General features: G+C 29.2%; 5 protein-coding genes across 7 annotated transcripts; 3 read left to right on the top strand and 2 right to left on the bottom strand.

The window, feature by feature from the left end:
* Positions 1 to 18,852: 18,852 nt before the first annotated feature.
* LOC130946085 (uncharacterized) lies at positions 18,853 to 22,900 on the top strand. The gene is made up of 4 exons (XM_057874768.1): positions 18,853 to 19,069; positions 21,220 to 21,943; positions 22,199 to 22,378; positions 22,424 to 22,900. The coding sequence occupies exons 2-4, from the start codon at positions 21,269 to 21,271 to the stop codon at positions 22,898 to 22,900; spliced, it is 1,332 nt and encodes a 443-aa protein (XP_057730751.1). The 5' UTR covers positions 18,853 to 19,069; positions 21,220 to 21,268.
* A 3,953-nt stretch (positions 22,901 to 26,853) lies between these two features.
* On the bottom strand, positions 26,854 to 30,104 carry LOC130945109 (superoxide dismutase [Fe], chloroplastic-like). The gene is made up of 9 exons (XM_057873791.1): positions 30,013 to 30,104; positions 29,804 to 29,890; positions 29,631 to 29,680; positions 29,224 to 29,298; positions 27,855 to 28,209; positions 27,594 to 27,715; positions 27,459 to 27,485; positions 27,340 to 27,363; positions 26,854 to 27,249 (listed from the first exon to the last, which is right to left on the bottom strand). The coding sequence occupies exons 2-9, from the start codon at positions 29,880 to 29,882 to the stop codon at positions 27,043 to 27,045; spliced, it is 939 nt and encodes a 312-aa protein (XP_057729774.1). The 5' UTR covers positions 29,883 to 29,890; positions 30,013 to 30,104; the 3' UTR covers positions 26,854 to 27,042.
* Positions 30,105 to 36,098: 5,994 nt separating this feature from the next.
* On the top strand, positions 36,099 to 39,414 carry LOC130943755 (protein LIKE EARLY STARVATION, chloroplastic). The gene is made up of 4 exons (XM_057871765.1): positions 36,099 to 36,725; positions 37,288 to 37,946; positions 38,238 to 38,428; positions 38,759 to 39,414. The coding sequence occupies exons 1-4, from the start codon at positions 36,209 to 36,211 to the stop codon at positions 39,138 to 39,140; spliced, it is 1,749 nt and encodes a 582-aa protein (XP_057727748.1). The 5' UTR covers positions 36,099 to 36,208; the 3' UTR covers positions 39,141 to 39,414.
* Positions 39,415 to 42,329: 2,915 nt separating this feature from the next.
* On the top strand, positions 42,330 to 45,714 carry LOC130944703 (50S ribosomal protein L28, chloroplastic-like). Of its 3 annotated transcripts, none has more exons than XM_057873167.1 (4): positions 42,330 to 42,580; positions 43,576 to 43,716; positions 43,826 to 43,936; positions 45,256 to 45,714. In XM_057873167.1, the coding sequence occupies exons 2-4, from the start codon at positions 43,623 to 43,625 to the stop codon at positions 45,486 to 45,488; spliced, it is 438 nt and encodes a 145-aa protein (XP_057729150.1). In that variant the 5' UTR covers positions 42,330 to 42,580; positions 43,576 to 43,622; the 3' UTR covers positions 45,489 to 45,714. The 3 variants fall into 3 exon arrangements, with proteins under 3 accessions (XP_057729150.1, XP_057729151.1, XP_057729152.1); XM_057873168.1 differs by having other exon boundaries at positions 42,356 to 42,580; positions 43,567 to 43,716; XM_057873169.1 differs by having other exon boundaries at positions 42,359 to 42,580; positions 43,492 to 43,716.
* Positions 45,715 to 48,682: 2,968 nt separating this feature from the next.
* On the bottom strand, positions 48,683 to 51,488 carry LOC130946084 (MATH domain and coiled-coil domain-containing protein At3g58360-like). The gene is made up of 6 exons (XM_057874767.1): positions 51,473 to 51,488; positions 51,233 to 51,359; positions 50,973 to 51,145; positions 50,295 to 50,586; positions 49,230 to 49,399; positions 48,683 to 48,968 (listed from the first exon to the last, which is right to left on the bottom strand). The coding sequence occupies exons 1-6, from the start codon at positions 51,486 to 51,488 to the stop codon at positions 48,811 to 48,813; spliced, it is 936 nt and encodes a 311-aa protein (XP_057730750.1). The 3' UTR covers positions 48,683 to 48,810.
* Between the last annotated feature and the right edge of the window lie 20,601 nt (positions 51,489 to 72,089).

Genomic DNA, 72,089 nt, shown 5'->3' with positions numbered 1-72,089 from the left:
CTAAGACTTGGTAAAAAAATTTTAAAAAAATATTTGTTTTTAAAAATATAAATATTATTTTTTATATTTGATAAATAAAAAAATTTTACATATTTATAAAAACATCTTTTGTTCATATACATACGCGAATATGTGTATTTTAGAAGAAAAACCTTTTTTACACCAAAATTATTATAATTCTCGTTATATATCTAGCTAATAGCGATGAGAAATATAAACTTAGGTTATATAAAATAATAAAATAATTAGAATTAAAAGTACCATTTATTATATATAAGAATTAAATTATGCTTTTTATTTTTTATTCGGTATATATTTTGATTAGATCCCAAATTTATTCTTCTTAGTCTTATACATGTATAAATTTAAGCCATGCATTCGTATCTCATTTGAACTTCTCCCATTCATAATAAATATGAACTTTTTCTGGACAGGCCGGGATATATATTTAAAAATATTTTTATTTAATTTCTTTATTTATAAATAAAGTAAAAGAGACGACCATGTATGACAAACAAAAATACATAAATAAAATATTAATTAAGAAGTCTTGCAGCAGAAAAATCCAATAATTCTCCCAAGTCCCAACAACAGAGAAAAATCAATAAACGTAGACTTGCAGAAAAAACACAGCCTTTTACTCTCTTTATAGATTATAAAAAATTTCAAATTTGAAAATCCATAATAAATAAAAATTTAATTTTAATATATTTTTAATATAAAATAATTATATATATATATATATTAAATTGCATAATATTATATTAAAAAATAATTATTTTTTATATTGATAGTATGAATAATTATTTAAAAGAATAGATATATTATGGTCTAGTTTAATTGACCTCATGGTCGACCCGATTCACATCCGATTCGGGCGGTCGGATTACGGGGCATCACACGATTGGATTTTGACCTGAGTATCTCTCCTTTAGAGAGCCAGCTTACCGACAGCTGACAAGAAAAAATTTCGAAAGAGGTGAATCTGTCTTCGAAGAACCTATTTCTGACACAATATATATGGAGAGGGTCCTATTATTTTCCCACGATATATCATCATATCCTTAATTCTCATACTATCTGCGCACTTTCTGATTTGAGCGTCGGAGTATCTTTGCAGGTAGCATCCCTTTTTTACACACGACAAATTCGAAAGATTGTTTGTTCGCACACCAGACTTAGATTTAGGCACATTCCCACCAACTCATAAAGGACTATCCCAACCTGTCTGAAAACCGAATTACCGAATAAGATGTAATTATATAACTGTATAAAACATTTTATATTGTCAGCGTATCAAAATTAAATTTTAATAAATAAATATAAAATAAAATTAAAAATTATGAACAACAACAAAAAGAAAAAAAAAAAGTAAAATAAAGTTTGACTGGTTTGCATGAAAGCCAAGTGGTGGATGAAGAGGATGGCGCGTGCTCATAGCTCCACTTGCTCATCGATGTTAACCCTTTTTTTTCTTTTTTATTTTACATATATTGTTTAATTATCTTTACTTTCTTTTTCTTATTTTAAGGCTTTTTTGTTTTTTAGCCAAATTGTTTAGATAAGCTTAAGCATATCCGGAAATACAGCATTACAGCGTCATAATTTATCTTTAATCAAAAAATTTTTTTTTTTTATAATATTTAGTGGGCTTGACATTGATCATTTGATTTGACTAAAGTCATAATGCAACCTCTAAGTTCAACGGATAATTATATAAGGAAGTAGTTATAATAATGCTGATGATTATATATATATAAATTATTTTACATCGAATAAAATGAAGCCCATATCTTTATATTTTTAGAGTAATAATTTATGAACATAAGATCATTACATGAGAATAAAAAATATTATGTGTAGGCTTAAAAATTAAGTTATTAAATTAATTATTATTATATATTTGTATATAAATATATTATTTAATTTATTTTTAATATATATTTTATATTAATAATTAATTTTAATATACAAGGATTCAAAATTTTATATTTGTGGAAAAACTGAGGATCGAATTTTTTTTGGCTTTTTTTTTGTTATCTCAAAATTATTTTTGCCTCGGTCTATAAATAATTGTACCTAAACTATATATAATAAGCACATAGCGTCATGGGCTATAAATAATAATGACAATATATGTGAGTTGCGGAAGAAAAAGGCCAAAACATAAACAAATTAAAGGAATGGGGTGGGGTTGGAATTGGCCAATACATATGGACCACCCATTCAATTAAATATTCGAGTTAAAACATTCATCAAATAATAATAAAAAAATAATCTAATAATATATAAGTATTTTTATAATGAAACCAAATGATAATGGACAAATTGGCTTCGTCCACTATGGTTGGCCTTAGCCACAGTTTTTGGTTGGAAACAGAGAGAACCTTCTAAGATAATAGTGTGTGAAAGATAAGTCTTTAAATAACTAATTTAGGTTAGTCGAGTAGTCAGCTCACTCATTTATTTAAATAAATATCAGAAATTTAAATTTTGTTTTGTATATGTGTAATAATTCATTGACTAATGATAAATTTTTAAATAAAACTCAAATTTATAACAAATTAATTTTTGATCTGTCGAACCGAGTAATATTGAAGAAAAAAAAAAGATAAGCCTTTAAACTAAACTTATTTTGGGTGTGTACTTAGCAATTGCAAATAAATTAAACTAAAAAGAAAAAGTTTGAATTCAGCATTCACCAAGAAAATCATTGCTTCAAAGGGCCAACTGAATCAGTTACCAACACGTTTGGTTGTGGTTGGTATATAATGCATAGTATTCTTATTGGTGAATGGTGTGCCCCTTAGTTGGAAATATTTCATGTCTTAAACCTAAGTATCTAACGTATATATATATATATGATGGTTCCCCATAACAAATAAATAATATAAACAATCAAACAAATTAGCCTTTTCTTTTTTTTTTCTTTTGAAACAAGTTTGGATGAATTTGATACCTATAGTTCACTAAGATTAGTGTATGAAAGTTCTGTGTTTAATTAACTAGTCTTACAAAATATTTTCATGTTTTCTATCGAATGAATCTTTACGAGCAACAAAAATGTTATGGGGATATTAAATTTCAGCAAATAAATTAACTATTATATATTTATATATATATATATATATATATATATATTATTTAATTTATTTTTAATATATTTAATATTTTAATATGTATTTTACATAAATAATTAATTTAATAGTTAATTTTTTGGTGTACATATATATAGTATAATTGAATAAGAAAAACATGAATTTACATCCTTAAATTATATATATTTAAATTAATATGTTAGACACTTGATAGCACTTAGGATTAGAACTAACAACGTTTCTTACCAAATTAACGTTTAATTAAAAATGTCAAATAGAGATAAATATTGGTCGTTATAACTTTTGTTTAAATTAATTATGATTAATATTATCAGCGAATCAATTTTTTATTGTTAGAAATATTTTTTTTATTAATGTTCATGTATTGGTGTCAAAACTAACAAAATAAAATATAAAATAAAATAAAATGGAGTAATATTTACTTTATATGGGAGGCTATATACCAAAAGACACCTTTGTATGTTGGCAATATATTTATGTTAGAAACCAAACTAAAGCTACTATGAAATATATGTTTCACTAACTAAGAGTATGAGACGCATACAATTATACAAAACAGAAGAAACTCGGTTCGGTTATTTGTCTCATCACAAAAAAAAAAAAGATTTAATAATCTAATTAAAATATTTTTGTAAAATAATTGTGACCAATTGATACACCTTTATCAAGAAATACTAGTATATGAGAATGTTGATTTTGTTAAATGTTTAATTGACAACAAAAGTTTTTTTTCAATAAATTTAAAACTTAACATACAGAAAGGATAAATCATGTTATTGTGTGTGTCTTTTTTTTTTTTTGTGAAAATTCAAGTGAAGTCAATTTCACGTGAAGTTGATATCTAAGAGCCGTTAGATGAAAATTTAGTCAAATCAGTCAAATCATCTAACGGCTCTCAAGTATCAATTTCACGTGAAGTCGACTACATTAGAAATACAATTGTTCAAGATTAAAGACAAAACAAAAATGGATATCTCTTAAAATCACAAAAAATTAATAGAAGAAGAAAAAAAGCCTAAGTTGGAACCTAATTAAACAGAGCTCCCAAGCATTTTTTGATGCAGCTTCATAGATGTGGTTCTTTGTTTTCTAATTATCCTCTTAATTTTTAATTTTTTTTCATGTTAAAAATAAAAAGAAATAAGCTAACAATCATCTTAAACAAACAAAAAATTAGCAACATCTCTAACTAACAAAGCAAAAACCAAAATTCAGAATCTTCCGTTGAAATATAAATGTTGTTTCTTGTTTCCCAAATAGTTCATATTGTTACAAACCAACCCCTTCAGGTACGTTCTCACTTGCCTCTTACCACTCTCCATCTATAAACACTATTGATTTTACTACACAACCTCCCACTATACCAAGTGAATTTTAACAACCATATCAAATAAACTATTTTTACTGTAATTAATTACAAAATAAATTTATTTATGAAGGTTGTCACATAATGATTAGCATGTAGTGATATAATGACTTCTATAGTATTTTTTTGAGGTAATTTACACAAACAAATTAAATGACTCTTAATATTACATTAATATTCTAAAATAAAATTGTTTACATGTATGTCCGAAATAATTTTTATATAAATTGAATGAATGGAACTCGATTTAAGCCAACTCTATGTAAATCGAAGTTAAATATTCGATTTACTTAAAGAGAATCATACATCATGTAATTTGAAACAAAATGTTTTGATTTACCGAACATTTTGCCCACTAAAAAAATCAAGTCTAAATGATTCAATTACCTTAAAAACGAGTCAACCATATAATTCTGATTCAACTAATTCAATTTGCCTAATTCGTTTACTCATTTTGTATTCATATATTGTTATAATTTTTAATTATACAAATAAAATAACACAATTTAATTAATATATTCTTAATGACTCGCATCGTTTGATAGAAAATGAGTCTATAAAAAATACATTGCATTTTTATAAAGTTTAAAACTTTTTATTATATAACAGGTACGTAACGAGTACATTACAAATTTTTAAAATACTCATAATATCTTCTAAAAAATTTTTAAATTTTATAAAATTATTTACAATAAGAGAATACATATAATATTATAATAATAATAATAATAATAAGATTCTGTTCAAGCGGTACTTGAAGGTTCGAATAGTGCTTGTTTAGGTGAAGATGGATTGAACATCAGTCGGTCTGATAGGATGGTGAGGCCAGAGAGTGTGGAGGTGGTACCTGCAAAGTCACTCCCACGCCTAAGTCAAAGAGCTAGAGAGGTAGGAAAAAAATGTTAGAGTAGAATGATCATACCTAAGAGAATAATGGGACTCCCCTTTTATAGATGGTATAAGTTATCTTATCTTTGAGATAAGGGCTCTTATAATTTGAAAAATGGTTAAAAGGTAGAGACGGTCCTGAACCATTAAGATGGCGAGAATATTTTTGGGTCGGTTGGTATTGAGCCCGTTAAGAATTCGGACACCAGGTCCAGAACAGTTGCCTTCGAAGCAAGAAGGTAAGCTTGCTTAGTCTTCATGCTGATTAAGTTCGGTTCTCCATGGTTCAGGATATCGTGGATCTTTGCATGGGAAAGCGTAACGCTACTTTGTGTTTTAAAGACTTTTGGGCCTTTTGGTGGCTTGTTTTGATATTTTAGTTTTGTTGACTTTGGATATCTGTTTCGTTGGTCTTGGGGGTAATCAGTCCTCAGAGTACCCGTTTTGTTGAGTTTCGTTTAATATTTTGGATTTACTTGTTAAGAAAAAAGGAAAACTTTACTTGAATGTTTATAAGGTGAGGGCCTCGTCAAAACCTCCCGCTGTTTTGGGTAGGAAAGAGTGCCTTTTAAAAGCGAGAAAGGAAAATGAAGTTTCAAAAAAAAAAAAATGCCGAAAGATAAGTTACCAATTTTTGTTGATGTAAGTGACTTCCTCTCTGAATTGGTAGCTCCTTTAAGTTTTCCTCTAGTTCTAATCTTGGCAAGTCGTATTGCTGTTCATCTAGATTGGCGAGGAAGATTCTAATGGTGGTTGATTTTAAGTGTTTGGCTTAAACTATTCCACATTCATGTCTTGAGGAGGGGATGTTGTTTCAAGGTGCCATGTTGTCGTGGTGCTGTTTATTAGTGACCATGACCTGACTCACTTCTTCGTCGTTTATGTATTCATTCGCCACGCTCTAAATCTCATGCATCGACCAAACAGGCTTCGTCGTGAGGTGCTTCCAAAAGTCCTCATTCATCAAGCCATTAGTTAGGCATAGACTAGCCACCAAGTCGGTCAGTCTGTCTATGGTTAGGCATTTTTCATTGAATCTATCGAGATATTTTCTCGTAGACTCGTTCGGGTGTTGAGTGATATCTAGAAGACTGATCGCGTGCTTCACTTTGGCTGTACGTGTAGTGAATCGTGCCAGAAATTTTTCGAAGATGTCGCCAAAGCATGAGATCGAGCCATTTGGGAGCGCTTTAAACCACTTGATAGTCGGGCCGACTAGGGTTACCAGAAAGTCCTGATATCAGACGACATCGACTGCTCTTTCCAAATTCATCCTAGCCGCAAAGGCTATTATGTGTTCTTGGGGGTCTTTGGTACCGTCGTACATCATGTTGGTTAGCTTAATCGAACACTTTTGGTGACCTTATTTTTAGGACTTTCTCGGTGAATGGGGTTGCACTCGTTACCACGCATTCGTGTCGCCTTCGCTTGGAATCTCTCTGATGTCTTTCTCCATGGTCTTCTTGGTCGGAATCTCAGGGTTAACTGCAATTCCTATGCCACTCGTGACGTCAATCCGAGATTCTCGTTCTGTGCTCCCTTTTGGAGGCGATTTGAGAGATTGCTTCTCCTGTGTGCTCTGGTTGGTAGCATTCGTTTGTTGCCATCTTATCTTCTATGGTTTGAACTCGGTGACAAAGCTCCTGAATTATAGGCCGCCGAATGGCTTACTTCTATTAGACTGGTAATCTTCTTTTTGAAACTGCTGTCTCGATTGAATGCACGTCGCGTGATTTTGGACCAAGCTAGCCACCCTCCTGTGGCCTGGGGGTCACCGTGGTTCTGAGGCTTAGGTTGATCAGCTATCGATGAGGGTTTGGTTCCGAATTTTGATTGGATTGCTCCTCATTGACGTCTACCATGCTGTCGGGATCTCGACGGTCCACACAGACGGTGCCGATGTTCGAGCGGTACCTGAAGGTTTAAAGAGTGCTTGTTTAGGTGAAGAGGGATTGAGCATCCGTCGGTCTGGCAGGATGGTAAAGCTAAATCCGGAGAGTGTGGGATGATACCTGCAAAGGCACTCCGACGCCCAAGTAAACAAGCTAAAGATGTATGGAATAATTGTTAGGATAGAATGCTCATATTTGGGGGAGTGATGAGACTCCCTTTTTATAAATGGCGTAGGTTATCTTATCTTTGAGAGAAAGAGTCTCACATCTTATAATTCGAAAAGTGGTTAGGAGGTAGAGACGGTCCCGGACCATTAAGATGACAGGAATATTTTTGGATCGGTTATATTGAGCCCGTTAAAAATTTGGATACTAAGTCTGAAACAGGTTCAAACCTACTTTATTATATTAGGTTAGATAAAAATTTAACTATTTAAATAAATAATTCAGTGTTTAGAAGTTAAGTATTAAAATAATTTTCGTATCATAAATTTATAATTATATAATTATAAAAATAATTTATTTTTTAAATCATGTTTTTAAATTAATTGTCTTTTACTATTATTATATTGTCTTATTTTGACTTCGTTTTCAAACTATCTTTATATAAATCGATGTAATTTAAAATAATTTGCTAGAAAATCATAATAAATCATTTTAACTTAAAATTAATTTACTATTACCAATCAAATTGTTTTAACTTAAATTTATTTAATAGGAAAACGGTATTTTAAGGTAATTCGGTAAATCAATTTAATATAAATCAATTTACTAGAAAAATAATTTTTTTATAAAGTTAGTTATATCATATTAAATCGTTCATTCATTTTATATTTATATATTATTATAACTTTTAAAAATTTTATTATAATTATTTATTTTGTAACAAGTATCACTAAAATTTTAATAATAATTTTAAATTAAATATTTTTATAAAATTTTAAAATTTTTTATTATAAACATTTTTTTGTAATTATTGTAAATAATTTTATAAAATTTAAAAATTTCTTAAAAATGTTATAAATACGATAAAAATTTGCAATGTATTCATTATGTATTTATTACATAATAAAAAATTTTAAACTTTATAAAAATACAATGTATTTTTTATAAAATCATATTTTCTATCAAACGATGCGAGTCATTAAGAACATATATTAATTAAATCGTGTTATTTCATTTGTATAATGAAAAATTATAACAATATATGAATACAAAATGAATGAACGAATAAGGTAAATCGAATTAGTTAAATTTAAATTATATGATTGGCTCAATTTCAAGATTTACTTAGGACGCAACACGTTCAATAAATTGAAATAACTTATTTTAAATTACGTGATATATGGTTCTCCTCTAGTAAATCGAATTTGTTAATTTTAATTTATTACTGTTCCAACTAAATTGAATTAAGATTTACGTAAAATTAGCTTAAATTGAGGTTCATTTATTCTATTTACATAGAAATTATTTCAGACATAAATATAAGCAATCTTATGGTGTAATATTAAAAGTTATTTAATTTATTTGTGTTGAATTATCTTTTTTTTTTTTCACGATAATTAACTTGATGCATAATTTTAGGAATTTGTTGTTTAAAAGTTTGACCTGTTTTATTATATATAAAAGCATAGGCTTTATGTCCTGTCAGGATTATTTTTAAACATGTTATACTATGCCAAAAATAAAGCCTTCCACCAGTAATAAGACGGGTTTAGGTTCAATAATTACAATACAGGTCTATTTTTTTGAGACTCGATCAAGTATGTTTTCATGTCTATACACCCAGCTTGTCTTATCATTATCGTCTCTACGACGTTATATATTTATAGTTACGAGACATTGAAATTTGGATATTAAGAGATAAGATTATATTAGGCAGATAAGATATAGATACAGTATTTAAAGATACTGAATTAAAATTATGTTTGACAAACAAAATATAAATATAAACACGATGTCTAAAGATATTAAATTAGGCTTAGGATCTGTTTAGAAAGTTTTAAATATTATTTTTTTTAATTTTTAACTTATAAAAAATAATATTAATAGTGTTTGGTACTATTTTTTAAATATATTTTTAACTTTTCAAAAAATTATTTAAGAACTTTTAACAAAAGTTATTTTATCACTCTTATTTATTAAATAACTTTAAAACAAGTACTTATGTGATAATTTTTCAAACATAAAATAATTTTTTTATAAGTTACATTTAATATAAGTCCTTGTATTTTAAGTTTTGGATTTAATTAAATTTGGCAAAACTTTTATTTTTAAAAAGTAATTTATAAAAGCTAGCTTTTTAAAAGTTGTAGCATCTATTATTAAGGATCAGTCTTCCTAAGCAGTAAAAACAGAGTTTGCAATATAAAGATAGTTAGGATTTACTATTGTGAATAATAAATTCTTGTTAAATTCTGTTAAACCTGTTTGGTATAAATAGTTACCTTACCTCCTATCTTGGTGGGTTAGTTGAAATTTGTAATTGAGTTTCTCAAAGTATCGAGTTTACTCAAAACTCAAAAGTAATAGTTGGTTAATTTCTCTCGTCAAGAAGAGTTCTTTTTCTCTGTACATATTGTAATTTTTCGTTCTTTGTTCTCTGTTCTTCTTTCTTACTTCTCTCAACTAATTTGTTTTAAGTTTCTATATGGTATCAGAGCTTTTGGATTCTTCAATCATGACAGATACATCTGCTAACTCCAATCCTGGGAATTCAAAATCTTCAAATTCTGCAAATTCAAACCCTATCAATAATGTTCTTGTAAACAAATTTTTTTTCTCACCACATCTACTAAACCCAAGACCTTTCAACCCCATTAGTGACAAGCTTGGAGAAATGAATCATAAGACTTGGGAGCAGCAGGCATTAGTAGCTATTATAGGTCAGAAATTAGAGGATCACCTATTTTCAGATCGTGTTCCACCACAATATGCTTCCAATGAAGATTAGCAAAATTTTCTTGAATCTGTTACCTATCAACAGTGGCTCCAAGATTATTATAATCTTCAATCTTAGTTGCTTGCTTCTATTGATCATGTGTTCAAGAACAAAACGGTTAGCTGCAGACTTGGTCATCAAATTTGGACAAAGATTGGGGAGTACTTTGCTGAATCAACAAGATTTCGAGTGAAACAGCTAAAGGTGCAACTTAAGGCCATCAAGAAACAAGGTCAAAGCCCCATTGATTATGTTTTTCAAATAAAAAATATTGCTGATTCATTAGATGCACTGGGATCTCCTTTAACCACAGAAGAACACAAAGAAGCTCTTCTTGAAGGGCTGAGTAAAGACTATCAAATGATTCTCACTACAGTCAATACAAAACCAGAATTATACAGTTTATGTGAAGTTGAAACCATCATCATGTCTTATGATGATATGCTGGACAAGTTTCGCAGATCTACAAACTCTATGGTACAAACTAACTTCACCCAATCCTCTTTTCCATCAATTCCTAATACTGGCAAAGGTTTTAGAGGTCGAAGAGGGCATAGTGGTATATCACAAGGAGGAGGTCGATCGTTTTATTCCTCACCAAGGACACTGCCAAATTTGTGGTCGCTTTGGCCACATTGCTTAGCGTTGTTTCAATCGTTTTCATCAGAACATTCTTCCATCATTACAAACCTTCCAAGCAAATCAACCTAGAAAATTTTTAAATGCTACAAATACTAATTCTTCAACAACTTGTCAGAATTCAACCACCACACCACCACCATCACCTCCCCATCATTCCATAATCCTATAGCAGACATAGTAGCCCCAAGAATCCTTCTTGGTATCTAAACACAGGGGCTTCTCATCACATTACACAAGACTCATCGAATTTCATTTTCTCTTCATATTACACTGGCCCTGACAAAATACAAATTGGTAATGGTGCAGGTTTGCATATATCTAAAGTTGGAAGTTCTTATTTATATGCTTATGACTCAAATAGATTTTTTCAATTGCAGACATTAATATACTCACCTGAAATCACTAAAAATCTAATTAGCATTTCTAAATTTTCTGAAGATAATAATGTGTATTTTCAATTTCATGCTCATGGGTGTTCTGTTAAATGCCAGTGGACTGATAAGGTGCTGTTACAAGAGTATAAAAAAGGAGAAATCTACAAATTCTATAATATTGTTGCACCTAACACATCTTCTATTTTACCAAAATAATGTGTCTTTACCGCTTTTAGGATTTCTTTAGACTTGTGGCATAAAAGAATGGGCCACATGGCATGAAAACTGTAATTTATGTTCTTTTAAATTGTAATCCTGACTTGGTTCAGAATAAAGAAAAGTTGAATTCAAAAGTGTGTGAGAATTGCATGAATGCCAAGATCCATAAATTGCTGTTTACTTCATCCCTTACTGTTTATAATACACCTCTACAAGTTGTTTATTATGATGTTTAGGACCCAGCACCCGTGATTTCTCACTTGGGTTTTAGATACTATGTGATGTTTATTGATGCTTTCTCTAGGTACACATATTTGTTTCTTCTTGTCACTAAATCTCAAGTATTTCAGGCTCTTAAACTTTTTAAATAACAAGTAGAGAATCTCATAGGACATAAAATTAAGGTTCTTCTGTCTGATAATAGAGGTGAGTACACCTCAAACCAGTTCACTTAATTCCTAGCTGAACAAGATATTATTCAAAGATTTAGTTGTCCATACACCCCTGAACAAAATGGTAGGGATGAAAGAAAACATAGGTATCTCATTGAGATGAGCATTGCTATGTTATCTACAGCCTCTATGCCATTAACATACTGGGATGAAGCTGTGCTAACAGCCACCCATATAATTAATCGCATTCCCACCCCGATTTTGGATAATAAATCTCCATATGAAACACTATTCAAATCCGCACCTGACTATGATCAATTTAGAGTCTTTGATAGTACTTGCTATCCTTTTCTTAGACCTTATAGCAAAACAAAACTTGATTTTCGATCTTATAGATGTATTTTTATTGGATATATTTCAAATTCAAAATGCTATAAGTAACTTTCTCTTTGTGGCAAAATTTACATCACAAGACATGTTCAATTTGATGAAACATCTTTCCTTTACAAGAGTTATTTTTTACACATTCATTCCCTTCTTTTTCTATACCAAATATTTCTATACCTAGTATAGGTTCTGTTATACCCTCCACTATTTCTAATCACTATTACACTCATAATACCAATGCTACTTCTCCCTCTACTGATCTTAACCTTAACAAGTTCAATACAATACATGTTAGCAGCAGTAATCAACCTCACATCAATAATTCTTCGTCCTACAATTCTTTCACTAGCGTTGTCTCTATTACTGATCTTGCTAATCCTAGTAATCTTCAATCTAATATACCAAATACCACTCCTATCTCAGAAACACATAAGCCTCCCCCATTGATTTTAATGGCAATCCAAATCAACTTCATAAATTTCCTCATGACAATACATCTCTACCTCTAATTGATAATCATCATCCCATGCTTACAATGTCTAAAATTGAAAATTCTAAACCAAAAGCCTATATCACTAAGACAACTTCTGATGCCTCTATAGAACAACCACCTAAGAATCTGTCTACTACATTAGCCATTTCATATTGAAAGAATTCTATGCAAGAAGAATATAATGCGTTGATTAAAAATCAAACCTGGACTCTTATCCCCAAACCTGATAATGCTAAGATCATCGGCTGCAAATGGATCTACACCATCAAAAGACTTCCTGATGGTTCCATTCAACAAGTACAAAGCTAGATTGGTGGCACAAGACTTCCACCAATATGAAAGCTTTGATTTTGAACAAGTTTCAATCTTGTTATTAGACCAATTACAATCAAATTAGTGTTGATTATTGCGTTATCAAACGATTGGATTATTAGACAATTTGATTTTAATAATACTTTTCTTAATGGTGATCTTAAAGAAACTATTTACATGCATTAACCAATTGGATTTTCTCATGATTCAGAAAACATTATATGCAAGTTAAACAACTCCTTGTATGGTCTGAAATAGGTCCCTCGTGAGTAGTTCTTAAAGTTTAGCAAAACTCTAAATCTGTTTGGTTTTTATAGCATAAAATTAGATACATCATTATTCATTAAGCATGATTCTTATTATATTATGTAAATTCTTTATTATTTTGATGATATTATAACAACAGGTAATGGTTCCATTGAAATAAATGCTATGATTCAAAATTTAAATAAAGTCTTTACTTTAAAAGACCTTGGTGAATTGTCATACTTTCTTGGTATTGAGGTTCAACGAAGTAAAATTGAACATTTGCACTTTTCACAAACCAAGTACATTAAAGATCTCTTATCTAAACTAGGGATGAGTGAGGCTTCTTCCATGCCAACTCCTATGATCTCATCCTTACACCTATTGTCTACTGGATCATAACGCTTTGAGGATCCCAAGCTCTTCAGGTCAGTTGTAGAAACTCTACAATATGTTACTATAATCTGACTAGACCTGAGCTTTGCTATTCAAAAGATCTCTTAGTTCATGCACAGTTCTCTTTTAGCCCACTGAAAGGCTGTGAAGAGGATACTCATGTACTTACAAGGGACAAAAGACAATGGTTTACTTTTATACAAGTGCAGAAATTACATGTATGATTTTTCTGATTTAGATTAGGCAGCAGATTTAGAAGATAGGAGGTCTGTCTCAGGTTATTGCATTACTTGAGAACTAATATGGTTAATTGGTCTTGTAGAAAGTAACCAACTATAAGGAGATCGTCTATTGAGGTAGAATTTTGAAGCCTAGCATCGTATGAAGCTGAAGTGACTTGGGTCAGAAATTTACTTGATGAGTTGAAGATTCCTTTGGCAACTGTTCTAATGATTTTTTGTGACAATATGAGCACTATTATGCTCATAGCAAATCCTGTACTACATGACAAAACTAAGCACTTTTAGCTTGACATTCAAGTTGTTAGAGAGAAGGTGAACAACAAGGCTCTACAAGTGGTTCACATACTAGGAGTAGAACAAGTCACTGACATTTTGATAAAGTCATTATTTGCTGCTAGTTTCAAATGGCTCAGAAACAAGCTCAAAATTGTGCCAAAGCGCACCTTGAGCTTGAGGGGAGGGGTATTGAGGATCAGTCTTCTCAAGCAATAAAAACAGAGTCTGCAATATAAAGATAGTTAGGGTTTACTATTGTGAATAACAAATTCTTGTTAAATTTTGTTAAACCTGTTTGGTATAAATAGTTGCCTTACGTCTTATCTTGGTGGGTTGGTTGAGATTTGTAATTAACTTTCTCAAAGTATTGAGTATACTCAAAAGTAATAGTTGGTTAGTTTCTCTAGTCAAGAAGAGTTCTTCCTTTCTATACACATTGTAACTTTTCATTCTTTGTTCTTTGTTCTTCTTTTTTACTTCTCTCAACCAATCTGTTTTGAGTTTCTATATTTATATTTGGTAAATTAAATTAAAAATGACTTTTAATAAGCACAAGCAACAACAAAGTATATTTTGTAAACTAACTTTTAAAATTAAAAAAAATTATAATAGAGATTAATGTAAAAATTAAATTTGAATATTAATTAATGTATGAACTTATATTAGACATTTTAATTTCAATAAGCACAAGCTAATTTTAAAAAACTTTTTCTTAGGTACTTTCAAAAGTACTCTAACTTTTAAAAGTTGACAGCACAAACACATGAGCTTTTTTATTTACCAAATGTAAAACAACGAGGTGCTTTACTTTTGAAAAATACAAGCACCTTCTTAAAAAACTTTACTAAACTTTTGTATCCTTCATATTAAAAAAGACACAAAGACACAAACGAAAAATACAACTTATTCTTTATTTTTTTATTATTTTTATTAATTTTTTATAATTACATTTCTCTTCCCAATTTTGTCGTATGACAAAATTAGAATAAATTAGACTTTCATCATTTATTCTTTCTTATACTTAGTTTTTCATCAAATAAAATACAAAAATATTAACTTTTGTATCTTATTTTCAGTATTTTATCTTATCTTTTTCTTGTAACTAAATACAGATAGATAAAATTCTCGAATTTACTACTGTTAAAAATATAACCGTCACCAAATTAATTATTTATATAGAATATATAATAAAATATAAAAAATATATTAAAAATACGTAAAATAATATTTGTATTTTAAAAATTCAATTTTAGTGTATACATAATATTTTTTTTTAAACAAGCTGTCTATCAAATCCTCCATCATTAAATTCTTTTGAAAAAAAATCAAAGGTCTAGTTGGTTTACCTCAAAATGGATTTTTGTTTTTAATGTTAAATAATCGCCTCGAGCAATTAACCATTTTCTGTTTAACAACTTAACAAGTATTTAGTCTAGTAAATAATTAAAAAATAAACCACCAAAATATCTGTATGTAGACTACCAATTTGTTGATAGAAATATTTTTTGAATTTGTTAACAATAAAAAATACTTTTAAAATATCACAAAAAATCCAAAAAATATAATTCGTTTTATAAATAATAAATAATATTTATATTTAACAAACAGCTCGTATATTTTTAAATTGCCTAACCTCATAGATTGTTTAAGTTCGCATGGTACAAATCTGAATATAAATTTAGTATTTATAAATTACCTGTTTACCAATATTCAAACTAATTAAAGTGGTGAGGCCAAGTTATTTTCTAAGCCATTAATTTTCTTTTTATCAACGATAAATAATTGATAATAAAAAAAGAATAATACTATATATTTAAATTTTTTTATAAATTAAATTTAATTAAGTTAAATAATAAAATTTAAAATAATACTAATCATAATTAATTTTTATTATGTTAAATCAATTTAATTAAACTTAATTAACAAAAAAAATTTAAATGTATAATATTATTCATAAAAAAAATACAACAAACGATATGTCCCTCTCAATCCATTATTTTCTTCAATTTCTTACCTCAATCAATTACGATATTTAATAATAAATGAGAATGAAATTTCATAACAAATAAGAGGAAAAAGACAATGACCTTTCTCACGGAGTAAATAAACACCAAAATTTATAGTCAAAAAAAAAAAAAAATGGAGGCATCAACATTTATTTTTTGTATGTCAATTTATTTGGTTGGTCTGCCAAATTCCAAATGGCACAATGCCCATTCTGGATATGACTGGGCTTCATCGATCTTAAAGGAAAAGGGCTTTGAACTAGAAAATAATAATAATAATAATAATAATAATAATAATAATAATAATAATAATAATAATAATAATAATTGGGAGGATTTTGAAATATTGGTATACATTTTTTTCTTTAAGTTTCATAATATTTGTAAATGTAGGAATACATAATCAACTTACGACATCATAGCATGAAACCATCCATCTTTACTCAGCAAGTAAAATGAACAAAATTCTAGTAGTAAACAAAATAAGAGGAGTAAAAAAAGATAAAGATTAAGATATTGCTATAATTTTGGAAATTAAGATTTTATATTGGGAAAGGAACTAAATTGAGTCAAATTAATTAATTTGAAATATCATTTTGTTCATACCTAATTACCTATATATAATGTTTACGTTACTTTATAGTTTATAGTTGAAATATCATGTTGACACTTAAAGGTCTAAGATTTGGTCTGGTAAATTTTTTTAAAAAATGTTTGTGTTTTTTAAAAGAACAAACTTTTTATTTGCTGTTTAATAAATAAAAAAAATTATATATTTGTGTTTATAACTTTTAAAAAATGGGATGTTTTTAAAAATATCTAAAGTAGCATTTTTTTAAACTAGTTTATATTTGTTAAGATTAAAAAGTCTAACATAATTCTATAAATTAATTATTTTTAAATTTAACTGTTATATTTATGTTTATTATAATAATATTTTTAAATTATAAAATCTATTTTACTGAGCATAATTATTGTTATTGGTATTTGTTGAAAATTATTTTTAATTTAATTTATTAAATGTAGATACTATAATTTTTAAAAAATTATTTTAAAAAAATATTGTTTATAAATTATTTTTAAAAGTGAAAGCTTTAACCAAATCTAAATTAACACAACACTACAAAAGTTTGGATTAGAGATGAAGAAAAAATTATGAAAGTAAAACTGAAGGATTTTATTAATCATTTATCCTAGTAATTCATACTTTACATTGTTATTGACTCGTTGTAAAATAAATAAACATAAAATTAAGAAATTGATAATTTTTGTATTATTAGATATTAGGATTGGTAACAATTAAATTTGGTTTTACATAATTAATAAATCAATAAAATTAAGCATATTAGAGATATAATTTTAATATTGAAAAGACTTAACATGTGAGTTAAAAAGAGTTATAATAAATTAATATATAAAAGATAAAAATAATAAAATTCATAATAAAAAGTAAAAAATTAAATAAATAAAAAGAAAATAAAAAATAGAAGAAATAGATTACAATAAATAGAATTGAGTGTGAGAGTCTTTTCTTTTAATTTCATATCATAATTATTTTAATAATAATAAATAAAAATACGTTAATAACTTGATATATGAGAGAAAATGATGAGATAAAATCATAACACAGCTTTAAAATAAAAGTTTAAATTGGACCATAATATCATTGTGTAATACAAATTAAATGTAATTTCACATTACAATACACCACATAAAAAGATAAATGACTTGAGCAAGTTTAAACAAGATTTTTTTTTTTATTTATGCATATATAATAACACCATAGTCCTTAAAAGCTTCATGACTAACATATTATATATAACTTCGAGTGACGAGCAGATAAAGGGTATGGTGACTTGTGTACACGATAATTGCCTTCTTACGACGACGCCTCATAGGAAGAACAAAAATTACTGTAAAAACTACCCAATAAAAAAGTAATTGGTAAAAAAATAAAATTCTCTTCTAGTATATATGGTCTTTTGTAATAGTAAAATAAAAATAGAAAGAACAAAATTTCGTATTTTTATATTAAGAATATAATTTGATATTTATCCTAATAAAATTAAATAATTGATTAGTTATAATTAATGTATTTAAATAAATAAAATAAATTAAATAAAAGTATTTTAAAAATTAATCAAATCAATTAGTTGATACAAATAATTAGTATAATTAATTTGATCTGATTTATTAAATTAAAAAATAAATGAAAAAATAGTTGCTTGAATTTAGTTAGTTGATATAATTAATATATTATAATTAATTGAATTTAATAAATTAAAAAAATAAATAAAAAATACTCCCTTAGTTTTAATTGATTGTTATAAATTATAATAAATTATGTGATATTTAAATATCTAATTAAATTAATTAGTTGATATTAATTTATGTAATAAATTATATTCAATAAATTAAAAAATAAATAAATAAAAAAATATTCTTAGAAGTATATTATATTAATTTTATCATTAAGTACAAAAATTTGATTTTTATATAATAAAATAAATAGAATAAATAATAATAATTCATGAAACATTTTTTAGTTAAAATTAAAATAAAAAATTAGTTGTATTTTTATGATATAATAATGGCATTGAATAACCAATGCCTTCAAGAAAAAGAAAAAAAAAAGAAAAAAGAAGAAACGGCATTCACCATCTTTGAGTTAGTGCGTGATTTGCGGTGCATTCATGATATTATTAAGGCTCCAAATTCCCAATCCCCCCTTTTTTCTGGTTTTTCTGTTTTTAACCAATCATTTTGTTCCTTTTTGTCTCTCTCTTCATATATTCTCATCTTTCAAAGCAATTTCATTTGATTATTGCTTTGTGCCCACAAATTCACTCTTCCATGAACTTTCTTTAATTTTATCAAGGTACGTTATCTGAACTTGAACCTTTTCCATTTAATTTCGTTATTGTAAATTTACTCTTCCTTTTTGTTTTATTTTATTTATTTTTTTCTTTTATTCATCTTTCAAATTTTGAATATTGCTTGCTTCTCCTCCTTGTAAATCCCAAAATCCAAAAATAATATGGAATTTGATTAATCATTGCGTCACATGTTCTTGTTTGTATATCAAAGAAAATTCATACATGGTGATGATCAACTAATCATATTATTAAGGTTACCATATTCGGCAATTAATTGTAATTTTGTAGAAGTTTATATGCTTAAAACTCCAAATCCAAATCTCAAGTTTGACATTCTTTAATATTAATCAAGTCACTAATATTTTAGGTCACGTTGATATTTTTTCCTTTCATGTTCATGCCCAATTTATTTCTTTAATTTATTTTTTTTTTTAAATATCATGGTGGAATGTGTGTGGGGGATATTGATGGAGCAACTTCATTTTGTTATGTCACAACTATAGGATATATTTGAAGTCATGTTTTACTTTACAACAAAATCAATTTTTTTTATGTCAAAATTAACCACTACATTATTTTTGTTCTTCTATTTATATTTTGATTATAGATAAAATTTAATTTAATTATATTGTTTATAATGTTTAATAGTGAAGTAATTTCATATTTTTATACATGACTGATTGATAGCTAATTTGTAATGTCAATATAAAATAATTATTGTTGACTTTATTAACTTTTTTTATAATTAATGTCCCAAAGCCACAACAATGAAGTTGTTTGAGCCATGAAAAGATGATGAATACATCTGTTAATAGATCTTTATTTTAGTCGTGGTTGTTAATTTATTCTGTTAAGTTAAGTACTAGGGTGGCAAGCTAAATATTGACATGACAAGTTAAAATATTGATATTACAAGATGTATTTTGTCATTATTTAACAGAACAAATTAACGATAGTGTCTAAAATAGAAATGTCTTCTAAATTTTATCGGATAAAAAAAAGGGAAATTCTACGGTGCTTAGTGCTTACCACACAAATAAGCATAATATGCTGACCTTAGGTGTCAGTTACTGAAGATTAAAAGTAATTTTTTTTTAAATAAAAATAAAAAAAGATTAAATTAAAGAAAAATGTTTTAAGCATATCACGTCAATCTGTAAAATTTTTAATTTGAGACTAATTTTTTTAAACGAAAAAGAAAAAATATTAAATTATAACAAAAAAATTTCAAATTCTAAAATGTGTCTCGAAAAGAAACTAACTATTACGTCTACATGCAGAATTTTTTCAATAAAAAAATTATTTATTATATTATTTTAGTAATTTTATCATATTAATATAACTTTTAATGAATTTTATTTTATTTTAATTAAAATAATAATTATCATAATAATACAAATTCTGGGAATACCTTTTTAAATAAATAAATTAAATATTTTATTTATTAAAATATATTATTTAGAAGAGATTTATTAATTTATGTAATATTAGTTATTTCTTTTAAGTTTTCTTTTTCGTGTCAAAAATATACTAATTAATAAAATATTTTTTTTAAAAAAATATGTGTTCAAGACTTAATAAATTTTTAATTGTGGATATTTTTAATTTGTAAAAAGTTATTCCGTTAATTTTAATATTTTAAATTAGCAAAAATTTAATTATAAATTAAAAATAATATAAAAATTTAATTAAAAAAATTATAATAAATTAATTATAAATTTAATAAAATTATAAAAATTAAAAAAATAATCAAATATTTTAATAAATATTAAATAAATGTATATTTTTATAAGTAAAATTATTTTAATTTCAACTTTTACTCAAATATAACTAATAATTTATCTCATTTTTTATTTTATAATGGGGCCATAAATGCATCAATTCCAATAAAATTGAAATTGTTACAAATTGACGTAATGTATGATTGTATGTCTCATTAACGTACTTATATTAGAACTTTTTTTTAATTTATTTTTTTTATTTTAAAACAAAATTGTCTTCAATCCTCAATGATTGACACGTAAAGTCAGTATATCATGCTTATTTTTGCTATAAGCACCATAGAATTCTCCTAAAAAAAAAATATAAAAACCAAAATAAAGAAAACAAATATTTTATAGAAATTTATCTAAACCTTTTTAGTTATTTGCAGGATCTTCCCTAGGATTCATAATTGAAGCCACCTAGTTACATATTCATATATGGCAACAAAACCTAATGGTGGTGGTGTTGGAAAGGAGAAGAAAACTACCACATCTTCACATTCTTCTCAAATCTCAAGCACAACAAAAAGAACCCCAATAAAAGCAACAACCACCTCTAAAGAAAAGTCAACAACAACCTCAGATAAAAATGGCCCAAACAGCCTCAAATCCAAAGGTACTCAAATACCAAAACTCACAGTAAAGCCCAATACTGACCCTTCTTCCAATAACATTAATAGCAAGCCCATTAGAAGAAGTTCTTTTGATAAGCCCATTCCACCATCTGAGGCCCAACTCAAGAAACAACCTTCTCCTTCGAGACAACAACTTGTCTCCCCAGGCCCAAGAGATAGGCCCATATCAGTTAAAAAGTCCATTGGGCCTGTTAAGAGTATCACTAATATTTCCACTTCTAAGTCCAGGCCCATTACTAGTAGTAATGTTAAGGAAGCAACAAAAACTAGTGTTGGTGGTGGTGTTAAAAGTGGTGCCAAGAAAAGTGTCTCTTCAACTTCTTCAACAAATACTAAGAAGGTTGTTGGCTCAACAAAGGTTGCAAAGAGTAGTTCTTCAACAAAGAAGGATGGTGAAGATGTTTTTTTAGAGAAGTTGGATAAAGTTGGGATTAATGAGGAAGAAGTTAAGGAAGCTATAAATGAAGAAAAAGAAGAGGTGATAAATATATTGGATAATTATCAAGAAAATAATATTGATAATTTATCTGATATTGAATTTTATGATGATCAAAATGACCATGATCTTGTTCTTGATTATGACAATTATCATGATCACAAAGTCGAAGAATATGATGATCAAGTTCAAACTCAAGACGAGGATAGTAAAGAAAAAATTATTTCAACATTATCATCCGAAGAAGAAGAACAAGAAAAAGAAGAAGAAGAAAAACAAGAATATGAAAAACAAGAGAAAATAGAAGTAGAAGAGAAAGAACACGAAGAAGTAGAGGAAGAAGAAGAGGAGGAGGAAGAGGAGAAAGAAAAAGAAAAAATAGAAGAAAAAGAACACGAAAAAGAAGAAGAGAAAGAAGAAGAGAAAATAGAAGAAAAAGAACACCAAGAAAAAGAAGATAAAGAAGAAGAGAAAATAGAAGAGAATGAAGACGATAAGAAAAATGAAGATGGTGATAATGAGAAAATCATCGCAACCACAAATCAAGAAGAAAGTAACAACAACTGCTTAGAACTTAATCATTCAACAGCAGAAGAAGCAAAAGTTGATGAGATCAAAGAAGTAGAAAAGCAAAATGTTGAAGAGCCAGTAATAAAAGTGGAAGATAACAAGGTGAAAGAACAAGAAAGCAATAATAATGAAAATCAAGCAACACAAGAAGAAGAAGAACATCATCAACTCAAAGAAGAGAACAAAGAGAAGGAAAAGGTGGAAGTATCACCTTCGCCATTGCCATCGTCTTCACCATCACTATCACCATCACCATCATCATCATCATCATCATCATCACAAGGTGTAATGATGCATGGGAAAAGAGAGGCTCAAGTATCAAATGGGGTGATTGAAGAGACAGCAAGCAAGCTTTTGGAAGCAAGAAAGAACAGAGTGAGAGCATTGGCGGGTGCTTTTCAGAGTGTCATTGACTATCAATCCAAATAAAGAATTCAATCAAATCCACTTCCAATTTGTGTGTTTTGACATCTTTTAATTTATATACCATACTGAGGTGGGTGATTTACAAAAAAAAAAAGGGTGTAATATTGTTATTTATTGAAACATGATACTCTGAATTTGCTAATTGGTGTATTATATTTTTTTTAATTTAAAAATAATTAAAAGGATAATTCATAGTCAACAAACTGACTTTTCGAAAATTGAAAAATAAAAAAAGACCATTCATTGTCAACAAATTCACTTTTTAAAATTTTAAATTAAATATTTATAATTCGTCAAGGATGAATTTCATTTATTCTCATATTTTCTAAAATTATCATCAAACTCTAATTTTTTGGGATTTTATCTCCCAAAAAATGGATAGAATGTAAATCCAAAAAAATAAAAATAAAAAATAATAAAAATAAAAGTATGTAGATAATACTAAAATATTTTCTTTGCTTTTGCAACCTTTTAAATGTACATGCATAGAGCTTTTATCTTGAAATAGTTGGTCTGGTATTGGCTTGATGTCTTCTTTCTAATATTTGTTGAATCTTTTTTTCTTACCTAGTTTCTTTTCATAATCATGTGTAGTAGTTATGATTTTTATTTTTCTTCTGTGTGTATACGATAATCAATTATGTTAGGGGTAAGCATTGGTCGGTTTGGTTCGGGTTTAAGATGAAATTAGAACTGAATTGATTAAAATGTAATTGGTTCGGTTTGGTTTGGATTTATATTTTTTTATTTATGTATCCGAATCAAATCAAACTGATTAAGAACGGATTGGTTCGATTCAGGTAATTGGGTATTTGATAACTTTGAAATTCATGAAAAAACTAAATTTTTATCTTAAAAATTCAATAATAACATCAATAGAAATAATCCAAACATGTTAAACACAAAGTACATTAAAAACTAAACTCATTAAAATCTAAACATATTAATAGTGAATAATCTTTGTCTAATGAAAATACAAATTTTTTAATTAAATACTAATTTTTTTATTTAATTAATATATGATCGGATTTACGGGTTGGTTCAGATTCCGCAACCCCAGAATCGATATCCGAACCAATTACTAACAAAGGTCATCAATTTAGTTCGGATTGGACCCAATTATTCGTTAGTTCCAGAACCAATTTAATTGGTTCGGTTCAGGTTCGAACAGGTAATCGAGTACCCACTACCCGTGCTCACCGCTAAATTATGTTAGACCCTTTTGAGTTTATTTATCTTACTCAATTATGTTGTTATCTCAATGAATTATTTACTTTTTACTCGTTTTTATTTTGTTTTAGAGTAATATCTCATATCAATCTTTAAAGAATTTTTAGTTAAATATTTTAGTTTCTAATAAATTTTAACTACCAAATCAGTTCACAACTTGTTATTTTGTTAGATAAATTAATTTTTTTCTCAACTTTTACTAAAAGAATTAGACAAATTAATTCTTAGCGTTATCTAATAAAAACATAAAAAATTTATATTAGTCCCTTCATATAGATAAATAATTAGATGTATAGATAAATTTGTCTAATAAAATAAAAATTTAAAGACTAATTTGATAATTAAAGACTAGAGTATTCCATAAAAACTTTCTTAAAAATTGAAGTGAGGTATTACGATTGTTTTATTTGCATTATTTGCAGATTCTGTTCATTTTTCTTTTTGATTTTTTTTTTGTGATCATTTTTCTTTATGATTGAATAAGGTATAAGAATTATACCAACAGATCCCACCATATTGAATAATAATAATAATAATAATAATACTAATAATAATAATAATGTTCATATACTTTTTTTTCTTTTTAATTAAGTCTTTATATCATATCAAATTTTATAGCTAAATCCACACAATGACAAAAATATTAAAATTAATCAAATATTCTGTTAAATTATACATAATATTCAGTCACGTATTATACATATTCGTTTTATTTAACGGAATATTCCGTTAATTCTAGCGCTTGACTTAATTACAAAATCTAATATGATATAGAAACTCAATTAAAAAAATATAAAATTCTAATTAAAAATTTAATAAAACTATAAGAAACAGACAGAATAATTAAACCTTATTATTATACATCAAACATATATACTTGGAAAACACTAATATTACCACTAATTGAACTTAAGCAATCCAATTTATTTTCTAATTAATAATTAATCACCCTCAGAACTATTATCTCTCATGCAAATTAAAATTTTGGCTCCAAATAATAAACTCTTCTTTCCAAACTAAGCTGGCGACGAAAATTAGCAATAAAAAGCTCTGCCCTTTGATTAATATCATCATCATCATCATCTTCGGAAGCATAGTTAATTATTGTTGTTCTATACTTTTCCATGCGATCACTTTTGATTTGTTCATCTTCAATGAAGCTTTTGAAGCTCATTGTATTATTATTGAACAACCTCCACCATCTTTGCTTTGATACACTTGATGAAGAAGAATAATGCATTCTCCTTAAATAGTGTAATATTGATCTCAATTTCTTCTTCACAGCCATCTGAAATTGGATAATGATTGGTGAACATTTTTGCTTAGTACCCATCTTGTACGAATTATTTGATCATCATAAACACATATATATATAGGTCATAGAAATAGAAGCTTCTATAAGAAGCTTATGAAACTTCATTAAAATTATGAGGGAACAAGGAAGGTTTCAGCAAATTACGTGGTTGGTTTAAGAAACAAAAAATAAACATGTCATTGTCTCGGTATAGGCTAAAACATTTTCAAGGTAATTGCAAAGGAGTTTTTTTTTTTTTTTTTTTTCATTTCGAGAAAATGGTCTTATGGAAGATTTGTTTATTAGCCCCATATACACGTTACTTTGAAAATAAATAATAATACGCGTTACTTTATAGTTTAGAATAAGAATTCATATGGGATCATGTCTTGATGCGAAAGTTTTGAACCTTGGACATTCTTAAAAGTGATCACCAATAAAATAAACAAGAGTAATGCTAGATAAATATATATTTTTTTAAACCAACATCAATTAATTTTTTAAAATTATTTTGTTTATATTAAATTTTAGACGCTTAATCCTAAATTCTAAATTATAATCCTAAATCTTAAAATTGAATAATATTAGCTAATTAAAAATTATTTTTCTATATTTTTTAATAAATAGATAAACAAATAAAACTTTCTTTAGAAGTTTATTCCCTCTTATATAAAATTGGTATGCAAAACACAAGTTGAGCCGGCCTTTTTTCATTTAGTTTGCAACCCATCTTAAAAGTATTTGTTAACGAAGAAAAACAGAGTTTAAAAAAAATAAACAAATAATTCAGTAACTCTGACTCAGTAGTTTAATTAGTTCTATTACTAATTTTCTTTAAAATTTAGAATTTAAGATTTAAAGATTAAGAATTTAAAATTTAAAATTTATTATTTAAATTTAAAATAAAAAAATATTTTATAAAACATTAATTAATATTAACTAAAAAATAATTTATTTTCTAATTTAACTCATATAATACTTAATTAAATTTATCTATCTCTGGATATAGATATATTATTAATATAGATGTAGGTTAGATGTGAACTTGTTTGTTCACACTGCATGGTTACAACATATGCATTTACACAATGCTGTGCCTCCTAACAAATGACCAGTGATGTCATACCTACCAACTCGTTAGGATTATACTATAATGTATCCAACATTGCATTGCACCAAATGTTAATGGACCCAAATATACATATCTATACCCAAATATAACGAGTAATACTTTATTTTTGGCCAGCACTTAATTATTAATAATTTACATTCGTATTTATAAAAATTTTGTACACCAAAATATATAATTTATACTTATATTTGTTAAAGATAATTTAATATTTGTGTTAGTCAAATAATAACAAAAAATACTAAAAATTAGTGTTGTCCAAGAATTTCTCTCATATAATATATAGTAATTTTGATATTTTAATAAACTAAATTAAATCAATATATTAAAAAAAAAAAACACTCCTACAGGATCATGCAAACGCTAGTATCATTAATGAACATGTAACCATTAACTATTATACACTATTAATCATTACCAAAATTTGCAGCTCAAAACATCTACCTCAGCTAGATTGATACAGTAATAGTATATACGCCGTTTTAAGCTCTTTCATTCAGCAGCAGCATCAGTATCAGGAAATATTGCATTGGCCGGAGCTTCATCGGTTGTGAATCTCTGTTCTTCCAGTTTTCTTTTCCTCTCGTCCTCTCGCTCCATCTGTTCGACTACGGCCTTAGCTTTTTTGAATCTTGAGTTAACCACTTCCCAAGAAACAAGTTTATCCATGAACATCGATATATAATCAGGCCGCCGACTCTGCAAGGATAACACAAGCCAGTCATCATTACATTTAGCATGGAACAAGGCTCAGTTTTTCAATTGAATGCTTTGAAGCAAACATGTTACCTGAAAATCAATGTAGTAAGCATGCTGAACAAAGAAGAAACATTAGAGAGTCAGAAGATATGCATGTGCAAATTGTTTCCTCAATTCAAATCAACAACAAAAACAAATCTGAACAATACCTCCCAAACATCGATGGTAAGAAGCGGCTGCAAGAAATTAGAATAATGTAATCTCATCAGGATTTGCTCACAGTAATGCCTCGAGAAAAAAGATTACAAAAGAATCCTAAGTAGTCTGTAAACCTTATTACATACATAATAATAGCCCCAAATAAGGGGGTTCACGGCATTGGGACTCTTCACCACGACTAGCTTTTTATCCTCATCGGATCGAAGAGGATTTACCGCATTTCCAACATCAAGTCTGCTGTCTTTGTCTATAATATCATAAACAAAAATATGGAAAGCAAGGGAAAAGGGTGCTTGATAAGTTGGATATACCACAAAAAGCAGAAATGGAAATGAATCCCGAAAATGGGAAACTGTGGTGAGACTGTGAGAAGGATAGTTACTCACATGCAAACCAAACCCATCCTGAACCAAACTGTGTTTGAGCAGCAGTCTTGAACTCATTAACAAATCCTTCGAAAGAACCAAAGTCTCGATCAATCAGTTTTAGAAGATCCTCTGATGGTTTTTCACCACCACCGCGAGGTTTCATGGACTCCCAGAAGAAATCATGATTCCACACCTGCAACAAGTAGAACAAGATTACAAAGCATGGTTCAGAAACCTGAGAAGGACATTGTAGCGTGAAGCATGCATGCCTGTGTCCAACAATTTGCTTGTTCAGATTTTCTACGTAAGTCCTGTGGTGCTTCCCCCAATGGTACTCAAGCGTCTCCTGGCTCATAATGGGCTCCAAAGCATTCTGACAATGTTCATTACAATTGATGAAAGATATATTATCAATCCAAAATATAAATCAAAATGTCACAAGTAAAAGAAATATGGTTAGACCATGAAATATTTATAGGAGGCACACAATTGCACAATACAATGTAAAAGACATACAGAGTTGCCCATTTATGAGTATAGAGTGGCAAGAATGTGCCAGAACTGGTGAATAGATAAAAAGAAAATGAAAGGAAAGTGAAGAAGTTGCACTCTTTACCGATGATGTTCTTGAATAATGTGACTTGGGACTTGAGAGCACTAGAATGTCGTGTTTATCCTTAGGAAGTCTGAGAGCTACTCTATCTCTCCATGCCTCAATATCTAACTAACTAATATTGTCTTCTCCTTATTTATATTGAACTAACTCTTTTAACACTAAGTATTCTATCATTGTGTGAAAGGAAGAACTTAAAAAAGGGAAATAAATTACGAAAACAAAAGGAATATCCTAGTGGACCACATGAGCAAAATTCTGGAAAGGAGGAATAACAAAAGAGAACACAAAATGGAAATAACTGTAAAATCATCCTAGTGAAAATTCCAATGAGGATTTGAAGTTCATATTTCATAATATGCTCAACATCATCTGAGAGTACAATACTAGTTGAGTAAAGGAAATCTCGAGAATTAATCAAATTCAGACTAGGTCAAGAAAAATATTTGAATGTGCAAGAATAGCCCCCCAAGATTAAATCACCAGGAAATATTAGAACTTTATAAAACTCATTAGTTTCTTTATTTAGAGTTCCGCTTAAGTTACAAGACTTTGTAGCGGACGCAATAAATCTAACTGAGATGCCTTTGTTGTCCAATATTTCATGTTCAATATTCTTCGCTGATGAATGACTACACACCAGACCAGGCCAGGCCAAATATAGTTTTTTACCATTGGCTTGTTTCTTAGAAAAGTAAATGCCAGTGAAAATTAGGCAGCTTGATTTGATACTAATTTAGGAAAATATAATAACGGAATAACTTCAAATCTTACCAGTGGATATGGTGGTGGTTTCAACTCAAATGTTGCAGAGATTTTAGCAAGCCCAGGTTTCCTTATGAATCTTCTCTGCAATGTTCAACACTTTTTCTTAAAAACCGAAACAAGTTGCTTATTCAATAACCAAACAACTAGTCGACAAGAAAAGAGCCTTATCCTACTAGTTGGAGCTGGCTACTGGCAGGGAAATGAAATATAGAAGAATATGAAAAAAGGGTTGTAGGTAAAAGATTTAGAGTGGAGTTATTCTCCAACCGATGAAACAAAGTACCAATATCCATTTTGTTACTGTTCTTACAAAAGTAATATTTAACAATTTTGCATTATTACATAAACGAAGCAAATGCTTAAATGGTTTAATGGTCCATGGACACACACACACATCAAAAAAAAAAGCATACCTCTTTGTTTGATAATTTGGAAGCACCAGAAATGCTTGAACTTTTTAACCCTGCATATTGGAAAATAAGAGCTCAATTTGTATGCACGGACACTGTAAAACAAGTATTTCATACTACGAGTGTATCAAAATTAACTTCCAGAAGCTAATCAAGAGAAAGAGAGGAAGTGGAACCATTTGGATGGTGGGAAAGAAAACGCGAAGATGATAAGGAAGAAGTAGGAGTTGTGGTTGATGGCAGTGGCAAGAGCATTATTGCTTCTGCAAGAACATTATACAGTGAACAAATTAAGGCGAAAGAAATGTTAATTAGGTGCATTCTTAATCACACACAAGCAAATTAAGGTTCTATTTCGAAATCGACGAACAAATAAAATCCATACCGAGAGTCACAGTGAGGGACAGAAGCGCAGCGGAGAGGAGTTCAAATGTTGCAGCAGAAAGATTAGGGAATTGGGGCCATTGGATAAGAAAGTTAAATGAGAGAAAACCAAATATAAACTACAAATAATTACTATATTTATTTTTATTATTTATTATAACTTTATTTGTTTATCAAATGTAATTTTAAAGGTGACTTTATATTGTAATAATATATTCAAATTATTTGCACTAAGTTTATAATTCATAAGCGGTGCGGTTTGAGCCAATTTTAAATCAAATATTAATTATATTTGTGGTGTGGTTTAGATTGAATGATTTTTTAATTTTTTTTAAAAGAATCAGATTCAATTCGATCTAATTTTAAATAGTTTAGATTTGTACTTTTGTAAATTAAAAAATTAAATATATAAAACAAGTTTTAATATCAAATTTTAAATAATCAACAATACTATAATAATTCTCAACAATATATTAAAAATCCAATAATAACATAATATAAATAAATTATAGATTAATTAAAATAATAAATAAATAAATCTCATTAAATTCATAAAATATTCACTAATAATAATAATATATGAAAAATATAAAAATTTATAATAAATTAAATATATTATAAATAAAATTAAAATATAGTAATAAAATAATAATATTATAATACATTATGCAGTTTTAATGGATTTTATCGGTTTTGAGAACTAAATCCAAAATTCAATTCAATCCATATTGTTTGTCAAAATTAGAATCAAATCAAATTTAAATTTGTATCATTTTAATTAATTTGTAGTTTGGATTGAATTGGAGGAGAAATTTAATTTGAATATGTAATATTTACGAAAATGTATAATATCTAACGTATTTACGCATTTATATAAATCTTATCATCTCAAATACAGAGCAGTTGAAAATTTAAAATCATAAAAAACACAACTCAAATACTTTGTATCTGAAAGATATACGGTTTAAAAATCTGTGTATAAATCTAATATACTGTACTTAGGATACAACCATAACAAAATTTCTGATACTGTATTCATAATACCTGCAATTTATATAAAATATTTTTTTTCTTGAAATAATATTTATCTATCTTTTATTCTTATATATTTTACTTATGAATTAGTCGGTCAATGTACTACTTTTTATCACAGTATTTTTAAGCCTTGTTAACAAGCTATGTTACAAATTTCTTCTTTATTGAAATCTGATTCTTCTTCTTTGACAATGTCATATTCCGGACTTGTTGATTTATGAACGGATCTTGTGAAACTGAATTGTTGTTAGATTTATTGTTAAATTGCTTGTTGAATTTGAATTTGCATCGATTTTGACCTCTCTTTTTTCTTGAATTCCTGTTGATGCTGTTGCGAGTCTTGTTATGTTGATAGTTGAGATTTGGTTGCTTCTTAGATCGATTTGTGGTGGTTTCTGTTGTTGCTTTAGTCTAACTTTAATGTCTTCCCACTCAATTTTTTATTCTGCAACTTCATTCCAGCAAATTTCTAGCAAGCTTGGACGCATATTCGGTTGGTAGCAATGATAGAACGCAATTTCGAATATTTCCAAATTGGCAAATGGATTGAGCGCCTTTTTTAACCGAAACCATCTTAGAGTTTTTCCTTTCAAACCTCTTTCCACCTCTATGAATCTCTGCTCCTCAGGTGTTTCTCTAGCGTTCCAATATTGCTCAGTACATATTGTCCATCCAAAATCATCTCTTATCTATACTCTTAAAAGACTAAGTAATTCTAATGGGCATAACTAGTACCCTTCCTATTATTAAATCGTAACATGTAGTGGTCACTGTTTATGAATATTAGAAGTATCCAAAATCAGCAGAGGATGCTGTTGCTGATGTTCATTCAATTTTTGTGCTGTTGAATAAGGAGGAAATTTTGAATATGAATGAATGTGATAAAATTGTGAATATAAATAAATATGATTGATGACAAACTTGGATGTTTGCATTTTATGTTTAGTTGGTTGTTTTTGTTATTTGACTTTTGAGTTTGTATTTGAATGAGATCATAACATTATAGTTTATATAATACTTTTAATTTGGATGATATTTTAAAGTTTATATTAAATTATAATTATGTTTTAATGTGTTTATTTATATTTTATTTATTATTTTATTATAAAACGATTTTTTCGGTTTAACCACGATCAAACCGGTTGAATCTATAAACTAATGAACCAATAACTAAAACGGTTCGATGATCGGTTTGGTTTTTAGAACCTTGGTTAACATCATAAAAAACACAACTCAAATATTCTGTATCTAAAAGATATATAGTTTAAAAATCCGTATAAATCTGATATACTGTATTTAGAATATAACCATAACAAAATTTCTGATATTATATCCATAATACTTGTAATTTATATAAAATATTTTTTTTTGAAATAATATTTATCTATCTTTTATTCTTATATATTTTACTTATGAATTACTCAATCAATGTACTATTTTTTATTACAGTGTTTTTCTTAATTTTATTGTAATTTATATTTAAAGACTTATTATTATTATTATTATTATTATTATTGTTATTATTATTTAATTTTATTGCTAATATAAAATATTTTTTATAATATTTATTTAGTTTATTTTTTTCTTTATTTTTGCGACAAATTTCACCCATATTTAAAATATTAATAAAATAAATATAACACATATGATCTAAAAATTTTTGATATTGTATTCATAATACCTGCAATTTATATAAAATATTTTTTTTTTTGATTTTAAGAACTAAATCTAAAATTCAATCTAATCCGTATTGTTTTTCAAAATTAGAATCCAATTAAATCTAAATTTGTGCCATTTTAATCGATTTATAGTTTAGATTGAATTGGATAAAAGATTTAATTTAGATATGTAATATTTACAAAAATGTATAATATCTAGCATATTTACGTATTTACACAAATCTTATCATCTCGAATACAGAGCAACACAACTCAAATACTCTGTATCTGAAAAATATACCATTTAAAAATCTGTGTATAAGTCTGATACACTGATACACTGTACTCAGGCTACAACCATAACAAAATTTTTGGTATTGTATCTATAATACCTGCAATTCATATAAAATATTTTTTTATCGGTTTTGAGAACTAAATCCAAAATTCAATATAATCCATATTGTTTATCAAAATTAGAATCAAATTTAAATTTGGGCCATTTTAATCGATTTGTAGTTTAAATTGAATTAAATGAAAGATTTAATTTAGATATATAATATTTGCAAAAAATGTATAATATCTAGCATATTTACGCATTTACATAAATTTTATCATATCGAGAATAGAGCAACACAACTTAAATATTCTGTATCTCAAAAATATACAGTTTAAAAATCTGTGTATAAATCTGACAACCATAACAAAATTTTTGATATTGTATCCATAATACCTGTAATTTATATAAAATAATTTTTTCTTGAAATAATATTTATCTATCTTTTATTCTTATATATTTTACTTATGAATTACTCGGTCAATGTACTATTTTTTATTACAGTGTTTTTCATAATTTTATTGTAATTAATATTTAAAGACTTATTATTATTATTATTATTGTTATTATTATTTAATTTTCTTACTAATATAAAATATTTTTTATAGTATCTATTTAGTTTAATTTCTTCTTTATTTTTACTACAAATTTCACTCATATTTAAAATATTAATAAAATAAATATAACACATGATCTAAAAATAAAATTATTTAATTATTAAAATTTTAAATTTTAAATAAAAAAATTTTAATTATTATAAAAATTATATAAATCTTAATTAATTTAAATCTAAATTTTAAAAATTTAACTTAATTATCTTTACTAAAATAATTTCTAAAAGTAAAATTATTTTTTGTATTAACAACCATGTTAAAATTGTAGATAAATTAATACTGCCTTCATATAAAGAGTACTAAATTATTAATGATTGATAAATCAAAATTATTTATACATTCTATGATTTACAATTTTAGTTATAAATGATAGTATCAATCAAAAAATACTTGTTATTTAACTAATAACTTTTAATTTTGCTTTGATAAGATCATAATATTTTTGTTGATGTAATGCTTTAAATTTGGATGGCATTTTTTAATTTATATTAGACTATAAATATATTTTAGAATGTTTATTTATATTTTTTATTTATTATTTAATTATAAATGGTTATTCCAGTTGAACCAGTTGGACCAATAAAATTAGTAAATCACTAACTAAAACGATTAGATAATTGATCTAATTTTCAAAACTTTGCTTTTAAGGCTAGCTAATACAATAAGTTAGTTGGTAAATTATGATGTTAAAAACTTAAAATCCAATTTAATTAATATATCAAAATTAAAAACAATATGCATTGGAATTAAATTAAATTTTAGGTTTAACTTTTAAAATTTATCTAATATAATTCAAATAAATTATCTTTTTATTTTTATAATTAAATTTACATTTTATTTATAATATATTTTTATTTTATGAAGTGATACTATTAAATTTTGAAAATTTTCAGAAAGATATAAGAATAAAAGATGGATAAATATTATTTAAAAAAATAGTATTTTATAAATTGCATGTATCATAAATTTTGTTATGGCTGTATTTTGAGTATAGTGCATCTGGCTTATGCATATATTTTTAAACTGTACGTACCCTAAATACAGAGTATTAAAATTGTGCTTTTTATGGTTTTAACTGCTCTATATCCAAAATGGGTAAAGTTTATGCAAATACGTAAATATACCACAGATTATATATTTTCGTAAATATTATATTTAAATTATTTAAATAAAAAATTCCTATGTCAAATAGTTATTCAAGTATACAATCAAATAATTATAAGTTAATCAATATCTAAATATATATTATATTAAGTAGTTTAATTAAACATATTAAATTATATACTAATTTTAAATAATATAAAAAAGAATAAAGTATCGTTGTTGTCTGTAATATTTGGAGTAAATTTTATTTGTGTCCATAACATTTAAATAATCTAATTTGTATTTCTAACGTTTATAAAAGTGATTCAATGTTATCCTATATTATATTGTATTTTTTAATTATTTTACTTAGATGTATTCATTCTCAATTAGGTCTCACTTGGATATGTTCGATTTTAATATTGTACCCATTATTTGTGTATAGGTTCAATTATATCTCTAAAAAAAGTGAATTATATAAATATTGTAGGGATTAGTTTCAACTTTTGATGATCTATTATTTGAAATAGATTATCGATTCTGTCACAGACATTTGTAGTCTAACTTTAAAAAAAGATTTTTAGAACTCCAACTAAAGTTCATTATGTGTAATTAACAGCAAGATAATATTGAATTATTTTATAAACGTTAGGAATATAAATATAACGATTTAAACATTAAGGACACAAATGTCACAAAAAAAATATTAAGGACACAAATAAGACTTATCTTAAATGTTGAGAATAAAAATATTATTTTATTCTATTAAAAATATGATAATAATATAAGAATTTAATATAAAATATATAAAAATTTAATTAAAAATTCAATAAATTTATACTAACGGATGGAGTAAGTAATTCATAAATATATTAAAATGTAAACTTTACATTTTTATTAATAACTTTAACATGCCCAAGTTGGGTTAAACAGGGGATAGCTAAATCTGTTATTTATACAGCTTGTCCTCTCTGGCCTGGAATGTCACGTGACTCACGTTGATTGCGTCCTTTGCTTCTTACCTTGGGTAACACGAAAATGTCCTCTCTTTTTTAAAAAAATCCCGGGCATTTAGTAATAAAGTATCTTAATACAGTAACACTAGTAAATATTCTTTAAAAAAAATGAATATTTATTCATTATTAATTTTATAACTTATAACTGATCTAAATTTATATATTTTTTTTTTGGTGACTTCCTAAATTTATATTTTAATACAAAAATAATTAACTCCGTGTAAATTTTATTCTAATTTAATGATAATTAAGTTCATAGTCCCGCTAAAACAGTGATGGAACTTTACTTGTGAGCTATGAAAGCGATTATTCTCTTGAATGGATTCATTTTAACCCGTTGGATTTCAGATTTCAATATAGAAGATATAAATAGCGCAAGAAACTTGAGCGCCATCTTGAGCCTTTCAAGAAACTTGAGCGCCATCTTGAGCCTTTGATTCTCAGTCTTGTCCCATGAATGGCGACCCATATCGGATCCTTTGCTGCGGGTGCATTCACCACATCGCCGCGCGTCCTGCCCCTATCGGAGCTGCTCAGCCACCCGTTCCTCCTCCAAACACCGCGCCGTAACACAAAATGCGTCAGGCTCAGAGTCAGCGCCAGTGTTTCCGACGACGGAGAACGAGGAGGAGACTCGTCGTATCTGGACATGTGGAAGAGGGCCGTTGAGAGGGACAGGAAAACCGCTCACTTCAAGAGAATTCTTGACCGGACCTCTCCCTCTCCCTCTCCACACGACGAGAGTGCCGCCACCGGTGGACTTGGGGACGATCTGGACAACAAGACCTCCAACTTCCAGAAGCTTCTACAAGTTCCCAGTGAAGAGAGGGACAGGATCCAGCGCATGCAGGTCATCGATCGAGCTGCTGCCGCAATATCTGCTGCCAAGGCCATCCTCGACGACAAAGGCACTAACGACGGGGCCAAGCCCGCCGCTAATGACGGCGCCGATTCCAATGCCAAGCTTCTAGATGGTAACATTTGGCTTCAACATTTTTACTTTTATTTTTCGTTTCTCTGGTATTGGATCTTTTGCTCTTTGAATTGGAACCGATGTTCATACTTTATAGTGTACACTGTAATTTCCTCCTCCTTCTCCCCTTCATTCTCCCTCTTTTCTTTAGGGTTTTCAGTTTGAGTTTTAAAATTTGCAAATGAATTTGTTTACATTTCGGAAAAATTGTGATCAGTACACCATTTTTCCCCCTTAACAACGAAGAAGCATGGAATGGAGGGAAAAAAGAGGAATACATAACTTATTTTAATAAAAAGAAATAGGAATATATATATATATATATCCTGGTTTCCTATTATTTTTTACTTTTTGTTTATATGATCTTCAAGCTACCAAACGAGGTTACATGGTGTTGAAATTTATACATCTGAAGTTGCCATTGCCTGAGGGTGTCTTTTGAACTTACTAATTCGGAAAGAAACTCGGTGGTTTTAGTTCTGTTTCTAAATAGATGCGGTGAAAAAAAAAATTAGTATTAAATTCTTGATGCATTCTTGTGTTTTCGTTTTTTGATGAAACAGGAATGCAAACGGAGAGTATTTTTGTGTCACAATCAGAAAAGCAGAGAGATGGTATTCCAGGCCCTGACTTTTGGTCCTGGACACCCCCAGTTGATAGTGATCTTCCTTTAGATGATGCTGGTGGCTTTCAGTTAGATACCAAGTCTTCAGTTCATTCTTCATTCTCCAATCCTATTATGGAGAAGGAACGATCGGTGCAATTCCTTTCGATTCCATTTGAAAGTGTATTCTCTCAAAGCAAACATAGTCCTACTCTACCCCCCTTTCAATCATTGATAGAGGTTGAAAAGATGGAAGACTCTGCTTCCAATATGGAGTCACCTTCCCTGGAAGAGGAAGAAAGACGTGGCACATTGTCCTCTGGCCATGCAGCTGAAGCAGCTAATGCCCTCCATATGGCCAATAATCCTTTACCTTCTGGAGTGAATCCAGATGGATCAAGATGGTGGAAGGAAACAGGAATTGAGCAAAGACCTGATGGCGTAATTTGTAGATGGACGATGACCAGAGGCATTAGCGCTGACAAAACCATCGAGTGGCAAGAGAAGTATTGGGAAGCTTCTGATGAGTTTGGCTATAAGGAACTTGGTTCTGAGAAATCTGGACGTGATGCGAATGCAAATGTTTGGCGAGAATTCTGGAGAGAATCCATGTCTCAGGTTAGTACCATTTGTTACATCTAAATTGCAGCTGAACACCTTTCTTATTATTAACTGCTTAAAGTATGCATATTTTCAGTTGCCACTGTCGCCGTGCTCATTGCCAGAGGCGATTCATTGGGAACCTGTTTCTTAAGCTCTTTTATATCATTATTCTGAATTGTCCCTTGTCAATTATTAATGCATGCCGTGTAGCTGTAGTCACAGCACTAGCCGATACGACCTATATACTCCTGGACAACAATAATTGTGTTTCAATAAGATAATCTTTGGCATGGTTTTCGCTTGCAGGAAAATGGGCTTATGCATATGGAGAAAACTGCAGACAAGTGGGGAAAGAATGGTAGAGGTGACGAATGGCAAGAAAAATGGTGGGAACACTACAATGCAGCTGGTCAAGCAGAGAAATGGGCACACAAATGGTGCAGTATTGATCCAAATACACCCTTGGAAGCTGGACATGCTCATGTTTGGCATGAAAGGTAACAAGAGTATAAAATTTTGGTTCAGAGTTGAAATTCGATGCATTTAATGCTCATTGTTTAAACATATAGTGATTTCAACAAGACGATGTAGACTGAAATATTTTGAGCAATTTATATTTTTATTGGACCAAGATTTTGTGAAAGCAAATTACTACTACCTTCAAGGTTTGTGCTGAGAAATTCAGAGTGAATGTAATTTATCCTCTTTTGAGAAACAATAAGGAAAATTGGCAACTTGTTCTGGCTCCTGAATCCTGATAGTGCTTTTTCATCTTTACATTCCAACTTTTTTCCCTCTTGGATCAAGGGTGCTGTGTCTTTTTTCAGGTGGGGCGAAACGTATGATGGATATGGTGGCAGCATTAAATACACAGACAAATGGGCTGAGCGCCGCGAGGGTGATGGATGGGAGAAATGGGGTGACAAATGGGATGAAAATTTTGATCTAAATGCCCATGGTGTTAAGCAGGGGGAGACCTGGTGGCAAGGTAAGCATGGAGATTGCTGGAACAGAACTTGGGGAGAGCAACACAATGGTTCTGGATGGATTCACAAGTACGGTAAGAGCAGCAGTGGAGAACACTGGGACACACATGTTATTCAAGATACTTGGTATGAAAGATTCCCTCATTATGGTTTCTATCACTGCTTTGAAAACTCGGTGCAACTCAGGGAAGTTCCAAAACCATCTGATATACTGGAACCATAATCTTACTATCTCATCTGATATTCATATACGGGAAGCTTAACCCCCTTTTCTTCCCAACCCAAAATTCTACAAAATGCTATGTGTCCTGAGTATAGTAACACAGTGACTATATGTAGTGAATAGTGTGATACATAATCTGTAGAGGTTGTTTTTCAATTTCTGTGTGGTTGAGTCATAGTATTAGTTATGCATAGATCGTACTCAAGGTTCTAATGGCTTATGGCCCTTTTGCTGTATAAATGAAATGCAAGCCTGGCCTCACACGAATTGTCAAGATGGAAACAGCGCACATTGATACTATTAGTTGGACGTGTGATGAAATATTGAAATGAAGTGAAATGCATAATATTGAATATTCCACTCTTTATCTTGCATTTTGCACGCATTGACCTGTAATGTATGCCTCTTCCTTTTCTGGTATCATCAGATTTATATATATTATTCTTTATTTCTTAACAGAAGGAAAAATATATATTCTACTTTGAAAATGATCTCAATAAACACTTGGATTAAATAAATCCCAATTAGTGGACTGGAAGAAACTTAATAGCACAATTAAGGGTGAGTCAAGTTTGTCAAAATTAGTCTGCTTCACGAAAATGGATCTTGTGTCTCTTTTCTCATTAGTACTTAGTTTGTTCAACATTGATTATCACTATCATCAGTTCATGGCAACTTGATGCTAAGTGGAGTTGAAAAAGAACAAGGGTGTAGTGTCTTATGGTAACAAGAACAAGAGGAGCAGCAGCAGCAGCAGGTTCACCACTCTTGGCATAGTCAAGCATGTGAATGCTAACAATGTTACAATTCTTGACCAGTCCCCTCACCAGCTGGTCAAGGCCAAGAACAAGCAACCGTTGAAGGAATGCAACATTATCGAAGGCGATGCTGAAGATCTCCCATTCCCAACTGATTATGCCGACAGATATATTTCCGCTGGAAGGTATATCAATTCAATCTTTTGCTCTAAGCGATGTTACTTGATTCTTTTACTCAAAAGAAACAAAAAATTCTGGGTAGCCAAAATGATGTGGCATGATTATTATAGACTTGGGATAAATAAGAGATTGATTTCTGTAAACTATTGCAGAAACAATGTGCTTGGAAGTAGGTTGAAGCATAAGTAGAACAAAGTGTTAGCCTTGATGATGGTAAGTCATCAGCATCATCTTTTAGGATATGTTATGACTTATGGTTTTGTTGTTCAGTATTGAATACTGGCCAGACCCACATACAGAATCAACCTATACAGGATACCCAAAAGAACACGACACTGAAGATTAATCACTTGTCACTTGTCACTTGTCACTGACTTTCATTTAACACACTTCATTAAAATCACAACTAATAACATTCAGATCGTTTGATTCATCACCACTTGCACTTCTATATATTACCGTCTGTACTTAATGCTAAGTAAACCAAGATCTAAAATCATTCAACAAAAGAAAACTATCTCCAATATGTGCAATACATTTTTGTATGTATTCCCTTAGTGTACGGTGTATATACATTATATTGCATGCTATAATGCCTATTTTATTATAATGATAAAGTACGAATAAATTACGATTTCTAACCATTAATGATTTAAATACTGACAAATCTAATAAAAAAAAAAATTAAAGTTTACTCATAAAAAATAAGTTTGGATCGACAAAATTATCCAGATATTAAAAAATTATAAAAAATTTTTAAATTAGCATTTTTCTAACCCTAATTTCATTCACAAAATCTATCTCATTCTTACTATTTGCTTCTCCCACCATAGTCATCACTTTCCTCAGATGCCATGAGGCCCAGCATCCCATTGTTCATTCAATTTTGTAAGAGAGAGAAAAAGTGGCGTGATAATACATAATAGAGAACTTTAAAGCTCTTTATCTTCTACAATCACTCAATTAGCCTCCTCTATATTCCAATCTCAAACTGAGTGTGTTTTTAGCAAATTTATAAAAAAAAATTTAGTGTTATAAAATAAATAAATAAATAAAAAAGATGTACTAAATATAAAATAAAAATATATAAATAAAAAATTTTAGTATTAATATTTATTAATATAATTAACTTAATATAATAAAAATAATTCGTATATTTATTTAATATATATAGTAACGTAAAGAGAAAAAAGATAAATATTAACAATATATATATAAAAAAAGAATTATTGTTATTGCTGTATGTGTAATCTTTTTGTCCCAGACATACAAAATTTACTTATCAAACCTTATTAATTTTGTTTTGTCCTAAGAACTTGTTCCTCTCAACATAAAAAAATTGACATCCATCTTCCATCCTTATCCATTCTTATCACAACATTTAGTTCTATTTTTCTCAGTGCTAGCTTGTCTCTCATTTTAATATAACACTAAATTAAGATTCATGCCATGCAAGAAGAACTAAATTAATTATATTATATAGTATAAATTTAAAATGCTATATATATTACTTAAGGATATATTAGATAATATTTAATTTGTAAAAATATTGTGCAATATATTTATTTAATTTTACAATTTATATATGATCCAATAATATTATTATTCAACAAAAAAAATATACAAAAAAAGTTTAAAATTTTGTCAAGTAGCTTAGCAGTAGATGATAAATCACAATTTAAAATAAAAAATTAATTCATAATTTAATAATTATAAACAATAAAATTATACGTAAATTAGACGATAAGTAACAAAATTATTCCATTGAAATTTATTCACCTAATTTTATATAATTATTTTTTATTTTTATTTTTTAAATAGTTACTTTTATTTTTGTTTTTTTAGGTTATATTTTTTTTGGTGACTTTCTGTTTTTTTTGGTGATTATTTTTTTAGGTTATATTTAAATACTATGATATAATGATAAAATTATTAGATAAAATACAAGTATGGATTTTATTAATATTTTAATAATTAAAAACGACATTCAATTTTTTAATTTTATTTTTCATGAATCATGATAATATGTATTTTCAATAATATTGTACAATTAAATAATATTAAAAAAATAATAATATATAAACAACAAAAATATTATATAATTTATTAAAAAAAATTAACATTAACATTAAGAACAATAGCATAACCTACATCTCATTTTTTTTCATTGGGTCACTTTTTGTGGTATACTTTTTTATATAGGTTTTGTTTTTTATATTAACAATAAAAAATTAAAAAAATTTGAAAACGGGGTCGTTTCCCTTTAACAGCCCCCCGGGGCCGGGTGGCCTTATCTTAATGCTGATCACCCACCTCTCACCTCTCTTCCTCAAGCTCACTCAGTCTCACTCTCTCACGGCTGGTGTCGCCCTCGACCTCTCTCGCGGCCGCGTTCCTGCGCTCGCTTCACTGGAGGCAGAAGCAGACGGAACCAGTATCTGGTCCCTCGGGTGGTGGTCGTTGTCGTCTTCTTGCTTCGGCCGTCAGTTGGTCCCTGGGAAGGTGAGCTTCAGCCTCCTTCGGCGCTGTTATTTCTTTTTCAATTTCATTGCTGTAAATCATCACTACATCTTCAATTTGTTGTTGAAAGTTGAGTTTGTTGCTGAAATAATGATTTCGCTAATTTTGTTTTGCTGTAAATCATATTTGGAGAATTGGAGGTAAAGTTTTTGTTGCTGAAAGTTATTGATTTTGTTGTTAGAAATAGAATTTGTTGCTGTAAGTTGAATTTGATGCTGAATATATCACTGAGCAAATTTTTTTGTTGCTGGAAGTTGAATTTGATGTTGAACATATGACTGAGAGTTGAATTTGTTGCTGATTATCATCCATGAACCTTAAGAGCTTGTTTGGAATGCTAAGAATTAGAATTCACTCAAGAATTGAATTCTTTTTCTTGTTTTGGAACAACTAAAAATGATTTATTTGAATTCCTTTGAAAATTCCAATTCTTATTTTTCTTTGATTTGTAAATCAGACCGTCTGATTTCCAAATCCACTCACACACTCTTCAAAATTGAATGCTATTCTATTAATATATTATAGTTATTCCAAATCATGGAATTGAGTTTCAAATAGAAATGAATTATTTTCTTAAAGGAAATAGAATTCTTTTCAAATGTTAAATGGATTTCAAACAAGCTCTAACTTTGTTGCTGTATATAATCACTTGGCTAAATCTTTTGTTGCTGTAAATTATCGATTGTGTTATCTTTTGCTTTTTCTTGTTCATTTAAATTGAGAAAGTATTTTGTACTATTGACTAGTTTTTGCATCATTAGTTATGTCTAAGAATTGATACTTTATTATTATTAATACGTTTGTGAATACATGTACTTTAACTTTTGATTTTAATTTTATTTTTATAATTTTATATTTTATTTATTTATAACCGGGTTAATCGGGTGAATCAGTGACCCACCGGTTAAACCAGTGATCCGGTGGTATGACCGGATTAATTACCAATTCGGTTCTCATAACTATATTAGTAAGTATAGGAGCGAAAGTGAGTTGTGTGAAGGAGAGCGAGAGATAAGAAAGAAGAATGGCAATGGCAGGTTGTTCACTGGTATCCACCTTCCCCCTCAAATTGAAGCCTCCGAAAACAAAAACCTCTTCTTCCAATCTCTTTCATCCAGGCAAGTGCAACTCCATTTCCTTATTTATTTATATTCAATTAACATAATTTGAACTCCAAAGTCCAAACTAATAATTTATTATGCTTCCTGTGCATTTTCTTTCTTTCAGAGCTTGCCTTCGTCACTTCCCACCTCAGCGGCATTAAAATTTCGTACCACCCTTCTCCTATGCCCCTTCTTGCGCCCTCTCCAAAGTTCTTACCTTTGCAGCCTCTTGCTCGTAACTCCTCTACCCTTTTCCCTCAATTTCCATATTTTACCTTTCATTGTTTGCTATCTGCCATGCACCATGTCTAATTAACTTTACCTTTCATTGTTTGCTATCTGCCATGCACCATCTCTAATTAACTTAATACTAGATACTTGAGAGGTGAAACATCAATTACAAGTTTGATATTCCAACCTTTTTAACATCATAGGTTGCGTTTCAATAGTGAAATTTCCAAATGCCTTCTCCTGCACTTCACTGACCCTTAAACCACCATTACTAAAAGTAAAACTACCCAATCGTTATCAGTTGAGGGACTCTGACTTGTGAAATCTCCTTCTTGGTCACATGATTGGACGAGTACACATTAACACATTTATTCACCCAGGATGTATATTATTCATTTTGATGGCTCCTGATACTGGAAATATTGATGGATGGACAACTGGATCTGGAAGAAAGATTAAGATGGTGGATACCCATACGCTGTCATGATTTTAGCCAAGCATTTGAGTTCTTCAACCTGTTCGATGCTACAAAGTGTCCAAGTATCTCTGCTTGATTCATCCATTATGAGTTTGCACTCTGCCAAAAGAACAGCCTTGTTTAAGCAGCTAACGAAACAAAAATCAATCGTTGACATGGCCAAAAGTAACTAAGGGAGGTTTACCAAATAGTTAATTACTCCCTAATTACTATATTTTGTGTTTAGCTATGAGTAGATGATTACAAAAATGTTGTGTCCTGCACCAGGCTGTTAAAGGTAGCTGATTTGAATAGCTACCACAACACTTGAGTTATTATCAAGACTACACAACCCATAAGCCGATAACTTCCACGTGATCATGCGATATTGTATGTATATTGAAGGAAGACCACCGCTTTTTGTTTAGTTGAAGCTTGTGTTAATTGTTTGATCAGATCATTAGAAATTGGAAATAGAAAAAAGTGATGCTGAAGCTACCAACTGTGATTTTGAAGCTTCTTCGTATATTGTCTTGTGGCTGGGCAATTACTATATATTACAATTTCACTTTTCCTGGACTTAAGAAACTAACACTGATATTTACTCGAGCTTCAGCCTGATCTTAAGAGCGACATATGCTATAGTTCTACAGTCTTCATTTGACATGCATGGCTAACAATATGCTAATATGGATGTTACTCATTGATGGCAAGTTAGATTATCATTAGTGGCGGAGAAACCTAATTGGAATCTGTTATGTTTTGTTGACACTTGACAGAGATTGATTATTCTGTTATCTTATTTTTTATTTGATTTGATTATTATTATTGTTATTATTATTTATTTTTTTATCTTTTTTTTTCAGGGAGAGTTTGTCCCTTCACTGGAAAGAAAGCAAACAAGGCCAACAAAGTATCTTTCTCAAACCACAAGACAAAGAAACTGCAGTTTGTAAACCTGCAGTACAAGAGGATCTGGTGGGAAGCCGGGAAGCGCTATGTAAAGCTTCGGTTATCAACCAAGGCATTGAAAACCATAGAGAAGAATGGACTCGATGCAGTCGCGAAGAAAGCTGGAATTGACCTCCGGAAGAAATAAGACCACCTGATTATGGATGTAGTTGTATGAAAGAACAAATTCAAGTTGGTTGATATTATTTGTTGATTTTGTTTTTAATGTTACTTTTAGGGACTATGGATGATTCTAGCAATGGTTGAAAGAAAATATTGTGAGAAGCACAAACGGAATATCTTGAGAATTGATATGCACCTTGTATTGCCTGCACATTTTTAATTTAAGCTACACAAATGAGCCTTCTTACCAAGGGCTAATATCATCTATTCCTAGACTGTTAAAATCATCTTGGGGCTAATATCACTATAAAAGGGTTTCAAACAATGGTAAATTCCATTTGCTGATAATGGAGGTGTTCTCTTCTAGAGTTACATCTATGGAATTGATAAGGAAAAGGTGCAATCAACTATGACAAGATATACTTTCGCAGATGAAATATATTAAGATACTTGTTCAGACAGAAACACAGCACACATACATGTACAGTATATTGGGAGTTGCATAACATGTTCGGCCATCATATCAAGATTTCAATTTATTTACAAGACGACCATTCGGCATAATGCTTATGATCAGGATCCTTATGCAAAGGAATTTGGAATAAAAAGTGAAAAGCTAGCTTCTGTTGAAGCAAGAATTCTTCCTGCCCCTTTGGTAATGTGCTCCTCCTCCCAAAATATGAGTTGCTTAAAGTAGAATCTCTTCTTTTTGTGCTACAACTATTGATCTGTTGCACTTTTGTTTGCAGCTTAAATATCATGAAAGTGGGGAAGAAAGGAGTTGTTTACCTCAAGTTGTTCAACGAAATATGATGAACAAGGTATTGTATACATTGATACCATTTTATATGTTCTCAAGTTGTGGCAAAATTCAACTGTTCTACCTTGTTTTGTGCTGAATTCTGTCATCCACGTCAGTTGTTATTATATTCTCTTCTTGTTTGACCTAGAGTTTTTAAGTGATAGCTTTTAACATGGTATTTTGTCTCCTCTTACTAAAATATGAAGAAAATGATTAATGGCATGACCGTTAGTTAGTCGGTGGGCATGTATAAAATTTTCATGGAGCGTGCAAGACAGTGTTGCCTGCCCATTTCGTAATGAGCTTGCTCAAATGTGTCAAGTATCTGGAATGGTACTTTTGCTTCTGTTCTATTTGTTGTTTCATCTTTGTAGGAGTTTAATCCGGAACCTGTTATCCCCATATACAATGCCGAGAGTCTGAGCAGGTGGAGAAAGGTTTGGAGCATGTTTACCACGTATCAACAACCAAAATGAAAGGAAAGGGGTTGGAGCTTTTGTTGGCAATATTACCTGACAACAATGGTTCTCTCTATGGTAAGCCACATTGTTGATAATGAACGTAGATTGTTGTATCATAAATGATTGCTCTTTGCTTCAGTTGAAAATTGTCAACATTCGTATAAAATCTTCTATTTTCAGGTGACCTCAAGAGAATTTGTGAAACTGACCTTGGTTTGATTTCTCAATCTTGTTGTCTGACAAAGCATGTCTTTAAGATCACTAAGCAGTATTTGGCTAATCTGTCTTTGAAAATCAATGTGAAGGTTTGTTTTCACTCAAATATCTGTCACATGAAATAACACTTCCCTGAGCAAAATTTGTAGTCTACTTTCATTCTGTTATTTCTTAGACAATTCTCTGTCCTTGTTTGCTTTTTCCAAGCTCGTTTTTTTTCCCCAGAAATTCATATTCATGGTTGCAAGTTGTTAGCCTAATCGACATTATGCCCTGTATTATTCCATTTGTATTCATGTCATTTTATTATTATGATTATTATTTTCAAAAACGCTGCTGTGTTAGGCCAATGTAGGCATCCTTACTCTACAGATATATGTCGAAGTTACTCTCACCTCTATGGAATACTTACAACTGATTCTTTTTGATGCAGATGGGAAGTAGAAAACACTGTGCTTGTTGATGCAGTAAGCTGCAGAACACCATTAGTTAGTGACATACCAACTATAATATTTGGAGCAGATGTTACTCACCCTGAAAATGGAGAAAACTCTACTTTCTTGGTCATTTCATGATAGAATTACAATTCAGTCTATGACTTGCACTTTCCTCATTCAAGTTAAGGTTTCTACAGGTATGCAAGGTCTATATGCATGTTTGAATAACAGAGATCTTTAAGCAAAACTATTAATTCTTGAGTGCATTGATGAGAATTGAGAATTTATAATTTAGGATTAAAAAATTTTTGAAAATTAATTAAAAATAATTAATTTCATAGTTGAATTCAGAATACGAAAAATTTTAAACCAAACATTCGAACCATCTTATAGAATAATCCATAATTTGATACACATAATTGTTAACAAATGGCATATTATGAATATTGAGTAGCTAGGAAAATTTTGATCCTCTTCTTTCTAAACATATAATTGATGATTTCTTTAATTTCTACTCTACAAGATCTTTTTAAATGGTCGATTCTCTTAAACATTCTTGTAGCGATTCATCATAAATAATAGTTACTTTAATTTGTACCATTTATTTAGCATCGATATATCTTGCCATCATAAATAATTTTTATTGGTTAATTTATATATTTAGATTATTTTTAATTAATAAAACAAAAAAAACGCATATTGAAGGTTAGAAGAATGTGTCTAAATATTATTTATTATAAAAAAAAATGTGTGAGTGATATGCTTTTTTTAAGTCTTATTTGCTTCACCTGTAATATTTGTCATTTATCACCGAACGAAATTTTCTTATCAATTGTATTAGGTGAACAAGCCTAAATAAACTTCGCCAACCTAAATCAATAGATGATATGACTATTTTCTAAAATATTTTTATAATTCAAATATCTAATCTTATAACGGATAAAAATGACTTGAGAAATGCTATTATTTTTAGCCATCAATTTAATTTTTTTTAGTTTAGTAATTTAACAACATATCTTAACTCACATTTCTAAAAACATTTCACTCTATTTATCCACCAAAAATCTAGCATCACACTTTCCACCTTTCTCTTCTTTTATCGTAATCAGAATTGCTTCGCTTCCTTTTTTCTGTTGTGTCGTCACTAACGCATTTCGCCGCCGCCGCCGCCGCCGCCGCCAGCTAAAGAAGCAACGCATTTATATATACAACGCATTTATGTACAAGTTAAAGATAATGCCAAAAGCAACACATCCTTATTAATTTTCATATTAGAACACTTTCAAGCAGGAGATATTAAAGTTTCTATTTATATATACAATGCAATTTAAATACAATAATATTTGTACCACAGCAATATTTGAATGCACAGAAAGCATTTGAGACTTACAACACTAGTGTTATGTGTTAGAATACATTGAACAATTGGTGTTAGAACAATGCATCAACCACACCAAGAATTGTAACCTCTGCTTCTAGTAAAGAACTATCTTTCACTAGATACCCATTGTATTGGCTAGTGAAATTATTAAGCAACATGAATCTGTGATAACCAATTTCACCACTTGACCCACTAATCCAGTAATTACCTGCAATAAGGGGTAAATAAGTTTTTATTTAGTTATTATTTGAAAATGTAAGAAATTTTGAATTAAACTCCAAAATAATCTTTTAAATTAATCGGATATATTAAAATAGTCTCCAAAATTTCAATTGCACCAATTATTTAAATTAGTAAAAGGGCACAATATTATTGTTTCAATCATTTTCTCCAAAATTCCAAAACTTTAAATACCATTTTGTGTGACTAGCATTATTTCCCATAAAAATAACCACCTTATATGCTTTACCTTTCCCAAACCAGTCATTACTCTGTTTCTGATCAAGGATGCGCAGTGTTATTTGTGCATATATTTTGGATCTTGAAAGAAGGCTTGTTGGGTCAGCTAAGGCTATGTACAAAGAAAGATATCCACTTCCTATTCCACTTCCTTGTCCTTTGGGATAAAGTTTCATTATCCTGTGGAAAAAAATAAATCCAATATTTATATTTTAAAATGTATTTTTTATTAATGATTTATTTTGATAGTTAATTTTAGTTTATACCTAGCATGGTTGATAAATAAATAAATTTAGAGGTTGATTTTGCATAATGCAAAATATTTGTACATTAAATAATTTCTTTTTCTTTTATTTTGTATCTGATGTATTTCGGTTAAAAATAAAATAAAACTTTAAATTAGTCCTTAGAAAACTAGTGTGACAATTTGATATTTGAAATAAGTGTGACAATTTGGTTAATACAGAAAAAGAATACGAATTATAAAATCTGGTTTCAACAAGTTCTATTATTCAATAATTTTGTGTTTTACTAACAAAAGTACAAAATGTCAACATATTTTATAAAATCCTATGTATTTTCTCTCCTAATTTGTAATTTTATTAATTCGACAATTTGAGTTCAATTAGAAAGTTAATATTTTCAGTCAAATTTTTTAAATTTTAAATTCTAAATTATAAAGTTTAAATTCTAAACACTAAATTTTAAATTATATATCCTGAATTCTAACCCTAAATTCTAAATTTTTCAAAAATAAAAGTTAAAAAGATAATTTTACAATTAAAAAAATGTTAACTAATCTTGGTTATCTTAAAAAGTGGGTTTCTATACTTTTTATATCTTTTAGGTTACTCCAAAAAGTTACCCCAAAAAAATGTATTGACATCAAATTAAATAAATTTTAAAAGACTAAGTTAATATCATAAGTAATCTTTTGGCAAAAAAAAAAAAAAAAAAAGAAAATGGCACTCCAGACTCTTTTCTCATGACTGATACAGGATTTTACCAAAGAAAGAATGAAAGATATGTTAAGTATGATTAGTTTAGAAACAAAATGAATGTTAAATATTTTTACCACTTATATTTTCCGGTATTGAATGGTTTAGATTCTAAACACTCTGAAGCAAAGCCTGAGTAGTTGTCAATTCTCCACCTTTGCTTGTAGGTAATGACATCTTTAATCATTGCTAAAGATTCTCCTTTTCCCATGTTTCTTTCTTTACAAACAAAGACTTCTGCTCCAAATGTGCATATATCATCAACCAAATAACCTTTGGACCTGTCATTGAAATCTTTGAGAGGGAAGAATTCATCAAATCCTGATTCAATATTCATTTTGTTGTATCTTCTTTCCCTTTTTATTGTATCTGCCAGTAATCAAATTCAGTTATTATAAATTTTGTTAGAGAACATAACCTTTTTAACCAATATTATATATCTATAATTTTTTGAATTCTCTCCTATAAAAAATTTATATTATCGTGTCAATAATTTATAATTTTTTTAACCATTGATTAAATTTTCTTATAAGAATTATGCTAGATCCATTTCATGTAGCATGGATTATGCCAGGATATATTTGAGTTTACTATAATAAACAAATAATATTTATATATACAAAATATATGAGATACCAATATATCTTATTTTGCCAACAAATTAATATGAAAAATTAATATATATGAAATATCTAGGGTTATATGATTACTAAGAAAATGGACCCAAAAAAAAGGGGGGTGAAACCTTTAATTACCTTGGGTGACTAAGTAGTTGTGATTGTTTTGATCAAGCACAAAGAAACGAAGATTTACACAGATTTCCCAGTCAGGATTAAATGATGAACTTGTTCCATCCAATGCCAAGTATAGTGAAATGTGGTCTTTGACATTCTTGCCCTTGTTTCCACTTGGATATAGAATCAAGTTCCTATCATATATTTCATTATTATTGCTTGTATATATATTAACACATGAATTCATTTAGAAATAAAAATAATTATATATATATATATACCACTTATAGCCTCCAGCTTCAAATATCCCTGATTCATATCTTTCTATGGAATTATTTGTGAGAAGTGAGAATTGGATTTTTACTAGGTAATGAGCTGGTGGAGAATTTGATATGAATCTTGAAATGCCTGCAATACATTACATATAAATCCATTATATTCTTCTCACTACTATAAAACTAATAACATGCATATATTGGATAAACTCTCTTCAAAAGATGCCACCCAAAAAGAGAACTAACCATCTTGGAAATCCATGGTGAAACACAAGTTTGTAAATGAATTATTTCTTATATATATGGATAGAAAAAATTTATTTTATTTCATATACTATGCTTGAAGAATGTTTCTTTAGCTCAGGTAGAAGACACAAAATTATTCCTACTTTTGGCATACTTGTAGAGGGATTTTTTTTTTATAAATTTTTTAACAAGAACTTAAATATGTATTATACTTAAAAAATTCTACTGCATGTATCCAATATATTAGCTAGCAAACCAATTAATCGTATAAAATATATATTAAAAATAAATTAAATAATATATATTTATACACAAATATATGATAGTTGATTTAGTAACTGATTTTTAATGTGTACATAGTATTTTTTATTTTCAAACAGAGAATTGCTTCTGGTTTATGAATATTCTCTGCTTCAAATTGTAATGTTGTATGTTGAATGATAAATGTGATATGCTATCTTAATGTAGAGAATTATTGCTTAGCCTTTTATGAATATTCTCTACTTCAACTTGTTTACCAAGAAATCTTGGAGAGCATAATCAATAAATGAGGTTTGTCCTAAACATGAGAATTATCTTGGGAATTCAAATATTTAAGTTTTGAATTACCAAAGATGGTTTGTTTTCTATTCATGAATATTTTTTTCTTAGCAACAAGTAATACTATTGAAATTCTCTTTGAATTATAGTGTGCCTTTGTTTTTAGCTGTTTCTTCGTTATTTGTTGTTAGGATAAATTACAAAAAATACACTTAAATTATTTTATTACTAACAAAATATTTTTAAAATTTGTTATCGATGAAAATACACACTCATGAACTTAAACCTTTTACGATAATAGAAAAGAACAACATGACAAATAGAGCTTTTTATATAGTAAGTGAGATTTTGATATTGGCAAATAAAATATGATATATTTTTTCGTTAATAAAATAAATCTTTAATTACGATTGGATATTTTTAACATATTTTTAAATTATTTAAAAATATTAAAATTTGAAAATACTTTTATCAGCGCTTAGATAATTCTAATGTATTTTTGATAGTTTAATCTTATATTTTTTCTGTTTTCTTTTTCTAAAATGCAAATTCATTTATGTACCCTACAAAGAACACGGAAAATAGAGACCGTTTTTCTAGAAATATATTAGTAAACCAAACCATACTATATCCATTTAAAATGTTTGTATTGGGTTAGACTTTTTGGGAATATGCAACTCTAAAATAATAAAAAAAATTATTTGATTTCAAAAAACATTAAATGGTGACATCTAAGGAGTTGATTAATTTGTGAAAATATTTTTTATTTGTATTTTTTGTTTTTATTTTTTAAAATTTATTTTTATTTTTAATTTTTCATATTTTAAAAAATGTGATTGATTTGTAAAAAGATAATATATTTTCAAATGTTAAAAATAATAAAATATGTCTGGTTGATCCATAACAAATCATTTTTTTTCATTTTGTTAAAGAACAGACGATTATAATATTTAAAAAATAATGTAAAAGGAACATTTTAAAATGAAAAATATTTAAAACTAATATTTTAAATATAAAAATAAATTGTATTAATATTAAAAGATAAATATAAAGTAAAAGTCAAAAATAAATAAAATAGACAAATTAAGAGTACAGTAAAAAAAGAGGAGATTCTATTGAATAAGAATACAAATGAGTCTTTATTTCGAATACAAATACAATGAATTTTTTACTCTTCTTGTCAAATATTGTTGAATTTATTTTTATCACAGGGGCTTCGAATAAAAAAAACTACACCAAAAATGCAAGAAGTAGAAAATACATTAGCAAAAAAATTAGCATATTTTTATCAAATTTAAAAAATATACTAGCATAAAATTTTTAGAAAAATACAAAAAAATTGAAAGACATTGAAGATAGAGAACAAAAAAGAGTTTGAAATTCTAAAAAAATAGCTAAATATAACAAAATAAATTAAAACTCAAATTTTACACTATTTAATATTCAAATTTAATACAAAAATAAAATAGCAAAAATTTTCAAGCACTGCAAAAGATTTTTTAAAAAGCTCTTTTACCTTTAAATGAAAGGGAGAGAATAAAAAAAACTAGTAGAAAAAAATGAAAGAGAGCTACCAGAATTGGAGCTAGTGAGTGAGAATTTTGTTTTGATAGGTGAAATATAAAAAGAATAGAGCTACCACAACTGAAAACACCATGTTTTAAATTAAAAATATTTTCATTTTTTAAACTAAAAACGAAAACATATTATTTTAATTTTTTACTCTATTTTAAAAATACTTTTATTAAAAATAATATTAAAATATTCAACCAAATATATTTTTATATTTTATTTTTATTTTTATTTTTATTAAAAATAAAAAAAAATGGACAATCCAATTAACCCATATTTTATGTTCCAATAGCATATGGGAATAGAAGGAATACAAAAAGTTCATCCAAACAATATATTCTTTTTGGTATCTTGATTATGGGAGTGGATTCTCTCTTATAGAAAAAAGATTGAATGGTGTCCAATGTTAAATCTAATTTTTTATTATTTTTTTAATATTTATTTTTAATTTCACTTATAAAATTAAAAGTAAGATATTACACTTTATTTTTTTGAGTGTTAAAAAAATTGGAGAGGATCTATTTTCTTGATTATTGGTACAACCATTTGTTTTTGGTGGCAAGTAGTTCAGTACTGGATTCCACAGTTCAAAAATTGTTTGTCATGAGTTGTTAAAGAATGAATTAAGATACATAATGACCCTAGTTTAAGAAAAAAAAAATATAATATAATAATGACATTTTTTTTGTCTTTATATTTCGGCTGGACATATGTAAGGACTTTATACGGGCCAAAGTCTATGGTAGACAATTTAAATTGGATCATTGTTGCATGAATATAGATAAAAAGGTAAATTTCTTCATGACAAAAAACAATGAATCCAATATTTGAAAAAAAAATAATGACTTAAAAAATAATATTTTTTAGAAATATGTAATAGTATTTAAAAAAAGTTAAAAGGAAGAAAGATTTTTTTAAAAAAGTAATTTTTTTTTATAAAAATATTCTTTCCTATCCTCCCATCACATACAATACAGATCACATGGCTTTTATGAGATTTTGAAAAGTATAAATTTTTCACACTAACAAAAAATAACGTTCAGCACAAATTTCTATTGCCTGTAAAAAACAATTCCTTTCTAATAATATACGATTTTTGCATCGTCCTTTTAATTAAATATTATAATTCAAAATTACAAATATTTTTTATCAGTCTAAAATATTTTCGTCCAAGATGTCACACATTATTTTGTTAACATTTTTATCATGACATATTACATTTTACAATCATTTTTAAAATTTATTACATTTTAATATAATATTTTACATTTTATTAATTTTTTGACGTCATTGTCACAAAAAAATTTTACAGAACACCATATCTCTAAATCTTAACTATAAATTTTCATAGAACACCATAAATTTTTTTCACCAAAATTTTTTTTTATGCTTTTCATTAGGGGTGAAAGTGAGTCAAGCCAGCTCATAAGTTAGCTCGAGTTCGACTCGTTAATAGCTCGATAAGCTAAGCTCATGAGCTATTGAGCCAAGCTTGAGCTAGGAATTGAGCTCATAAATTAAATGAGCTGAGTTTGAGCTTGGATAAGCTCAGCTTATTATTAGCTCGTGAGCTTACTCAATTATATATATATATATATATATATATATTATTATTAATACACATATCCTATATGCATTTAGTCTATATTTTTAATATTATTTATATACATATGAAATAGTACTATATAATTATATATATTAATGATCTTAATTATTTAAAATTTCATATTTATTTTTTACATATAATTTTTATGTAGGACATAAATAAAAAATTTATAATTTATTAATACATAACAATATATAAAATTGATCTTTTTAAATATTTTTTAAAATATATAAGTTATAATTTATTGATATAGAATTATATATTATGTATTTATGTTTCTATTATTTGAGCCAGCTCGTGAGCTTTCGGGGAGCCAAGTTTGAGCTTAAGAAATAGGCTCGATTGTTAATGAGTCGAGCCGTGAGCCGAGCTCAATTTTTGTGAGTCAAGCTTGAGCTTGGTCTAGCTCGGCTCAGCTCGGCTCACTTTCAACCCTACTTTTCATACCCGATTAATTAACTTTCCTTTTAAAATTAACATGTATGTTAAATAAAAAATTATCACTATATTAAAATTTTAAAATTCAATTTAATTTTACAATAATTCATAACAATTCATAATAAATGAATTTAATATTCTACGTCCTTTTCCTCTTAAATTTTGAATACATATCTTATTATTTTATAACTCTAATTGACATTAATCTTTTGTAATTTCTACTCAATTCATTGTAGAAAACATATTAACTATCCTGGACCTTAATGTCCCAGCAACATCACTAATCAGATTAATTTTTTATTTCAAACTATTTATATCTTATTTTTTGTCCACTTTTATTTTTTTTTTCGTGTGGCCTAATCGTATGAATAATACTATACATTTAAATCTTTTTAAAAATCAAGTACAAACAAGTTAAACAATAAGACTTGAAATAATACTAGTCATAACTGATTTTTGTTATGTTAAATCAACTTAATTAAACTTAATTAACAAAAAGACTTAGATGTATAATAGAGACAACAGAAACGTGCGATAAAGACGACGGGTTGCAGTGTATTAAAACATGATGGAGGAGCTGTTGGGTTACAAGAGGATGAAGACGCGGAAAAGGGGTCTAATAACGGACACAATGAAGGTGATGACTCTAAGGATAGTGGCGACGTTAATTAAGAAATTGTTAATATAGACCTGATAATGGAAGCGGTTAATGACAGAAATATTTCGGTACTTAATGACGAAGAAGGCTACGACGATGATGATGACAATTTGGGGGACATAACACATGCCAACGAGGATGAAGCCAGTGACAACGAGGGTTTAATATTGGATGAGCAACTGATATAGAAAACAAAATGACTTGGGATTTAGTAAGGGAGTCAGGAGCAGAGCTATACCATGAAGAAGATGACATTATGGCAATTCTTTAGTAACAAAATGAAAAAATTGCTCAAAAAAAAGGTTGACGAAATAGAAGGTAAAAGTTAGACAGAATAGACCCAAAATTTATAAAAAAAAAGTGTGTAATAATTTATTAAAATGATTTTTAGTTCTTGAAATGTTAGGGGGTTGTGGACTGACAAAAAATCGAGGATGGTAAAGGACCTGAAGAAAAAATATAGATTAAACATGTTAGGTTTGGTGGAGACTAAAGACAGTTAGTGACTAGATTTGATATTTTAAAAATCTGGGAGAATGTATTGAGTTAAGGAATTAACTAACTTAAATGATGATGATAAACGTTGATTTAATGGGTTAAACACTCAATTAGTTTTGATTGTTTTATTTAATGATGCAGGCCAAATAAATAAAGCAGCCCAAACAAAAAGGAAAAAGAAAAGAGAAGCTGTCCCATATCTTCAATCGAAGCCCAAGTAAAAGTAACAAACATATATATTGGACCGAATGAATTGACAAGAAAATTCAAGTCCAATGCAATTCATCCAAGTTGAAGCCAATGTTCACATTTCTTGCTTCAGTCAGATTCTGGTGGAAAGAGAGAGAGTTTCTTTTTCCTGGTTCTTTCACCAGAGAAGAAAGAAAAAGAAAGTTTCATCATGAAAGCAAGGTCATATCACACTAATCAAAGCATGTTAAGCAACATCAAAGATTAAAGGTAAATACTTTTTATTTGCATGCAAGTTGATTTCTTCACTCCTTCTCCTACTCTCTGCAACACCATTTCTGGAAAGAAGAAGAAACTGGTGATGGATTAACTCTATTTTAAATCAATGGCTCAAAGTGTTACTTGGGGCCAAGCACCTTATCAAAGGTGTGGATTTAGGATTGTCACTGAGAAGACATCTTTCTAATGCTCTATGGACTTCGGTCAAAGCAAATGAATTAATTTCAAAATCTCTAATTTTGGAGATGATTGAAGAAAAAAGAGACATGATTTTTGAGATCTCAAAATCCAAGGAGTTGACTAGAGAGAAACCCTATATAGCTCTCAGCACAAGGTATAAAAAGAAAATTACTTCTCAGTGTTGGACAAGAAGAGAGAACCAGAATTTGTCTTTGTTTGAGAGCTTTCCTGAGAAGAGTTCAACATTTTCGGATAGTGTTTTCTAAGTGAAAGAAGCATTCCGTCAAGATGAAGAACTTAATCACAGTTAGCTGAATCTGGTTCAACTTATAGCAACAGAGGCTATTAATACATTAATCTCCTTCATGTTTTACTGTTTTGTATTTCAGTTTCAATGTATATCTTTCTATATGTTCTTTGAGAGATAAAAGGCTGAAAGAGAGAAATTGTGAAAAAGCCTAAGAGTGAAAAAGGCTGAATGAAATACTTGAGAAAAAAGCCAAGAGTGATTTCTGATTTCTTTTGGTTGTATTTTGTCTAGTGTCAAGTACCTACTGTCTGGTGCTCCCTTGCTAAGCTGGGTAATCACTTAGTGTAAAGAGTTAGGTATTAGCATAACCAAGTCAAGTTTAGGAAGAAACGTGTGTGTCTTGTTGGGATTGTGTGAATCTTAGAAAATTGGTGTATGTAATATTTTGATTATAGTGAAAATTCCACCACTGTTGTGGTGGATACTGGATGTAGGTTGCATTAACAAGGTAACTGAACCAGGATACATGCCTGTGCCAATTTTCTTCTCTTTCTCTAAGTTCTGTTTTCTGATATTTATGAGACAAAATGAAATCGTCTCATAAAATTTTTGCTTCACAGTTTAAACAGATTTTTATTGAAAGTTTGATATAAAAGGCTTAATTCATTAAAGCAAAAGAAGGTCATAGATTCAACCCCCTTCTCTAAGCCTTCTGTAACCTTTAGAAGGGCTGTGCGGGGTGGGATTATGTTGAGTCTGATGGTGCATCTGGTGGATTGTTGTTAATATGGGATGATGAGTTTTTTAAAATAAGAAATAGTTATAAAGGTGAGAGACGATTGTGTGTTGAAGGGGAATTGTTGAAGCATAATTTTAATTGTTCTTTTATTTTGGTTTATGGTGCACACGCTAGAAATGAGAAACTTGTTGTGTGGGAGGAGTTGAGTTACACAGCTGGTTTATGTCAGGTTCTCTGTTGTTTCATGGGGGACTTTAATGAGACTATACAGGTGGATGAATGACGAGGTACTGATAGATTATCCTTGTCGGCGAAAGATTTCAAGAATTGGATACATGACATGGGTTTGGTGGACTTGCCGATTACTAACCGCAAGTTTACATGGTTCAGAGGTCGACCCTCCAGCTGTATTGATAGGACCCTGGTTAGCCTGAAATGGCTTGAAGAGTTTCCAAAAACTTGGTTACGAGGTGGCCCAAGGGATTTGTCTGATCACTGTCCTATTATAGTGGAAGATAAGAGACATAGAGATGGACTGAGGCCATTCCAAAGTCTTAACTCGTGATTTACACATAAAGGTTTCCTGAGGATGGTCAAAGAGGAATGGAAAGGACTTGGAGAGGCGCATTTCACAGATAAATTGAAGGCTTTGACAGTTCCTCTGGAAATATAGCATAAAGATAACTTTGGTGATATGGACAACAAAATCATGAAGTTTGAGGAAGAGATTAAGAAGATTGATGACATGGTAGGTGATGGGGTTTATGATGGAACAGTGGAAGTAAAAATGAGGGCGCTTGTGGATTGCTGTAAAAAATGGTATTGAGGAAATAATTACATTGGAAGCAGATGTTGTGCTCTAGACATGCGAGGGACATTGATAAGAACACGAGATACTTCCACAACTTAGCTTCTGTGAGAAGGAGAAATAATAGGATTGATGCGCTACTCATTAATGGAAGATTGATAAGGAATCAAGTTAGGATTAAAATTACGATTAAGGACTTTTATAAAAACCTATATCATCAGGAAGAGTCTCCTTTGGTAGGGTTCAAGGACGGTCTAGTGGAAATGATTAGTGAAGAGGATACTTTGGCTTGGAATTGCAACCAACTCCTGAGGAGGTTAGAGAAACAATGTGAAATTGTGAATCATCTAAGACTCCAGGAAGTGATGGGTACAACATGAACTTCATAAAGAAGTGTTGGGCTAAAATTGGTTCTGAATTCACAAAGGCAGTGTTGGGTTTCTTCCTGACTTCCAAGCTACCGGCGGATGTTAATCTCACTTGGGTGGTGTTGGCCCCTAAGTTTACTGGTGCTAAGAAAATCAAAGACCTTAGGCCGATTAGTATGGTAGTGTGTGTGTGTGTGCATAAAGTCATTTCAAAGATGCTGGTTAGGAGAATACGAGCAGTTATACCACAGCTAGTAGGTGAGACACAGAGTGCTTTTGTTAAGGGATGGAAGATTCATGACAAGGATCTTATTGCGTGCGAAACTGTTCAATGGATTAAATCGAGGAAGAAGGAAGCGGTGATAATAAAGTTAGACTTTTAGAAAGCATATGATAGAGTCAAGTGGAGTTTTTTGGACCTTGTGCTGCAAAAGATGGGTTTTGTGTGGGTGATGAAGTGTGTAAGTGTGTGTTCTATGTCAGTATTGATAAACGGCTCGCCATCTAAGTCGTTTAAGATGGAAAGGGGCCTACGACAAGGTGATCCACTATCTCTATTTTTGTTTGTACTTGTCGTTGATATTCTACATAAGATGTTTGGAGAATCGGTAAGAAATGAGCACATATCTCCGCTACTGGTCGGTAAAGATCATATCGAGTTGTCGCATCTTCAGTTTGCGGATGATACTATTCTGTTCTACCCTCCAAAGGGAGTGACCATTAAGAATTATAGGAGAATTCTTCGTTGTTTTGAATTAATGTCGGGCTAAGTATTAATTTTGATAAATCTAGCTTGATTTCAATTAACTGTGATGATCAGTGGGTACAACGTATGTATAACGTGCTGGACTATAAGGTAGCCTCTCTTCCAATTAAATACTTGGGAATCTCGTTAGGAGCTAACTTGAGGTTAGTTAAGACTAGAAAGCCAATTATAGACAAAGTGAAGGAGAAGTTTAGCATATGGAAAGCGAAGGTACTCAATAAAGTCGGTAAGTTGGTGCTCATTAAATTTGTATTGAACAGTCTTCTTGTATATTATTTGAGTTTATATAAAATGCCAAAGGCTGTTGCAAAGAAATTGATCTCCTTACATATAAGATTTCTATGGAGTAACGAGGATGAAAGAAATGGTATGGCCTTGGTCAGGTGGGAGGTGGTGCAGGCTGCCAAAAAATTTGGTGGGTTGGGTGTCGGGAATGCCATAATACATAACACAGCTCTTCTATTTAAGCGATGGTGGCGTTTTTCGAAGAGGGATGAGTGTCCGTTGTGGAAGAATGTGGTTTGCTCTTGTAATAACTTGAACCCAAATTTTTTGCTGTCCTCCTAGGTATTTCCTGCCCAAGAAGACTCGTGAAAGGATATTTGCCAGATACAGTTTAAGTATTAACAAGTAAGACAAAAGATTATTATTGGGTTGTCTATAGAAATTGGTGATAGGAGAGGGACTCGATTCTAAGAAGATATATAGCTACATAGCAGTTCTCTAAAAGATCAATTTTTGAAGCATTTTTCAATTTCAAATAAAAAAAGATCCGTCATAAAGGATTGTGAATTTTGAAATGGATTAGAGTGGAGATGAAATTTTTAATGAAAGCAAAAACTATTCCAATAAAAATTAGATTTAATAAACTAATTATATGATATATTAAGACTAGTTAAAATTGCTTAATTATATTTTTTAAGATTTTTTATCAACCTAAAAATTTTTTAAATACCATTTTAGTAGCTTTTCTTTGTAATAAAAGATAACTAAGTTTCGTATATTCAAGAGATGTGGATGGAACCATTTTAGTAGCTTTTCTTTTCGTAAATTGAATTAGGTTTATGTCTCATCTGAAACTTATCCAAACACTGAAAGTAGGGTCCAATGGGCACAATTTCATCTGATGTACACATGACTTATGTCTCTGACCCGTCTCATTGGGTCAACATTAATCCACTTGATATGATGCCTCAAAAATTCAATACCATAATAATGATTTTACAGTCCAAAAAAATTGATAGTGTTTTATTGTTTAATAATCATTTATTTTTATACAGTTCCTGTCAATTTTCAAGTCATATTTGATTTCACCTTTCCTCCGGTGTTCATATTAGTGTATAGACGTTAAGACATAATTATAGTAACTAAATTCTTGATTTAATATTTTAAAAATTTTAATATTATAATTTTATTTGTGGAGTAATTTTATAAGATTTTTATAAATTCTGATAATTTTATAATTTAAATTTTATTATAACTTTTTTATTTTATATATTTTAATTTACTCGATTTTATGCAACACATGGATCGGGCATAACTAAATTATGGTGGTTGTTGAGAAGACATTGCCACGTTGTTTTTTTTTTTTTTTTTTCTCTTTTATAATTCTACAATGAAGAATTGAAGATTGTAGACACTCAAGTTCCGCATAGTGATAGAAAAGATTTTGCACTGTTCACTTTTCTGCTCCTGACAAAGATAGATGCAGCCAAGGAACCATTGCTATACAACTTTAGTAATATGGAGAAAAAATTATATATAAATAAGATTTTTTTTAGTATATATTCAAATAGGTTTCACAAAAATTTTATATCTAACATTTTCGTTTTCAAAAAAATTTATTATATTAAGATTCTTAAATTTGACAAAAATAAAATATAAAAATCTTTTCGTCACACTTTTAAAAATTAATTTGTTAAAATAAAAAATAGATCTAATTAACATAAAAATTTGTGTCTTATTTTTGTAAAGTTTAAAATTCTTAATATAATAATTTTTTTCAAGACGAAAACGACTGACACAATTTCTTAAAAATTTATTTGAATATATATATATATATATTTTAAGAGTGGAATTGATCTTAAAATAAAAACTTTTATTGAATTTTAAAAAATATATAAATTATACCTGATAAATTTTTTAGTATATTTTTTTTATCAAAATTATCTTTTTTATCTTTTATCAAAATTTACTCATGATTATAATATTATCTAAATGAAATATATAAAATATTAAAAGATATTCATCAATATATTTATTTTATGTTTTTGTATAGTATAAAATATACACATTTATGTAATGTCAAATTGTCAGATATGATGAATTTATAAAATTAATAAATAAAAATACGGCTTGATAGAATACAGTTCTTTTTAAGATGCTAGTATATATATATATATATATATATATATATATATATATATATATATATATATATATATATATATATATATATATATATATATATATATATATATATATATATATATATATATATATTAATTAAGTCCATTAAGAGTTCTATTTTTATACATAAAGAATTTTTTTAAGTAGACAGCGAAGTGTAAATAATGTAAATAATAAATTACATCTCAAGTTCATTAAAATAAAAGACATCTCATTTCATTTATATTTATCATAATTTTAGCCTCTTATTTTTTACGGTTTCACCTTTTTCTTCTTTTAGCACAACCATTTTACTCCTTTTTTTCTATCATACTGTTACTAACGCTCCTCACTGCTGTCGCTATTGTCTGAAGAAGCAATGCGTCGTAGACGCTGCAGCCTACATCTTCTTCTCCCATGCATTAGGCCGTTCCTGTGTTCTGACAATCGATGTCGCTACTGCACCTTCTTCTTTACTGCGTGACGCTGTCCCTGCTCTCAATGCTACCGCTGCACTTTTTTCTTCCATGGGTCGCGCCACTCCTGTATTTCCTGCAAGCGACGCTGCTGCTGCATGCCTTCTTTTCCCCTCCGTTGACCGTACTCCCTATAAGCAACACTGCTCTTTGTCCTCTTCTCTCCTGCGTTGCGTCTACATTCTGGACGAAGAAGTTGGTCTTCTTTTCTCCTGTATTCGCAATACTGCTGATCATTCTAAATCCTCCTTGCATTGCACTATTTGAAGAATTAATGTAACCGCTCGTCTGTTGCGTGGTGATAATGAATGTTTTTTTATGTTTTCAAAGATTTCTTTAATAATGGATTAATTGAATTTTTTTATTTTAGGTGGATGTTTTTTTGTTTTTAGATAGATATTTTTTATTTTAGGCAGATATTTTTTTTTCAATGGAAGGTAATAACACGAGGGAGGAACAGGTGACATCGGCACTTAGAAAGAAAGAAAAAGAAGATTAAGATAGAGGTACAATAAACGACACTAAAAAAGATTAAAATTCGTATAGTAAGTAAAAGTGAAAATAGAATTAGATTAAATTTTGATTATGATTATTAAAAATTTAATTTTTAAAATTAATTAAATATTTTTTAATTTATTAGTTAATTATTTAATATAAAATAATCCCTCTATACTTTCTCATAAAAAAATTTTCATTTTAGCTCGTTGAGTATCTCAGCACCGTTGTTAACAAAATTTTAATTTTATTTTTTTATTATTTACTTTTAAAAAGTTGAGAAAAAACCTCCTCAGATATTAGTTGTCTTCACTTACTGTGCTGACTTCACAATTAACAAGAGTTTGTGTTCATCCTGAAATTTTCCTCCCAAAAAGAGTATAGCCAATGTCAAAAGATTCGGTTCAGTTTATATTTAGACTTTAGTGTCGACTATTATATATCTTAGTGTGAATTAGATAACCACCAAACCAAAATAGTGTGCATTAGATATTCGAAAACAAAACACGGAAATACAAAAAAAAAAGCCTATAGGCACCTGAAAAAAACAAAAAAAAACAATCGTATAAGATATTAAAATATGAACAACGACACAGAATTATATTTAATAAATAAAATATAAATATAAATATTTTGTTCTAAAATATTAAATTATTATATTTTATATTTTTTTAAAATAAAAACAAAAATACTGTTTTTTTATTTATTCTTTTAATATTTCTATCAACTTTTATAATTATATATTTATTATTATATATTTTTTTAATTTTTTGTATAAAAAAAATAAATTAAATTTTTATAATTTATTTTTTATATTTAATTTATTATTAAATAAAATACAAAATATTAATTTTTATATTTTTATTATTTATAACTTATTTTTAATATCGTATCTTATTCTCACCTCATACTAAACATAACCAAAAAGTGAAGAGATTAACAAGAGATTTGGCAAGATCTTATAAAGTAGAGGCCAATGGGATATGTGAGGTATGGCACGATAGCGAGAATGAAGTGGTGTAGCGTCGATGATGAAGAAGATGCCAGCGGAGGCGGAAAGCAGAGCCATTGCGACCATCAGAGGAAAGGAAAGGAAAGATAGTGAAGCATAGTGTATTAGTGTTGTTTTGTTACAAGTTATGTGAGAGAGGAAAGCGAAACTGCGACGGAAAGAAAAAAAAAAAAAAAGAATATTCTGAATTAGGATAAATTATTAAAATAAAATTCGAAAATTTATATTATTGACAAAAATAAATTTTAAAAAATTTAAAAATACAATAAAAATAACTAGATATTTAATATAATTCTAAAAAATTATTTTGGAAATCAAAATTTGATATATTTTTTATAAGCATTATTAAAAAAAAGAATTTTATATCTTTAAAATTTAATAATTTTATGTGAAATTAAAAAAAAATTATTGTGAATGATTAAGGTTTTTGAGAGTGAAAATCTAGAGATTAAATTTGCTCTAATTTTTTGTATGTACTTTTTAAATAGTTATTCATGTATCGCCACAAAAGTTCGAATAAAATGGATAAGTCGTTTGCTAAATATAAAAGTTATTTTTTTACTTATAAGTTATAAAATTTATTCGTTATTGTTGTCGAGTTTTCAAATCGTACAAAGACTTATTTGTCATTTGTATTTTTAAGGATTAATTTAGTCAGCCGTATAAATTTTTGGGTATCATTTTAATAGTCTATGACAAATGATCACACTGATCCAAAGCCTCGATAAGCATTAGCCACCTCATATGAACTCGGCTGTCAAAAACGTACGAAAACAAAATGCCCCTTATTATCTGCATAATGTAGCCTTGGAGCTACTGGATAAGTCGCTTGTTCGTCGGGTTCTCCTCCAAATCCTGACACACTGTATCTTTAAACCAAGATAAATTGACGCCCTACTTGTTTTTGATCCTGTCTGTCAGTAAAGTCTAGTATAGTTCTTATCATTTACTGATATATGTCGGCCGGCCATGGTTCTGATCTAATAGAAAAGCTCCCAACTAGTCTTGCAGTCACTAATAAGATCTCCATCAATCGGAAGCTCCAACTGATAAGTCATATCTTATAAGGTGATTGTCATCTCTCTATAGGACAGATAAAATGTGTGTGACTTCAATTACCCACCTCTTGAGTCTTGACTAAGGCGGACACCAATGCCTAATCATGATCCATCTCAATCATATAGAACACGTGTTCGAAACCCGCTCGTCAAAAAAAAATCCTGCAAGCTCACTAAGTCATGTCAGTATATTCCGTCGAGTCCATATGACTTTAGTGGGATAAAAGAAAAAAAAAACAAACTTATATAAAATTGAGACCCCCAAAAATTTAACTTTTATACTTATTAAAAGGATAATTTAGATTTTATATCAGTTGCCTTAGCCTTCCGATAATATAATCAACTCGATCTAGTTTATATATGGCATCTTCATTGACTCTTAACAAGTTTTGCAATATTAAATTAAATTAAAGTAAAATATTTAAAAATAATTATAAATAAAATAAATATAATTGCAAGACTAAAAATAACCAAAACATACTAAACCTAAACTAAAATTCAAATGAAATTTAAATCATATTAAGTTAATATAAATAATTATGCAATGCCATTTAAAATATAACTAACAAATATTTATTGTATCGTCTGGATATTGATAACATATTAATCCAAAAAAATAGGCACATATTTTTAGATATGTCAGGATTGTATAGGTTATGCGTGGATATGAAAAATGAGGGTGCTGGATATGAATGTGGAATAATTTTTTCTAAAATATCGTAAAAAAAATTAAATCATCTGATTTCTTTGTTAATAAAATTTGGCCCACCAATTAAACAGTTTGATTTATGTGAGAAAGAATTTGAATTTTTGGCATGACTAATTGGACAGTCCGATTTGCATATAGGTATATTTTTTGATTTTGTAAAAATTAAATCGGACCGTCCGATTTGATTATTATATATATATTTTTTAAATTTGTCAAAACTAATTGCTGGGTCCGATTATATATATATATATATATATATATATATATATATATATATATATATAAAAGTGTGTGTGCATATTCGAGTTCTCACATCTCTTCTCGTTGTTGTTGTTCATCTTCTTCTTTCCTCAACTCTTTTATCTCTGTTCTTTCGTATTAAGAAAAAAAATTGATTGTGAAGTTTTTATTCATGTGAGTGAGAAAAATAGATGATAGAGTCCTACTAAAAGTATATTATTTCGGTCAGATTTTGTTACAAACATCTGAAGGAGAAAAATTTATTTGTGAAAATCCGTTAGATATTATTATTCCACTCACAATCTCATACGAAGAACTAAAATGTGTGATTTGTGAGAAGATAAATTATAGGTTGTCAAGGAAAATATCATATATTTTATACAAATATTTCATACTGGTATTTGGTGGATTCGTTCAATTTCAAACCAAACATGTAACTGATGAACCGAGCATTCAAGAGATGTTTTTAATGTACATTGAAAGTCGGGTTCAGGTATCGTTCATTGAGTTGTATATTGAATTTGAACAATCTGAAGCGACCGAAATATTGAACGGAAAGATTACAACAATGATAGTGAGGAAGAGTTTGAAAGCAATTACGGAGTTGTTAGCCCAGACGGAGACGAATATCAAGGTGATGGCACTATGGCACCAAATGTGACTGACGTGGCAAATGCACTCGCAAACGAACATCCGTTTGAGGAGTCGTCTTTCATGCGAGTTTTTGACTTGGAAGCCATGCATGCTTCGGAGTTTTCAGAGTATACGAATGCAGGTACGTAATTGCCTATATGTATACACGAAGGATTAGAATTTTATAATAATTTATATTAATCGATGTGACCAAATAATTACATGACATGTGATAATTTACGTAATTAGCATTTGCTTGTGTATTTGTTTAGTTAATAATATTTTTAGTTAGTTATTGATTAAGTTAAATATTGGGCAATTTATATAAATAAAATGAATGAAAGAAACTGTTATGCAAATACAACATTCTAAAAAACCAGACTTAAATACAACAAACCTAATTATATATAATCCGCGACACTCTAACACGGAACCTGAATACACGTAATTCGCTACACCTTGTCGCGGATTACGTTGAGAAGATGAAAATACATAAACCGCTACACCCTGTAGCGGGGTATGAACAGATGGGCTCAAAGCGTATTTCGCTGCACCCTGTAGCGGATTATGAAGAGAATAGAAGCTTTAGAACATATTCATAAATACCAGTATAATAGTAACAACCCGTGATGCAAAATGTATAAAGTTATACAAATATACTCGTCATAAGCAATAAGTCGTAGAAATATAATAGCCACCAAGCATTAATATTAACACAAAATAAATTACTACACAAGTCATACAAATATAATAGTCACAAGCCATTAACACTAATAGGAAATAAATAAGTCATAAGTCATACAAATAGGTCGGAACTAACACTAACACTAACACGCAAGGCACTAACACTAACACCCAAAAACGTAAATCGCTACATGAGAAAATAAAATTCAAAAACTAGAAGCACAAACACTACAAGTCCTACGAACTACCAACTATGGTGGAGCCTCTCTGGGGGCAAGATCTACGCGTATGCCCAGGCTGTCTGTAGAGCCCACATCACTTCGGTCGGTTAGGGTCGGCCTCATCCATGTTGTTTCGAATTCTGGTAGACCTCGGTCGCCCATCACGACAACGCCTCAAGCTAGGATCTGGAATAACAGTCGGACCATCATAAGGTGGCCAAAGTCCCTCTGGTATTGGCGGCACAAAACCCATCTGGTACACCCTGAACACCTTCTGCATGGTGTAGACTTTGTCGACATAGATAGACCAGTCAAGCCGTGACTAAGCACAACATGCAATCGCATGGAAACATGGATATTAGAGAGCCTGAAAGTATCCACAGTCGCATGTACGATTCTGAAGAAAAACTCGATACGTCCCAAGTGAAAAGGTCCCGATCGGTGTCGTCTCGTCAACGGTATACTCAGACTGGTGTCTATCAAATAGGGTGATAGTGAAGCACCTGGAGTCTCTCAAGTTGCGCTCCACCGCCTTCATAAAAGACTGGCTAAACTTGCCACCGCTGGCCAATTGAGCCTCTGCCCTTTGACCACAAATCACAAACAACTCCGCTAGCCGATCGTATGTGGACTTCACCAAGGCGGTAACCAGAAGATTCTGTGTACCCTTCAGAACATAATTAACACACTCAAATATATTAGTCGTGCAAACGTTGACCCCTAAAGGTTGGAACTGACTCCTGCGCTTGGCCGACAGCTTCCAAGTTCAGGGTAGAAAAATGTGCGGGTTGCTCATGTGTGCCAGCACTTGACGGTAGTTGACATGTTGCTGGGTTTGTCGAAATATCATTATCGCTATCCCCTCCAATGTCAGTAGGCTCTTCATCCGAATCATCCTCTAGCATCGCATTTTCAACCCGATCCGGTTCCCCCTCACGTCCAACATATGGAGATGGATGGGCTGAGGTGAATACCCCAACTGGACCAGTTGGCCGATACTCCAACAAACACTCAGGTGCAACAACGGGCATCGAGGTAGAGGCACCCCCCATCGTAGTGGACTGAGGGTTTGGCGTCGATTCTCCATAACTATCGATGCCATGTTCCAACTTCGCAAACAACTTGTGTATCCTCACTTCCGGAAAACTCCGGTGACAATGAAACAACACCTGCATATTTTTATCTGATCACAACATGAATGTTTCATATTGCACGCCGGTTGACACAACCGCAATAGGAATTTTATAGAACAACTTCTTCATCCACTTTGTGCCACACGCGTCCAACTTCTGCAATATACTGGTCTTCAGATCCAATAGTGTATTAGATGACCTGATGAAAACACTCAGTGGTTTTCTATCGGTAAACTTCACACCGTGTCTCTTACTCTTTTATTTTTCCAGAAGAGTGCACTAACACCAAAAAGCTCTCCTCACTCTCCATTCTTCAAGTTATGAATGAATAAAAATGACACTCTACACAACTTGCTGGGTATATATAGGCATCTTCAAAGCTTTCACTCTCTTCATAATCCACTACAGGGTGCAGCAGAATACGCTTTGGGCCCATCTGTTCATAAACCGCTACAAGTTGTAGCGGTTTATGTGTTTTCAGCTTCTCAATGTAATCTGCGACAGGGTATAGCGGATTACGTGTATTCAGGTTCCGCGTTAGGGTGTTGCGAATTACATATAATTGGGTTTGTTGCATTTGCGTCTGATTTTTCAGAATGGTGTATTTGCGTAACAGTTTCTTTCATTCATTTTATTTATGTAAATTGTCTTTAAATATTAATTAGTGTTTATTAATTAGTATTTATTTATGTCTTTATGTTTTTAATTAGTGTTTATTAATTATATTAATATTGATGTAGTGAGTATTTATTTACTTTTAATTTCACTTATTGAATATTTATGTATTAAATATTTATCGTATGGCTGTCGTGGTAGAAATTTCTATTGTCGCAGATGGTGAATTTGTTATGGGAATGAAATTCAGTTACAGGAAAGCTATTATTATGGTGATGAAAGATTATAGTATTCGAAGAGGTGTAGACTATCGGGTGTATGAGTCAGAGTCGTTGACATTTTATGCCAAGTGTACGCTGTATGGGTCAGGTTGTAATTGGCTTATCATTAGCATGATCAGCAAAAAGTACTATTGGGTTATAAGGATGTATAATAGTAGTCACACTTGTACGAGAACAACCATTTTTCAGGATCATTCGAAACTGGATTCGAACACAATTGTAGAAGCAATAAAGCCGTTGGTTGAGGCTGACCCCTCAATAAAGGTGAAATCAGTTATTGCAGAAGTGCAGTCGAAGTTCAATTACACCATCAACTATCAAAAAGTATGGTTGGCTAAGCAAAAAAGTCAGTAAATTAAAAAATATTTGAATGTTGGGAAGCATCGTACAAAATTTTGCCCATATGGTTTGAGGCCATGTGTCATAAGGAGCTATCAGCAGTCATCCATTTTGAGACTATGCCTGCATATCAAGACGATGACTTAGTTACTGATATTCGGATATTGCATCGAGTCTTCTGGAGTTATTACCCTTATATTAGAATATTCAGACATTGTAAACCAGTTGTCTAGGTGGATGGGACTCACTTTATATTTTACAAAACCTAATTATTAATCAAAATTTTCAAAACTATTACAAAAAATTATACAACAATTTAACATAGTAATTAATTATAATTTCTAAAATTATTACAAAAAATTCTAAACATGTATTTTTACTAATCTATCACATTATTCTAATTTAAATATTATCATTAATTAAAATGTTCACTAACTAACTACATATATATATATATATATATATATATATATATATATATATATATATATATATATATAACTATTATTTAAACATATATTTTTAAATTTCTAACAATAATAATAATTTCTTAAGCTATATATTCCTAAATTCAATTTCTAACAATAACAATAATTCTATAACATATATCATTTACTTCATTTAAATATATATTCCTAAATTTCTAACAACAATAATAATAATTTTGAAATATAAAAAAATTAAAAAAATAAACTTACAGAATTAGAATGGCTAAGATAATTTATAATATAAAGTTCAAAAAGATCAACATCTTTACATTTTTGTTTCTTTGGCATTGTAATTTTTTTTCATACAAAAAGAGAGAATGGGACTGCTAATAGAAATTCAAGGTAAAAGTGACTTCGGTGGGAGTGAGTTAGTGTAGGAAGAGGCATGTTGGTATAAGGGACACCACCGCTGTGGGGAGAAAGGCATGCGCAACACGTGGCGGAAATCACACAAATCGAACGGTCTTATTTGTACCCCTTAAATCAGACAGTCTGATTAGTTCATCCCTGACACCACTTTCAGGTAAAGCACCTATACTCTCCATAACGCCGTCCTACTCCATTCTCGTCTCCATATTAAAATTAAAAAGTAAAAAAAAAATATGTTACCTCATAAACTACAAATTTAATTACAGGGCAAAAAACCATTATAAGCCAATACCATCTAGAATTTACGTATATAAGCCAAATTGAAAATGGTTTCAGTAATGCGCCAGAACGTATATTAATATAAATCGAACCAACGTGGTTCGAACTGCATTTGTTAGTAATTCGAACCAGTGCAATTCGAATTACATGTTGACTGTTGTTAATAAATCGAACCAAGATGGTTCGAACTTCAAGTGCATATAATTCGAACCAGGGTGGTTCGAATTATAGAGAGAGAAAGCTGACAAAGTAATTCGAAACAGGATGGATCGAATTAAACCAACCATAATTCGAGAAAAAATTAAT

Source organism: Arachis stenosperma, chromosome 8, assembly GCF_014773155.1.
Source record: "Arachis stenosperma cultivar V10309 chromosome 8, arast.V10309.gnm1.PFL2, whole genome shotgun sequence".
NCBI classification, from domain to species: domain Eukaryota; kingdom Viridiplantae; phylum Streptophyta; class Magnoliopsida; order Fabales; family Fabaceae; genus Arachis; species Arachis stenosperma.
This window is presented reverse-complemented; position numbering and strand designations above follow the sequence as displayed.

Coding starts and splice junctions, on each gene's coding strand:
- LOC130946085 (XM_057874768.1), top strand. CDS start 21,269: ATGGCAACAAAACCTAATGGTGGTGGTGTTGGAAAGGAGAAGAAAACT. Junction 21,944..22,198: donor TAAATGAAGAAAAAGAAGAG/GTGATAAATATA, acceptor GAAAAACAAGAG/AAAATAGAAGTAGAAGAGAA. Junction 22,379..22,423: donor ATAAAGAAGAAGAGAAAATA/GAAGAGAATGAA, acceptor GGTGATAATGAG/AAAATCATCGCAACCACAAA.
- LOC130946084 (XM_057874767.1), bottom strand. Junction 49,400..50,294: donor AATACCGGAAAATATAAGTG/GTAAAAATATTT, acceptor TTTTTTCCACAG/GATAATGAAACTTTATCCCA. Junction 48,969..49,229: donor TAATGACTGGTTTGGGAAAG/GTAAAGCATATA, acceptor CCCTTATTGCAG/GTAATTACTGGATTAGTGGG.
- LOC130945109 (XM_057873791.1), bottom strand. CDS start 29,882: ATGCTCTTGCCACTGCCATCAACCACAACTCCTACTTCTTCCTTATCA. Junction 29,681..29,803: donor TCTTTCCCACCATCCAAATG/GTTCCACTTCCT, acceptor TCCAATATGCAG/GGTTAAAAAGTTCAAGCATT. Junction 27,364..27,458: donor TTACCATCGATGTTTGGGAG/GTATTGTTCAGA, acceptor TTCTTTGTTCAG/CATGCTTACTACATTGATTT.
- LOC130943755 (XM_057871765.1), top strand. CDS start 36,209: ATGGCGACCCATATCGGATCCTTTGCTGCGGGTGCATTCACCACATCG. Junction 36,726..37,287: donor CAATGCCAAGCTTCTAGATG/GTAACATTTGGC, acceptor TTGATGAAACAG/GAATGCAAACGGAGAGTATT. Junction 37,947..38,237: donor GGAGAGAATCCATGTCTCAG/GTTAGTACCATT, acceptor TTTCGCTTGCAG/GAAAATGGGCTTATGCATAT.
- LOC130944703 (XM_057873167.1), top strand. CDS start 43,623: ATGGCAATGGCAGGTTGTTCACTGGTATCCACCTTCCCCCTCAAATTG. Junction 43,717..43,825: donor TTCCAATCTCTTTCATCCAG/GCAAGTGCAACT, acceptor TCTTTCTTTCAG/AGCTTGCCTTCGTCACTTCC. Junction 43,937..45,255: donor ACCTTTGCAGCCTCTTGCTC/GTAACTCCTCTA, acceptor TTTTTTTTTCAG/GGAGAGTTTGTCCCTTCACT.